Raw genomic sequence first — 72,089 nt, forward strand, 5'->3', positions numbered from 1 at the left:
CCGTAGCACATACACCGAGCGGTATGGACGTTTGTATGTTGAACTTCTTTTGCACCGTACGTAGCCAAGCATGCTAATCGGAGGTGCAGAGGAAGGATGAGTAACCAAACACAAAAATCAGTTCTAAAGAAATTCGTTTTCAGTCGAGATTTGAAAGTGCATCATAGCTCCGGTGGCTTCCTGATATCGGAAGGAAGAGCGTTCCAGACGGCCGCACCAACACCGAGAGGTAGCATCAGTAAGGCTTGGAGACTGCACGTTACACCATGGGGGCCTGATGCCAATTCCATTTTGTGAATGTTGGTGGCGGGTTTTAACGACATTTATATATTTACGCGATCTAACCCAAAAACCTCGATTATGGATGATATTGTTTGCGAAAGTCTACGTGTTAAACTGACTGACCTCCATGGGGAGGATACTTTTCTTCAAACCAGGAAACTGGAGAAACTCCGAATTAAGCGGATGAAGCTGTTGTCTTCACTGGCGTTCCTCAAAAGATGCAGAGGTTCAAAGGTAATTCCACACGCAGTTAAAGTAACTCGTCACATTAAGTCACTTAAAGCGAATCAAATACTACATAAAGCGAGTGAGTTGTTGCTAAAAGAGAGAATACAGCACAATAGAAATGAACTAAGTCACACTTCTAAATCACGAATGTCCTTACACGTAAGAATGAGTAACAGTGTCTCTACAGATCACTGGAATATAATCGACACAATTACACAGCAATCAGCTGATAATGTATTTAACAAAACTAACACTAGCCAAATTAACAAATTTGCTAGACTAACTAACAAACAACTCTCAACTAAAAATTAACATTTTATAAACAAAACGGTTATCAACATGACTAACGTTGAATTATCCAGCGATATGGTTTCAGTCCTGTCTAAAGGTCTTAACTTTGCTGTTGCCCCACGTACAATCCCTGTCGATGAGATCAATGCTGAAGTGGAATCAGCAGTTAGACATCTCCCTCATAATCAAGCTGAGATGACGAGGTACGAGGTTGCCAAAATTATTGAGAACAGAAAATTGCCAAAAACAAGTATTAATTTCAGTGAAGCAAACGCCTTAAGAGAATTGAGAGCAAATAAAGAAATCCCAATTCTTGCTGCTGATAAGGGCCGATCGACTGTTGCGATGCCCCGTGAGGACTGTGATGATAAAATCAAAGATTTACTCGATGAAGGTACCTACCTTGAAATTAAACGAGACCCAACCAGCACCTTGGAACGTAAAACAACGACAATCATTGGCAAGTAATCAATTCCCAAGGAAGAGCAATACCTGAGCAAACCAAGGCATCAAAAACACGAAGACTTTATGAGCTTCCAAAAATTCACAAACCTGATGGCCCATTAAGACCCATAGTTAGTACAATAGGCTCTGCCACGTACAAATGAGCACAATACGTAACGAAACAAGAAGAGGTCCTACCGACATCAGTCATCACAGGATATTTGCACAATGCTTCAGGTACTCATTTGAGACTGAGTCGACACAGGGAAGGCCCAGGACCGGTTCAGATATTTGTGTTAGTCGTGAGCGGGAATCGAACTCGGGCTGCCGGGTTCGTAGTGCAGCGCGCTAACTGCTGTGCCACCGCTCCCCACCCACACATTCGGACACATACACACATTTAGATGCACACACCTATTCACACATGTTATACACTTCAGCAGATGCGTAAAAATACACGCATGCAGTAAAACACGTACGCATAACTCAACACGCAATGCATAATGCATAGGAAAACACTTAAAGCTTTTGGAAAATACACAGACATACACATCGCTAATAATCATTACAAGCACAGAGAGGCACTCTGACCGGACCCTAAAGTGGCTACTTAGCTTGGCATTAACACATCCTACAGCTAATCCCATACACGCAGGAGCTACGATGGTTGAACGGGTCATCATAATCATCATCTTCAATAACACCACTGCCACTGTGATCATCACCACCAACGTCATCACCGTTACGACGTCATACTACGGCGGTCCCTGTCACCATCATCATCGTCGACGATATCACTGTTACAGTGATCGCAGTTATCAAGATAATTAACGATGCCCGCTTCATCGTCGTCATTATCGACGTCATCAAAAACACCGCTGCTACAGTGATCGTGATAATGATCGTGATAATGATCGTGATAATGATTATTAATGCCAATAATAGTAGCGGCGAATGATCACTGTGGCACCTCCGATTAGCATGGTTGGCTACGTATGGTGCAAAAGAAGTTCACCATGCATATTTACACGATCATCGTCAATAACATAATTGCAGGAAAATGCGCGCCAGTTTCGCGGATACGATTTTCCACGGTTGTCCGCGGTTTGACTCCTCTTACGCACGGCGTCGAACATCACGGGTAACCACGTCGCTGTGCATTATGGGTAATATCGCAGATAACCGCTTTTAATAGGAAGAAACAATGCTGCGGATAATAGGAGTTTTCGTGCACCCTCCAGCAGCCGCGGACAATCGGATATGTCTGTAATAGTGTAATAGTGTGCGGATAAGATGAGCTATCCTGTATTATTATTATTGAACGCAGCATCAATTAATACAGCATGCAATATCATCGTTCGTTTGTTTTCAAATTATAATGTGGAATACATCGGAGCACACGTTGTATTCTACACCGGCAGTAATCCTGCGTAATGTTTATCAACACGGAGTAATAAAGCGTGCATTGAGCGTGTGTGTGGGTTTAGCGCATTGCGCTATGAACCTGGCCACCCGAGTTCGATTGCCGTTCATGACCAATACCAGTAGTGGCGAATAGCTGAACTGGTCCTGAGCCTCCCGTAGATCGACTCAGCCTGAAATGTGTACCTAGTGCTGTGTGTAAAACATTAGGTGTCGTGTTGGCCACCCACCCACCCACTTCGTATGCCTTGCCGGCCTTCATAGGTGCTCGTTAACAGCACTTTCCACCAACAATCCGTTAAAAGGCCATGCAGGGGATCTTTGTTGTGTGGGTGTTTCGGTGCCGCATTGTTTGATATTTGAATTGGAGTCATAAGTCACAGGCCTGCGTAATACTGCGGCCGTGTGGCATAAACACACTCGCTCAAGAATAGGAGCCAAACACACATGGGCAAGCTTTTCACGCTTGTGTACACGCACACGAGCAGCACACAAACACACGTACACACTTGCGCGTGCGTGTGTGAGTGTGAGTGCACGCGCGTTCACGCAACGACCGTCTGGGAGTGTGAATGGGCTTCTTTTCAGCGAGATTATTTTCCTGGGGTTTAACAATACACCCTCCCCGCCTCGCAGCCTCGCCGCCTCGCAATTCCAACGAGTTTTTTTTGTGATTCAGGGTCACAATTTGATTCGAAAATCAATTATTTTGAACATCGCAATGAATGTAGGGTTCTCTGTTTTGCTGGAGGGGGTCACGCAAACCCATTACAAGCAAGAAATACAAATTGAAGAACGTAATTCTCACGCAGTTCGATGCACTCGAGCTTAATAATCAACATTAACCGCTAAATCCATTATTTGTTATATCCTACATAGTATATTAGCAGTCTCCGCTGTCTCGTGAGGTTCACCAAACATCGCCGCGTCCAACTTATTTTCGGCTGCGTCAACCTAGGGGAGGTTCAGATCGCTTTTACCAATTGCGTCGTGCCCGGCCAGGGATCGAACCCAGGCGGACGGGATTGTAGCACAGTCTACGAAAAAACTCTGCTAGAACTCCACAGCACAACTTAAACAAACACGGGCTGTTGGGGCAAGTGCTGTTAGCGAGCGCCTATTAAGGCCGGCACCGTGGCACACACAGGGGTGGTGTGGCTAGAACCACGCCAGGCGACCTTCGTCCCCCCGGTGCTGATATTCAAACACCGCACCCAGGTTAACAATTAAGGCTGAGCGGACGTAGGGGGAGGCCTCGGACTGGGTACGGACGTCACTCGCCGGTGATTTTTTTTTTCATCCATGGCTGGGAATCTAACCCAGGTCGCCGGGGCTAACCCGGACAGCTGTGCGCTCGCTCCTCAACGCGCTGCTCGTCTGCGCCCCGACGACAGAGCGCACACAGCAACGCGTGACCCAAATCAATTTCCTCAAAGAAATGCAGCTTTTTGAAATGTTCTCCAGCATCAGCTTGAAATGTGCTTTCCAAGCCCGGGCCAGTATTTTTTTTTTTAAAGCCGGTGGTGTCTGGCTTAATGGAGGCATTGTGAGCGGGGGGGGGAGGGGACCTTGAGAGCCATTCTGGGGTAATTCTTGAGCGTACAATGAGAGGCACTCGCCGTCATTATCCGCAGACAACAGCAACACACGGTGCTCGGCAGAAAGAAGGTCACTCGGAGCCAAAATTGATTTTTTTTTGCGGTTGCCATCAACGGTGTGACATTGTCATTTCAAAATCGGGCCAGCTAAGACCTCCGACAACCCAAAGACGCTCCCCTCTTGCAAGCCCATTGACGGCTCACGGAGCGTTCTTTTGCCGCGCAATTGCTCGGGCAAGTGCAAGAACGCGAACGTTGCAGCGCAGTGGGGGGTGGGGGGGGACTGCTGATGAAGCCGCGTTCGCACCGCGTAAAAAACCTTTGCAATCTAACGCGTGACCTGGTGACTCGCACCAAATGCGGGAGGGAGTCAAAATGTGGCCCCAAATGTTTGCCATCACGCGGGACGATGTTGCGTCCTCATTTCGCTCGTCTTCCGTCTCTAAACTCAAGCTGTTTCCTCCCATTGCATTGTCGACGGCGAAAGATACGAGCCATAGTCCCAAGTTTCTTCTCGCTCAATAAATAAGCATCCGGCATCAGCGGTAATTCCACATTGCTATGGCAGGAACTGGTATTGAGACAGTAGTTTAGAAGTGCTGGACGTGTTGTGCCGGAAGCCACACTTTGATGCATGCTTGTCGACCTTCTTTGAAACAGGACCTAGCTAACCGTGCTAATCAGAGGTGCAATATTCTGCGATCTATTTATCTCCCTGTGTACTGTATTTCCCATTTGTGCGGTAGACTGGTGGGTGCGGTGGTTAACGCACAGGGACGATTAACCTTGGTGATGACATGAGCTTGACAAGTTAGTTTGATTCCCGGCCTTGGCGAACGTCGGTAGTGAGTGATACCTGAACCGGTCCACACCGTGCCCTGACGATCCCACACTGGGGGGTTATGACCAATCAGCTTCCACGACAAGATACCGTGGGAATTGACTAAAGGGTTGAACATTATTTCCATGGGGTCATTGCCAATGTTGATCCCAGCGAGCTTCCACGCAGTTAAATAAGACAATGTGTGCATATTTTATGTTGATGTGATGAGAAGAGAGATTTCTCACCTTAATTTAACTTCACGATCTGGCTGGGTGGCATGGTGCTGAGAGTGCTTAAGTCACGGTCAGTTTGAAATTGGTGGATTGACTCGGCTCATCATTTTTGTCAGGGTTGATGAAAGTTCAAACCATTTTTGTGGGTGTTCAATCGCGGTAATTTCACGGTGAAACCGATCTCCACCTGAGACGCTGGGAATTTTCACCACGAGCTCAAGACCCTAACGACAGTCGCCATCCGTACGCAGAGACGAGACCCTGCACGTTGGTGTCATTTCTCGAAAGCTATTTTGTTGTTGGGGCAAAGTGAAGTGCATTTGAGGCCCACGCTTTCGTCTGGGCCGAAATGCATTTTTAAATTCCCCAGCAGGAATGCTATCCATGCAGTGGGTGTGTGTTTTTTTTTGATCCGTAGTTCATTTCGTATTTCTGCGCGGCGTGCCCGTGTGCATGCCCGTGCACGTGCGCTCGCGTGCATTTTAGGGCAGGGATTGGTCTGGTCGAGCGAGCAGCTCTGCACACGAGTGGCTGACCGCTCTGTATGCATGATGCATACGCTGAAGAATTTCCGCTATTTAGACGGAACATCTGGTCTTCATTTCTGTTCATTTCGTCACCTTAAGCTGTTTTGATAGCAAAAGTAGAAGGCTTTTTTTTCTCTCTCTCTCCCTTCCCTTCTCTAACGTCCAGCCTGATTTTTCCCCCTCTTTTTTAATTCTCGTGCACCAAATGCCAAATTGTTGCTTTCTTAAGAGCTTGCTTAAAATAACGCTTCAGCCCTTGAAAATGAAAGCTCGCGGCTGTGCATTGTTGGCAACAGCCCCCCCCCCCCACGACGAGCATCATCTCGCACGGCGCCGTTGCCATCGTCATCCGGCCGTGGCTCCACCACGGCCGTAGCCCTCGGATCGCGAGGTCGTTCGCAAACCCCCCCCACCCCCCATCAGGGAGTAACCCCCAGCCCATCGTCCCTCACGGGGTCAATAAAACGAACACGCGGAGGAGACTGACTGTCGCCACAGCAATGTGGAATTTCCACCACCGGTTTAGAGACATGAGCACTGCCCTCGTGCTTTGGTGGGGGGTCCGGGAGATGCTTTGATTTTTGGTATCATAATGATCATCACCGCAATAAACATCACAAGCATCATCATCAAACTGACCTCTTAAGGCCAGTTCGCATGGAAAGCAATCGTTCCATTCCAGCTAAGGTCGCCCAGTAATTTATACGGACACGTCAACTCGTCGTGCTGCGAAGTTGTAACGTCCATCTGGAAGCACCCTTAGCAACATTCACAGCGGGAGGCCAATGCGTGCGTGTGCCACGCCATTAGCACGTGCAGAGTGTTTACATTCAGTGCCTCCCGGTTCACAGACACGCGCCGGAGCCTCTGTGGTGGGGCTGACGCCTCTGTGGTGGGGCCGGTCCCATGGTGGGGCCGGGCCCTGTGGTGAAATTTCTCCATTCCTAGAGCGGGGAGGCCGGGGGGGGAGGCAGATTCTTTACACATCAACCACTGTTTATTTTCCACAAAGCAGTACCTATTTTATTCATCACATGGGAATGATGATGGGTTGAGGTTGACTGCTACTGGGATTTGAGCTCAAAACCGTAGATTATTTAATTATTATTATCTGGCACCGTACCAGCTGCATCGTCATCATTATTATGAGTGGATAAAATGTATACCATTTTATTGGAAGTCAACATTATCGTCCGGTGAAACTGGCTTCTGCCAGGGAAATGTGGGAATTTTCACCTCCGACTCACAGCCCCAAACAAAGACGAGCCACCTCACCATGGCCCCTCCTCCCTCCCCGTTTTGATCAGAGATCCCACTTTTAATATTAAATCACGCAAACATAAACGCAACAAAATTATTATTTTTAAACACAGGGGGACATTCAGACGCCCTTAATTGTGGTTCGGGCCGGGGTTTAACTTTCAATGGGCGTGCTCAGCGATGCGTTCACAACGAGTCGACAACAGCTGTCTTCGGCAGACACACGGTCAACAACAGAGAAAAAAAAAACGCTGCCATCCACAGACCACCTGTCATTTTATTGTCCAATTTAAGTCCCAGTGGCCAGTGTGTATCCGTGTGGAACTGAGAGGAAGCCGAGCTCGCGGACGCTACAGCCGCACTCTCGCTGCAACAGAAGCACCCCCCCCCATTTAGGAGCGCCGTTTCGGAAGAAGTCTGCGGGCAACTCGCTCGCGAAAAACAAAAACAGAAACTTTTAGCTGACCCCCACGAGCGGCCGCCGTGCCCTCGCGTGCCGCTTAGGGCGTTTGTTGTTTTTGTGCCTCGTTATTTGCAATCGGATTACGATGGGACATCTTAACACCTGTTCTATCGCCAGTAAGGGTAAAACATATTCTGATGTTTCGTCATTTTGGATACTGGGTAACAAGGTCGCATGGATTACAATTGGCCTGACCGGAAGGTTCTGAAAATTTTGATTATGTTGGGAGTGGGATAGGGGGGGGAGTTAACTCAGCCTATCATCCCTCCAGGGTCGTTAAAATAAGTACAACTTTGTGGGGATGTCAACAGTGGTTGTACTATACATATACACACAGACTTGGCCCCGTCATAGGAATATGGAATTTTAACCACTGGTTCATTGCTATGAACGGGACGTGAGCACCGCCTTTCGACGCTAATTTGAGCAGAGAATCCCTCCAACTTTAGTTTTGCAATCGGAATGCTGATTGGCAGAAATACAGCCGTCCCATATCGTTACTCCACCTTCATTCCGTAATCATATCCCCTTTACTGAGCACGCACTGAATGGCGAATTGCTCAATGTGATCGTTTCTCTTTTTTTTTGCCAGAATTAGAAAATTCTACCCCAAAAAAACACAGTGAGCACAATGTTGGCAGTGATGGCATCAGCGTCTGTGGTTCATGAACGCAAGGAAAGCAGAGGCCGGCGCTTTATATGAACTTGAGATCCCAACACTTCCTCAAGCAATGATTGGAGAATACTAAATTCCGGATGACATTATTTAAATGCATGTATGTGCATGCATGTTTCTTGAACTTCTTTCACACCCTACGCAGCCGACAGTGCTAATCGGAGGTATGGGAAAGTTACTATAAAACACAAATAGAGTAATCGTGTTATCTTTCAAATGTACCCTGGTGACATTATGATGCCTAGTCAGAAGAAAATCAACATACAGTCATTCTTCATTTAACACGTTCGGTGTGTTCCTGAAAAGTGTCACGTTAAGCTTCACGCTTTTTGGGAATAACGTGCTTCTTCTGTCAGGGAACACTTCTCGCGCAATGCGGAACGTGCACCGTCATAGCGCGGAGCGTGCACCGTCATAGCGCGGAACGCGTGCACCGTTATAACGCAGCTTCTAAGCGGTCGACAACAAACTGAGCGGCGTGATGGAGTAACGCGGTGCCGCACCCTCATCTCAGTTCTTTGTCCAGCCATGAGCTGCCTGCAGGCTGATTTAATAGTGCAAAGTGTGAATCGAATTTGCATTTATTTACTTAGGCCCCGTAACGTCCCTACAGCCGCACACTCCCACTCGGTGTTCATCAGTTGATCTGCGAGCGCATTCGTCCAGTTTCTCTTTTCACAGACGACGGTGCTCGACTTGCGATCTGAAGGCCGTGAGCTCAACGTTTGGGCCATGGCTCAACTCCAGACCGTCGGCAAGGTGTTTCCCCGCTCCTACGATAAGCGACGGAGCGGTGCTCCTCTTCATTTGGTAGCCATCAGCCAATGGTTGGAAATTCCACATTCGTTTGGCAGGAGCTAGTCACGCCATAGGATAACGACTTTTTTCGTCGCAAATCGGTGCTCGGTTTTTATCAATCCTAGGATTTGAACTTGTCACTTTTATGATTGTGAGTCAGGCTTATTGTCTTTGCACTACAAAGCAGTAGATTTACATCATACGATGTTAGAAAAAGTGTAGCTGGCTGGCGCACGCGCAGTGGTAATTCATGTGTGAACTGTTCTGGTCCTCCCTTAGGTTTACTCAGCCTCAAATTGGTATTTTGTATCGTGGTGGTGTAGACATGAATATAATCTCGATACAAATGTGGATGGGAATGAGTGTTGCTAGCCAAACGATCTCTTCACGTACTGCACGGACCTTATGGGAATTCGCTTACAATACTTGCCAAGACACTTTATAACACTAAGGGTAAGGCGTTTTTTTTTGTCTGAACTATTTTTGAAGTCTTTCGACAGAAGGAGGAAAGAAACGGATGGTAATATGTAGATAAAAAATTATAATTCAAACACGTCATTGTATCCAACTCGAAAGTTCACTGAAGGTCAGGGTGGAGCAAAGCATTCTGGGCAAACTTCTGTCAAATTAGCAATTTCTCCGGACCACTATAGAGATTTTAATTAAATTCAAATTGATGCAATTATACCGCATGTAATTAAAGAAAAAGAAAGTTGCTCCCATACTCGAACTTTTTCTTTAACATTCCTTAATTTCTGTAAATTAAAAATACAAATTTCGAGTGACAGCCTTGATGCTGGCGGCGCTGAGAATCCAGGCGGCTGCTTTCGCCTCCCATAATTACCTCCCCGCATGGGCAGACCCGAGCGATGTGATTCGTCGTATGAAACGCTTCGTTCAGGCTCGGGCTGTCTGGCACCAGAAAAGAAAAAAAACGGAAGAAAAAAAAATCCCCTGTGCTCCCCATATGTCCTTGTGGCTCAATCCCATGGCCCATCTGCCTCGAAATCTCAGTCTGATCTGAGTCTTAAACGTGCCCGAGCGCAGCAGCAGCAGCAGCCCTCTGAGACCCCCACTCACTCGAGTGTTCGTGAGATTCTGCTCCCCCCCCCACCACTGTACACAAAATAACCTCGCTTGGCAGTGAACCCGAGTGAGGGGCGGGTGATCATCGTCTCTGTGGAAATGCCACATTTCCATGGCAAGGGCCCATGTTGTCTGCGCTGGATAACCGCTTTTGACTTCGTTATGATGAGGTGCTTATTCGTTTCATATTTTAGGGGAATATTATATAGTAGTCAACTTCACCGCTGGGGTTTAAACTTGCGGACCTTCCATCCGAGCAAAGCGTCACGTGACCAGGTTGGCCCCCCACGTAAGGTCAGGGCACAGATTCTTAGAGAGACTCTTGGCTGCCCAAGTTGTGCTGCGCATCTTCGACGTAGCCGCGGAGCGACAGCTGCAGTGTCACGTGCACGTGGCCAGGCCAGATAACTGCGTCAGGAGCAGCGGAGTATCGCTGCGATGTCTCGGATTCGCCCTCGCACATTCCATTCAAGAATATATCCTCCTCCTAACGTTGCGGCGATGAAGAGCGCCCCACCAGGGATTCATTTCCCTGTGCTGTAGGTTGACTCGGCCCGTTATCCTTCCAGGGTCAGCGCAGTATAAAGTGAGTACCACTTTGTCGATTATTGCTCACTGCCTTCTGCCACGGTAATGTGGAATTTCCGCTCCCGGCTCAGGGGACGAGCAGTGAAGATGAGTGCCATCACGCACGCAATTGAGTGGGGAGACACATTTTCTTGGAATAAGGCGACGAATCAAGGCCGAACACTTTCCAGTTGTTGCCGGCCATAAACATTCAGGGCGGAAAGATCCTTCGACTGATAACACTGTGATAATTGGTTCTTTACCCTTCTATCTGGCAACAAAACTGACACCTTTTTTACAAGGAGTCATGTTTGCATAGACCGCAATACCTGCAGTCATAATACAAACAAAAGAACATAACTCTGATAATGTGCACTGTCCTTAAAGTTGATTGATCCACACCCGAGACAGCTTTCCTTAGAGCCTAGTCTCATATGGGTTGGACCAGATGACGCCAAAAGGCGCACAACTCAAAGACAATGCACCATCAGAGTATGAGAGCTCGGGGCAAGCATCTACACTATGGGAACCTCATTTGCCAGTAAAAATATGATAATTGGTTCTTTACCCTTCTATCTGGCAACAAAACTGACACCTTTTTTACAAGGAATCATGTTTGCATAGACCGCAATACCTGCAGTCATAATACAAACAAAAGAACATAACTCTGATAATGTGCACTGTCCTTAAAGTTGATTGATCCACACCCGAGACAGCTTTCCTTAGAGCCTAGTCTCATATGGGTTGGACCAGATGACGCCAAAAGGCGCACAACTCAAAGACAATGCACCATCAGAGTATGAGAGCTCGGGGCAAGCATCTACACTATGGGAACCTCATTTGCCAGTAAAAATATGATAATTGGTTCTTTACCCTTCTATCTGGCAACAAAACTGACACCTTTTTTACAAGGAGTCATGTTTGCATAGACCGCAATACCTGCAGTCATAATACAAACAAAAGAACATAACTCTGATAATGTGCACTGTCCTTAAAGTTGATTGATCCACACCCGAGACAGCTTTCCTTAGAGCCTAGTCTCATATGGGTTGGACCAGATGACGCCAAAAGGCGCACAACTCAAAGACAATGCACCATCAGAGTATGAGAGCTCGGGGCAAGCATCTACACTATGGGAACCTCATTTGCCAGTAAAAATATGATAATTGGTTCTTTACCCTTCTATCTGGCAACAAAACTGACACCTTTTTTACAAGGAATCATGTTTGCATAGACCGCAATACCTGCAGTCATAATACAAACAAAAGAACATAACTCTGATAATGTGCACTGTCCTTAAAGTTGATTGATCCACACCCGAGACAGCTTTCCTTAGAGCCTAGTCTCATATGGGTTGGACCAGATGACGCCAAAAGGCGCACAACTCAAAGACAATGCACCATCAGAGTATGAGAGCTCGGGGCAAGCATCTACACTATGGGAACCTCATTTGCCAGTAAAAATATGATAATTGGTTCTTTACCCTTCTATCTGGCAACAAAACTGACACCTTTTTTACAAGGAGTCATGTTTGCATAGACCGCAATACCTGCAGTCATAATACAAACAAAAGAACATAACTCTGATAATGTGCACTGTCCTTAAAGTTGATTGATCCACACCCGAGACAGCTTTCCTTAGAGCCTAGTCTCATATGGGTTGGACCAGATGACGCCAAAAGGCGCACAACTCAAAGACAATGCACCATCAGAGTATGAGAGCTCGGGGCAAGCATCTACACTATGGGAACCTCATTTGCCAGTAAAAATATGATAATTGGTTCTTTACCCTTCTATCTGGCAACAAAACTGACACCTTTTTTACAAGGAGTCATGTTTGCATAGACCGCAATACCTGCAGTCATAATACAAACAAAAGAACATAACTCTGATAATGTGCACTGTCCTTAAAGTTGATTGATCCACACCCGAGACAGCTTTCCTTAGAGCCTAGTCTCATATGGGTTGGACCAGATGACGCCAAAAGGCGCACAACTCAAAGACAATGCACCATCAGAGTATGAGAGCTCGGGGCAAGCATCTACACTATGGGAACCTCATTTGCCAGTAAAAATATGATAATTGGTTCTTTACCCTTCTATCTGGCAACAAAACTGACACCTTTTTTACAAGGAGTCATGTTTGCATAGACCGCAATACCTGCAGTCATAATACAAACAAAAGAACATAACTCTGATAATGTGCACTGTCCTTAAAGTTGATTGATCCACACCCGAGACAGCTTTCCTTAGAGCCTAGTCTCATATGGGTTGGACCAGATGACGCCAAAAGGCGCACAACTCAAAGACAATGCACCATCAGAGTATGAGAGCTCGGGGCAAGCATCTACACTATGGGAACAACTTTAAGGACAGTGCACATTATCAGAGTTATGTTCTTTTGTTTGTATTATGACTGCAGGTATTGCGGTCTATGCAAACATGACTCCTTGTAAAAAAGGTGTCAGTTTTGTTGCCAGATAGAAGGGTAAAGAACCAATTATCATATTTTTACTGGCAAATGAGGTTCCCATAGTGTAGATGCTTGCCCCGAGCTCTCATACTCTGATGGTGCATTGTCTTTGAGTTGTGCGCCTTTTGGCGTCATCTGGTCCAACCCATATGAGACTAGGCTCTAAGGAAAGCTGTCTCGGGTGTGGATCAATCAACTTTAAGGACAGTGCACATTATCAGAGTTATGTTCTTTTGTTTGTATTATGACTGCAGGTATTGCGGTCTATGCAAACATGACTCCTTGTAAAAAAGGTGTCAGTTTTGTTGCCAGATAGAAGGGTAAAGAACCAATTATCATATTTTTACTGGCAAATGAGGTTCCCATAGTGTAGATGCTTGCCCCGAGCTCTCATACTCTGATGGTGCATTGTCTTTGAGTTGTGCGCCTTTTGGCGTCATCTGGTCCAACCCATATGAGACTAGGCTCTAAGGAAAGCTGTCTCGGGTGTGGATCAATCAACTTTAAGGACAGTGCACATTATCAGAGTTATGTTCTTTTGTTTGTATTATGACTGCAGGTATTGCGGTCTATGCAAACATGACTCCTTGTAAAAAAGGTGTCAGTTTTGTTGCCAGATAGAAGGGTAAAGAACCAATTATCATATTTTTACTGGCAAATGAGGTTCCCATAGTGTAGATGCTTGCCCCGAGCTCTCATACTCTGATGGTGCATTGTCTTTGAGTTGTGCGCCTTTTGGCGTCATCTGGTCCAACCCATATGAGACTAGGCTCTAAGGAAAGCTGTCTCGGGTGTGGATCAATCAACTTTAAGGACAGTGCACATTATCAGAGTTATGTTCTTTTGTTTGTATTATGACTGCAGGTATTGCGGTCTATGCAAACATGACTCCTTGTAAAAAAGGTGTCAGTTTTGTTGCCAGATAGAAGGGTAAAGAACCAATTATCATATTTTTACTGGCAAATGAGGTTCCCATAGTGTAGATGCTTGCCCCGAGCTCTCATACTCTGATGGTGCATTGTCTTTGAGTTGTGCGCCTTTTGGCGTCATCTGGTCCAACCCATATGAGACTAGGCTCTAAGGAAAGCTGTCTCGGGTGTGGATCAATCAACTTTAAGGACAGTGCACATTATCAGAGTTATGTTCTTTTGTTTGTATTATGACTGCAGGTATTGCGGTCTATGCAAACATGACTCCTTGTAAAAAAGGTGTCAGTTTTGTTGCCAGATAGAAGGGTAAAGAACCAATTATCATATTTTTACTGGCAAATGAGGTTCCCATAGTGTAGATGCTTGCCCCGAGCTCTCATACTCTGATGGTGCATTGTCTTTGAGTTGTGCGCCTTTTGGCGTCATCTGGTCCAACCCATATGAGACTAGGCTCTAAGGAAAGCTGTCTCGGGTGTGGATCAATCAACTTTAAGGACAGTGCACATTATCAGAGTTATGTTCTTTTGTTTGTATTATGACTGCAGGTATTGCGGTCTATGCAAACATGACTCCTTGTAAAAAAGGTGTCAGTTTTGTTGCCAGATAGAAGGGTAAAGAACCAATTATCATATTTTTACTGGCAAATGAGGTTCCCATAGTGATAACACTGTGTAACAATTTTTTGTTGTTCCTGAGTAGTAAGTGTTATTTCCTAATTGCTTATGCCTCAAAAGTACAGAAAATGGCTATTATTCCCCACAAACTTTGCTTTTGTGACCAGGACAGTGATATTTTGAAATTTACCTATTTTCCAGAACATTCCAGATAGATTCAGTGCTGAGTAAAGTTGGAGTAACTTCTAGAACATTCTAGAACTTTCCAGTAATATAAATAGGAGTATAAATACAGGGGCCTTAAGCCCACCAGTTCAGTTTAGTTCCAGCTGCCTAAGTGGATACATATCTGCATTTTTATTAGAAAGCATCAAGAGGCTGCAAGCACCCGGCGGACGCATTTTGCTACGTCTGCGGCCAATTTATCAAGACAAGAGCGAACAAGTTCTCTGTGGGGAGGAACAACGTCAAGTGGGAGCCACTGGTGGACCCCCGGAAGGTGCTGATGCCACCACTGCACATCAAATTGGGCCTTGTGAAACTATTTGTCAGAACTGTAGATAAGGAGTCGGAATCCTTCAAGTACCTCCAAGACTTCTTCCCTAAGCTGTCTTAGGCAAAGGTCAAAGCCGGTGTCTTTGTCGGATCACGGATAAAGAAGATCCTGGAGGGCAATGAATTCCCCAAGAAGCTCACTAGCAAGGAGAAAGCGGCTTGGGACAGCTTTGTCGCAGTGGTTCGTGGCTTCCTGGGCAATCACAAGGTCGAAAACTACGTGGAGCTTGTTGAGATTCTGGTGAAGAACTACGGCACAATAGGCCGAAGGATGTCCCTCAAAGTCCATATCCTTGATGCTCATCTTGATACATTCAAGGAGATCATGGGAGCGTACTCGGAGGAGCAAGGCGAGCGCTTCCACCAGGATATACTGTACTTTGAATGCCGCTACCAAGGACAGTATAAAGAGAACATGATGGGAGACTACATTTGAGGGCTGATTCGTGAAAGTGATTACAGTTTTATCGTAAATCTCGAAAAACTACTAATTTCTAAATCTTTTGTGGTCATTTTTGTATTAATTTAGTATAAATACATGTTAGTTTTGATTCATATGTTGTTATTTTCTGACTTTATGTGAACAAAAAGAAACAAATTCGCCCGTTTTCTCATTGAAAATATGTAAATTTCTGGTCCTGGTCACAAAAGCAAAGTTTGTGGGGAATATTAGACATTTTCTATACTTTTTAGGCATAAGCAATTACGAAATAACACTTACTACCCAGGAACAGAAATTGTGTTACATAGTGTAATCAATTCTTAAGCTCACGATACATGCATTGCATCACGAGCACGTTGAATCGACGTTTTTGAATTCACGTGAAGTATGTTGTGCGCAATGGGTTCCCTTCACCCCTGCAGCCGTGATTAAGCGCCAGGGATTAATAAGGACAGCTGGAGCTGTCCAAGGCTGAACTCCAGAAAATACCCCCCCCACCCTCCCATCGGCTAGGGGGGCTGGCGGTTGTTGACGGTGGGGGGTGGCAGGGGGGGGGTTGTGACATGAGAAAAAATGAACTCCATGGGAGATGAATCCCTGATGGGCGCCACTCTTCGGCGCACCGCTCGGAGGAGAATCGATCCTTCCGTGGAATTCGCGAGCGCCGATCGTGACGATCGGTCGACGTGCCCGGGGAGGGTGGAATGGGGTGGGGGTGGAGGGGGTGGGGGTTGAGGGGGTGTGGGGTGGAGGGGGGTGGAGGGGGTGGAGGGTGAAGGGGGTGGGGGGTGGAGGGGGGTGAATCGTGCCACGGCTCGGCCCCGCCGATGTCGCAGGCGATGACTGTGGGTGGGTGTGTGGGTCGGGCCGGTGTCGAGCGAAGCTGTTCATTGATGATGATTCCGCGCTGAATGAGACCACTGTGAAAAGCTGCCCCCGCGCGCTAATTGAATGGCGGTAATCAGGCTTTGAGAGGCATTAGCCGCAGCATCACAGCTGCTGTAGCAGAGCGCGCACGCCGCGGCCGCCGTCGAGGACGGGGCGGCACTTGAGAGAGCGGCTTTGGCGAGACGTCGACGTCGCTCACCGCGGCGAGGGGGAGGGGTGACAGGAGAAGGGGACAATCGACAGACTTCAGATCCTTTTTTTTTGCTTTGCAACAGCGGCGTTCGAGGGTAAAAAGGGCCAACGTTCCATCGTCCGCTTCCGAAACAAATCGCGTCGGGAGGCGTTTCACGGCGAGACGCGGAGAGACGCGGCCAGGCACGGGCAGACGTGGGGAGACGCGGGAGGACGTGGGGAGACGTGGGGAGACGTGGGAAGAGGCACGGAGAGAGAGTTGCCCAGACGCGAGGAAACACGGCGAGAAATTGGAAGACGCGGGGAAGCACACGGAGACACAGGCGGGCATGGGGAGACACCGTGACTCACGGGGACACAGATGAAGGCAGGCAGGCAGGCGTAGGGAGGCACTGGGATACACCGGCCTTCTAAGGGAGATATGGGAGGACACGGGAAGACACAGGCGGGCATGGGGAGACGCGAGGAGACGCTGGTGGGCACTGCGAGAGACAGGAAGGCAGCAGGCATTGGACGTGGGGACACACACGTGCCGTGCTGATGTTGCCAACTCTGGGAGGTCCGCAGAGATGGAGGAGTGAGTGACAGAATTCAGCCGCGCAGTCTCCCACGGCATCTGTCCACCACAGGCCTTGGCTGTCACCCCTCCATCTGGCCTAGATCAGAGTGGAGGTTACGCATGGGGATGGGGGGGGGGAGTGGGGGGTGGTGGAGGTTAGGATCTGTATTGGGAGGGAAGGCAGGCGGAATGGCGGGCCGGCGGGGGATGCTATGAAGGGCGATTGCAGACGCAAGTGAGCCAGGCGAAGAGTTGCGGCACTTGACTTACAATCGGGGAGTTAGGGAGTTCAAATTCCAATCAGGGTCCCACTCAGCCAATTATTTTCATCATCGTAACTTTCATCGATCATGCCATTGCTACAGCAACGATGCTGATGATCACCCATTCAGGGTTGATAAAGTAGGTATCGTTCTGCGGGCTTTCGTCCCGCGGAAAGAACGATCCCCGTCAAAGGAGTGTGGAATTGTTACCCCTGGTTGCATTGAAGGCTGCCAGTAGAAGTGAGCACCCCCACGCCCCCCCCCCCACCGTTTGAGCTGGGAGGACAATTTGACATTTGACATGACCGACTTGAATACTCCATTACAATTATATGCATACATGTTAAGGCAAATTTGCCTGGCTTGCACGCTCAATGGAAGACCAGAAGGCAGACGCACACGCGCACACACTCCGCCCTCCACCAAAGCTAGTCATGCGAGTGGACAGACGTTGAAGGCTCGGGTCCAAGTTAGAATTGTGCCGCTGTGTTGGGGCCTGTGGGTGGGTGGGTGGGCGGGGGGAGCGGTGGGTGGGGAGGGGTAGTAGGGGCTGCACTGCGGCTCGTGCCAAGACACCTGCAGGAGCAGATGGTGGGAACACAGCGTAGATCTCTTGGCCAAAGCTTTGCCGGACAGCTGCGTCCCAGGGCCTCTCTTGCCAGCCCTGTCAGCTTTGTGTGTGTGTGTGCGAGCGAGCGAGCAGTGGTCAAGGCATCGCGCTGCGATCCGCTCTACGCGTATGCGATTCTCGGCCGTGGCTAATCCCGACGGCGAATGGTATCTGAACCTGTCCTGGGCTTCCTCTAGGTCCGCCCACGCTTAAATGAGTACTTGGTGCAGTGTGTGAAAAATAGGAACTGTGAAGACAAAAGCAGCTGCATTTGCGTGCCGTTTGAACCTTAGTAGGCGCTCGCTAACAGCCCTTACCCCAGATATCTATGGGACTAAATGAGGGATATTTTTTGTCTTTCGCCTACATGTGTACGTGTGTGCGTGGTTAGCACACTGAATAATGAGCCTGGATTCGACTCCAAGCTGAAATATTCAACACCACTGGAAAGTGGTACACTTTTTATAGACCTCCCCCAGAGGGACTGACGATGATGGGCTGACCGAGTCGATTTGCTTAAACTGTAGCCCCCTAAACCAGATCGTGATAATACCCTGGGTGTAATCGGTTGTAAAACCAACACCAGCAATCCTGAGATGTTCGCTGGGATTCCATAAAGAAGTAGGAGACATCACTCACAATATTTAAATCTAAATTTGCCCCCCCTTTTTTCCGTGTGCGTTAGGTATCTTTCCATTTCCCAAAATAAACTTGTTTTTGCTTCACATCCGGCTGGCATCGTATGTCATGGAAACGGATTCGGAAGAAAAACGGATGACGTACATGTACGTCATCGAAATGGGAAAGGGTTAAGTTACATTTTTACAATGCTACTTTGGAGGTATTTTTCGATTTAAAGTAATACCCCGGTTTACGGTGGGGGATGCGTTCCTGAAAGGTGCGACGACGAATGTCGAAATGAGGTGAAATCCAAAGCGACTCACAGGGGACAGTAGTAGGAGGTGGTGGAGGTGAAGGCTCGGAGGCGGCGGATAACAAGAAAGGACGGACGATGATGCTGTCAGCGACGTGGAGCTCAGGCGATGCAAATCAGCTAGTGCTGTTCATGAAGTAACGACGTATTTGCGACAAGACGTAAAAAGTGGAGGCTTAAATCGGGGTCTTTATTTATATTTAAATACCAACCACACTGTCCGTGTAATGCCGCGGGACAAAGGCGCTGTACCACGCGCGATTACTCCGCCGCAGTGGCTAGGAGATGTTACCTCCATCGCCTGGTATGCAGGAGGTCGTGGGTTCGATCCCGACCCTGACACCTACTGTATATTTGGAGTTTGCGTGTTCTCCCCATGGTTGCGTGGATTTTGCCCGGGTCCTCCGGGTTTGCCCTCCATATTTATAAACTTGCGTTTAAGAGTATTTGGCTGCTATAAATTTCCACATGATGTATGTATGTTGGCTACGTACCGGACGTAGCCATTCGTGCCAATTGGAGGTGCGGGGGAAGGACAAACAAATACAAAAAACAGTTCCAAAGAAATAATATAAATCCATTTCTTTGTAGCTGCCATGTGTGGCCAGGTCGCTTCTGAAAACGAGCTACACAGATAGCTCAGTGGGCCTTTTCTGGTAAGAAAAAAAAACTGCTCAGTTTATTCCACATATGGGCATTAAAATGCAACGTTCTTTATGATTCATTCATTCTGTCGCGGGATTCACGGCGTCCCGTGACAGTGGGTCCACTCGCGGCCGCCAACGACAGCGATACCCCCGACGTTGATGCCACAGCTCCACTCCCGAAGGTCTCTTCAGGAGGACTCTTCGCGCAGCGTTCGTTGAGCAACTCTGGCTCTGCCGATGAGACCCAGAAGGTCAAAGCCGGTGCAGAGTTCACTCGCTCGAACAGATGCCGCCAGATCATTCTGGTCCTGATCAGAGCGGAGTTCTGCTCGTGTTATCGTGCGTAGGAGACCCATTTCCTTTGACATCGTGTCCAGCTGCTGGTGTCCCCGTCTGTTGGCCTTGCGGTTTGTGGATTATGCGGAGATAATCGCTGCTGTAAGACTGGCCTGCACAAGGCAAGTACAGCAAGTAGATCGCCGAGCCGTGCGAGTCGTTGAGCGGTATTCCGTCAAGCGAAGTGGATATTCTCCACACACTCTGTGTTCTCTCCAACGCCGGAGCAAAACGACCCAATTTCGAATTGGCTTCAAACAGCACAGGCGTGACTCTCCAGAAACATCAAGTCTTGGGACATTCACAACCCTCCCGAGCCACCGTTCCCATTCCGGTGTCCATTTCACGCCGTTTGTTGTTACAATCGTCGTGTTTTGCACTTCTGAATATTTAAACGTCGAACAAACCATTATGAGCAATACCATTGCGAGTTGAGTTCCTCCTGGGTCTACTCATCGCCTACAATGGCAAGCTGGTAGCCGGGTGTGTGGCACAACAAAACTTACGTCTCTCCCCCCCCCCCCCCTTTAATGTCGTTTCGTAAAAATTCGCCGTCACTTTGCTATTAACACCGCCACCTGATCTGCGTCGCCTCGACCCCCACGCTCACGTCACTGACAGCATCGTCGTCCGTCATTCCTCGTTACCCGTCGCCTCTCAGCCTCCACCTCCACCACCCACTCCCACTACTCCCCTGGGAACCGCTTTGGTTTGACGTCGTTTCGATATTCGTCGTCTTTCCGGGAACGCATCCCCCGACATACGCTGGGGTACGACTGTAACGTGTGTGCGTGTGTGTGTATGCGTGTCATCTCAGTCATCTCAGTTAGTCGACCAAATGGCACCTGCTGGGTCTGCCCCGTGACCTCCTGCCAGCGGGCGTTCGACACTTCACGTGGCCTCAAGGTGCACTTGGCCTGGCACAAGCGTCGTGGTGACGTCACCGCCACTTAGTGGCGAATGGCGGTTGTTGTATACGTGTGTGCATGCGTGTGTGTGTGTGCGTGCGTGTGTGTGCGTGTGTGTGCGTGTGTGCGTGTGTGTGTGCGTGTGTGCTTGTATGAATGCTGAAGTTCTTTCGTGCACCGTACGTCGCCTCGCCTGTGTGCCGTGCCGCCTGGGACGAGCGCTCGCCATCAGAAGCTGCCCCTGCCGTGAGATGAATTGGGGGGACCTCTGCCACTGTGCACGTTCGACTGTGAGTGTGCAGGTGCGTGCGTCTGTCTTGCGTGCTTAGAGTTAGCTTTATATATTATATGAGTGTGCAGGTGCGTGCGTGTGTCTTGCGTGCTTAGGGTTCATTTTCTATATTATACGAGTGTGCGTGTGCGCGCTACTGTGTGTGCATATTTGTTTTTGTCCGTGTGATTTATGTATCTTTGTATTTGATTTTGTGTTGAGCGGCATTGTAGCGGTTAGCGCACTGCGCTCATGAGCCAGGGAGACCTAAGTTCGATTCCTGCTGATAGCCAACGTCGGTGACGATTACCCAAACCAGTCCTGTGCCTCTCTTAGGTCGACTCATCTTTAAATGGGTATCTGGTGCGGTGTGCAATCACCAGCACTGGGAAGACAAAGGTGGCTGAGCATGGTCTTGGCCACCCATCCACTTCGCATGCCTTGCCGGGCCTTCATAGATGCTCGCTAACAACACTTGCCCCGACAGTCTGTCAAAGGCTACACGGGGGATCTTACGCAGTGTGCACTACCGGTGCTGTGTGCCCTTGTGCAACCTTGCGCGCATCTCTCCACGTGAGACCCACTCGTACATCCATCCACCCATTGCCACGCGTCCCTCGCAATCGCACACACACACACAACCCCTCCTCCCCTAACACCCGCGTCCCATCCCGTCCCATCGCGTCCACTCCCTCCGACACTCGGCTCCCCCGCCCCACGGCAGCCGCACACAAAGCCGTGCCAGGCAGCAGACGCCATCTGTTTTCTTTCTCCGTGCCCACCTACACACCAGCTGGGGCCACAATGGGAGAGCGCACTGTGCAGACTGCGAGCCTGGCCAAGCCGTGCTGCTATCTGTCCTGTCGTGGCCTGCCAGCAAACAACCACCCAGCCACCCAGCCACCCACGCACCCAACCGCCCATGCACCCACACACCCAAACACCCATACACCCACGCACCCAAACCTCCAACGGCCCATGCACCCATGCACCCACACACTCAACTACCCATGCACCTACGCACCCAACCACCCAACCACCCATGCACCAGTCCGTACACAGTGCAGCTCGCACTTTCGCCATGTACTCACCTACCAAGTCCTCCACAAAGATCCCCCTTATAGCCTCTGTAGGCTCTTGGGGCAAGTGCTGTTAGCGAGCACCTATTAAGGCCGGCATGGTGCACAAACACCCAACCAACTCATGTTGCCCAAACCACCTACGCACCTTTGTCTCTTCAGTATTGTTGTGTACCCACTGCGCCATTTACACATTTCAGGCTGAGTCAACCTCCAGGAGGCCCAGGACTGGATCAGATCAGATATCCCTCACTGATGTTGGCCGTGAGCGGGAATCAATCTCAATAGGCCCATAGCGCAGTGCCACTGCTCCCCACAACACAACCACCAGCCAGCAAACGCCATCGGCCCCCCCATCCCGTATGCTGATCCAGCTACCAGCTGCCCATTCAGTCCAATGAGTGGAGGATGCACTTTGACTTTTGAGTGGCAAAGCAGCTTTGTTTACAATTAGCACGGTTGGCTACGTACGGCACGAAAGAAGTTCAACATACATACATCGTGAAAGTTTCACATTCCTATGGCAAGGCCAGTAACACTTTAAGACAACCATTGACCATCCCATCCACCAACGTATTCATGAATCATGCATACACCAGCCCATTAATGCACGGACACACACATCCACCAAAACCATCTAACTACCATCCTACTGACTCACCAACCCATCACTCGCCTAGCTGCCAACATATCCACCAACACATTGCATTTTGCAATACTGCATTGGCAGTGGCTTACAAAGCACAATTAAGGAAAAAACGCCACACATTCGTCAGTAACACTGTGACCTTAAAAGGAAAACTATAAAATAGGCGATATCTTGGGCAATGGCCCTCCTTAATAGCACATCAGCTATCCCATTTATTCACTAACCCATCCACACATCCACCCACCCATCCATACGCCAACCCATGTACCTAGTATCCTATTCCTCCATCAGCTCATCAACTGCGCCGTGCGCCCCATCGGCCAACCTAGCCACCCAGCGGCAGGGTCCACACCTCTCCCCCACCACAGTCGCATTCTTCTTGTCCCTCTGTTTCCGACAGTTTTGCACAGCCTCGGGCCGATTAATATCCCAACTGTCACCCCCTATCGAGCGCACGGGGCAAATGGGTGGGTGTGCTCTCCCCGAGGATTAGTGTGGGTGGTTCCTGCGCCTGATGGGTCCCCGGAGAGGTTGCCTCCTCCTTCTCCTACTCCTCCTCCTCTCCCGTCACCCATTCCACGAATCATCGGGGACCCTTTTTTCTCTTTGTAAAAGAGCGGCTCGCTGCGCGTGACAAATCGGGTTGCCTCTTTAAAAGCTGGGATCCAGCATGGGCGGAGTGCACCGCCGGGGGTTTCTGTGGGGGTGACGGGGATGGTTGGGGGATAATTGTTTAGTTTTTTTTTTACATTTGTAGGTTTTAACACTTCCCAACTTAAAGGTTGAAAGTGTCAACACACGTCAGCTCTGTCCGCGTCGCCTGTCCCCCCTCGATAGCCGCTGTAGAGATGATCGACAATGAATGGGATCTTGACGAAACGTTGCTCACGCGAGACTAGCTTGGCAACGAAAAGCAAAACGATAAGGGTGATAACGATGAAGCCTTTTCAGCCAAGGCCTTGACGTCACACCCTGTGCTGCTGACGCGTCCCTCCTCCTCGCCAAACCGACAACGACGTTTGTTTGTGACGTCACCCCCCAGCCTCCTACCGCTGCTAGGAAGGTGCCGATATTCTCGCTTGCCAAAAAAAACCAACATCACTTCCGAGGACGAAAGCGCCCGTTGGAAAGCAGCGTTACAGAAATCCATCCATGCGCACGATTTTTCTTCCTCGTTTAGTCCCTCCAGGAGGGAGGCACGCATAGCTTCGGCCTCGGCAGTGCACGGATATTTGTACCTCGATGGGCTCCATAACCACAACTTCCTAATCGAGTAATATGTTTGCTATTAAATTAGAATTACGCGCAAATATTACTTTTTTGGAAATAGATAATAACAATAATCATAATTTAAGTTCCGGAGGCCCAGGAACAAAGAAATAAAACCTCAGCGGCCCGAAGTGTGAACAAAAACAGCAACCCGAACGAAGCTCCACTCTCGTTAATTATTCATGAGCGAGTGACTGCAATTAACGGTCATGGTAAAGTCGAGGGTCCCGCGAGATGGACTGACGTCATGTGCGCGTTAATATTCATGATACCGCACGCGCGCAACGTCATGAATAGTAACGAGATCATTGGGACGCGCCGTTGATATCGGTTACACCGTGCCGCGCCGCGCCATGGGTCGATGAAGATGGAGACTCGTCCCAGGTTTCCGTGTGAGCGTCCACCGAGCTAACAAAAACTACGCTCCCATCTATTGGGAGAAGCTTCTCTTGCTGGCCTTCTCGGCTGCTTCGGCGCGTGGGGAGCGGTGACCGCTGCGGTCAGCGCCGCTGCGCGACGAACCCGGCGACCCGAGTTCGATGCCCGCTCACGGCCAGCATCGGTGACGGATCTCCCCGAGGTCGACTCAGACTCAAATGAGCAGCTGGTGCGGTGTGTAAACGTCTGTATGACAGAGGCAAAGGCGGCCGGGCGTGGTGCTGGCCACCCACACCCTCGTGTGCCGTGCTGGCCTTGGTATGCGCTCGCTAACAGCACTTGCTCCAAAGGTCTGTTATGGTTATATGGGGGATCTTTGTCTTGTCTCGGTGGTAGTACAGGAGAACTCCGCGACCCTATTTACCCTCGACGCTATGGAAACTTCTGCCATCCGTGGCCCTGTTCCTACAATTATCTGCCATCATCCGCAAATTTTCCCATAGCTCTTCGTGGAATTGGCTTCCAGTTGCCTGCAAACAGTTTATTTTTCTGTGGATAAGGGGATTCGTGTGGAATATTCCTCCCAATTATCCGCCAAATATTTCCTGCGGATAAGTGGAGTAAATTTGCGGATAACCCCGCGGGTAATAGGATCCGCGACATTAGTTCCACATCTCCCTCCCCACATTAACGTGGATGAGAGGCGCTTTTCTGTCGTATTTTTTTTTTAAATCGCTGAGGCTTTTTTTGGATGGGGCTCTGGCTGAATTCACGACGACGTGCTTGAAGCGATTCGAGTTTATGAAGTAAGCCCATCAGCAGCGCTCGCTTCCAGCAATCAAGAACCTTGCGATCATCGTGGCCCGATGTCGGCGGATGCCGCCCACATCATCCTGCTCGTCGCCATGTGCCGCGATTACAGGCTCACGCCCTCGATCTGGCACGAAGTCCGGACGCCACGCCGTGCCATCGCTGGCCTGCGGTTACCTGCCCGCGTCAACCGTGCACGCGTCCCGCGTCATCGCAGGCCCCCTCTTCACCAAGCGCATCCGCCACGCTTTCTCTACAAAATCACACGTTCATATCTCCACATCGCTTTGCTCCATCGTTCCGCGAAATACCTCGTGGCGTCCACTCGGTATGCCGGTTTTCGAAATGGCGTCCAGCGTTTGTTCTCCCTTTGCTTGGAGTTAAAGGCCACATCGCCGTCCTGCACTCAATTAGTTTCAAGCTGGGCATTCGGCTTGTGAAACGGCTTACCATTTTATTTATCATCATGAAAGAAGAAAACAAACAACAGGTCATTGCCATTTATTGTTGGCAAAAATAAATGGTCCGCTAGAGCCAGTGGAGCAACTAGGTTGAATTGTGATACGCTTGTGATTGTGGGTATTGTTTTGGCACTCCACTTGTCCGCCCACATGCAACCACACTGAGCCAAAAGGGGACTGAATAAATATCCCAAGCGGGACCGTCCTGAAGCAAATGTCTTCAACTTAGGATTTCCTGGGTAAAATGCGTGGCAAGTCCTCTCTAAGCACGTGGCGTTCACCCTACGGCACTCGTTCTCCATGACGCGGTTCTTCCATTTGGGAACACTTTTCGTGCAACGCAGAACGTGCCCATTATAACGTGGATCGTGCATTGTTATAACTCGGATCGTGCACCATTGCAACACGGAGCGCGCCCCGTTATAACGCGGAACACTGTTATAACGCGGAACACACTGTTATAGCGTGGAACACACTGTTATAACGCGAAATGTGCACCGTTATAACGTGGAACACACTGTTATAACGCGGAACACACTGTTATAACGTGGAACACACTGTTATAACGCGGAACACACTGTTATAACGCGAAATGTACACCGTTATAACGTGGAACACACTGTTATAATGTGGAATGTGCACCGTTATAACGTGGAACACACACCGTTATAACGCGGTTTTTGAACGGTTGACGGCGCACTACTTTCTTGAGCTGCGTGGCTGAGCAGTACAGTGATACGGTGCATGGAATGATACCGTAACGCGCCGGCGTTACGGTATCATCTCACTGCGTGATGTGCGTAGTAGTAGTACGTCGTATCTCGCCGAACATCACCCTTACATTATTTATGGGGAAATTGTTTTCGCTCAACCCGTTGTTCGTTTAAACGTGGCACTTTTCAGGAATGCGTCTAGCGCGCGTTACACGAGGGCTTGCCTGCGTTCAACTCGAGGCTCTGAGTTCAGCCCCATCGTACAACTCGAGGTCGATAAGAAAACGAGTCAGCGGTGCTCGTTCACGTGCAGCGACTGGCGCCCTGCGATGGGAACGTTGGAACTTCCACCGCGGCCCGAATGCCACGGATGGAGACGAAAGCCCTCTCCGCCAACCCGGTTTGGTTTGACTGTTGGTCACATTCACTGCGCTGTGACCGAAAATTGCCCTCAAGTTCCCGAAGAACACAAAACGCAAAACATTTCTCGTTCATTTTTCTTCCGCTGTATTCGCATCCACGAGCGGTTTTGAAACTCAGGCCACCCACTTGGTGTGCGTTTCCTTAAACCAGTTCCCAATAAAATAGTTGCGGCCCAAAATATATCAATAAAAAAAATTACATTAAAAAAGTTGAGCTCAATTAGAAGAGAAGGAGAAGGGAAGAACACGTGGCCACCATCGGCCGTTTCACAACAAAGTCGCTCGCTGCTGAAATGAGCAGTGGCGGCGGCAATCATCGCTGTCGGGGCTCCGAAAGCCCGCTGCTGAAACTCGCACGGTGCCTCCCGGACAAGCCGGGCGGGACACCGCGGCCACGCAACTGCGCAGCGCTCGCGCGTTACTTGGGCACAGACTCGCCGATGATTACAAAGAGCGGCGGATCTTACAGTGTCACCGTGCATCAATCCAGGCTGAAGGATGTTTTTTAAGGAGGTTTATTTTTTTTATTGTGGGGTTGGCGGGTTTAAGTGAGGCGAAGGGGGGAATGTTTTTTCTTCTTCTTCTTTCAAGAAAGGCTCTGATTTTTACAAACCAGCTCTTTAGCCGTGGCTAAAGAGCCGCTGAATGGATCTCCGTTTGTTTGCCGGTGGCCTATAATGAGGCTCGTAAGATGGCTAAAGTGCTCTGTTTAAGGCGCGAGTGACGGATGGACGTGCCAGTCAATCGCTCGCTTGGCAAACACAAAGCTTTTAATTTGTTCTCACGAGCCTCGATCTGCCTCGCCCGCCTCAGATGTGTTAATGTAGCGCCCCGCTCTCTCGCGTCTGCCTTGCTTCAATGAGGCTTTCAGAAAGTGACAAAATCACAGCTCTGCCTCTCTTCTCCTTCACTCGCCCCCCCCTGCCCTCCCCCGCCCGCGCGCTGCCCCCCTTGTTTAATATTCGGAATGAGCTAAATGCGTGCGAGCGCATTCCTCTGCCCTGCTATGGCCGCACGAACGCCTAGCAGGGTAACGGTGGCGGTGGCGGCGGGGGGGGGGTGTGAATAAATGTGCGCTGTGTGGCGTGGGTTTTGGGCATTGCCAGAGTAATCTTCACGCTGTTAGAAATCGCCAGGAATTTCCAGCAGCTGGGGCTGAAGGACCCGGTCGGTTGCTCGAATCGGTTTGGGTCAACAGTGTTTGAGTGCTGCTCACTCGTACTATTATTACTGATATTACTATTAATAATAGTACCACTATTATTACTATTAATAATAGTATCACTATTATTACTGTTAATAATAGTACCACTATTATTAATAGTAATAATAGTACCACTATCATTACTCTTAATAATAGTACCACTATTATTACTATAAATAATAGTACCACTATTATTACTATTAATAATAGTACCACTATTATTACTCTTAATAATAGTACCACTATTATTACTATTAATAATAGTATCACTATTATCACTATATAATAATAGTATGACGCGTGATGCCCTGGTGTCGTCGCGGTTGGACAACTGGCCTCGCGATGGAAAAGTGCGCGAGTTCAAGACCTAGTCAGGAATGGACTCGGCGGGTGGAGGGGGGGGGTAACGAAGGCCGTCATTCATCCCGTCGCTTTCTGAGAAGTGAACAGTGGTCGTCCAATGGAAGGGGGGGGGGGCAGTACTCCCGTTATTCGCAACGTGGACAGTTCCCGCCAGTGGCACCGTGCCCACCCAGCCGGGTGGCATCTCCTGCAGGCACAGGGACGGCAGCGCGCTACCTGACAGCTCTCAAGAGAAACATCTCTTGAGAGTCTTGGCTGTGAGGTGAGAAGCGATGGAAGAAAGTTTTCATCCGTTGCGTGCTGCGGCGTGGCTCGTAAATGCCGACTCGTGACGCGGAGAAGCGTGCGGTGAAGTATGGAGAGATGCGAGCCTGGGATTGGCAGAGTCATAGGAAGAGGAACCCGTGGATCGGAGAGAGTTACGCAAGTTAAGGACACACTTCGAACTGATGGGGAAAGTCAAGTCGGCGTGGGCAGGACGTGTCACGGCGAGGAGGATGAGTGGAATGGGACGAGTCCAAGACGCCAACGACCGCGGAGGGGCGAATTCGGCTCCCGACGCATCGTCATGAGGGACGCTGACAGCCTCCGTCCAGCGGTGGATTGACCATAGCACAATATGATGACGATGATGGTGATGACAATGGGGTGAAGAGCATTCGGTGAGAATTCATGTGGGCGTCAGCGAGAATTTGATTTTAATGCAGTTCGAAGCCGAATGTGACCTCGGGCCGTGGCTTCCCCACATGTCGCTCTCTTCCCCGTGAGGGGGCTGCCCGGGCATCACGTGGTGGGGGGAGGAGATCTTCACGCTGAGCCCTGCCCAGCAGCTGGCCGCCGACTCGCACGGCTGGCCGGAGGCGGTGGTCAGGCGGGCGGGGGGGGGGACAATGGCACCGACAAGAAGGAAGCGCTGAATGTTTGTAAACAACCGTTTGAGAATTCAATCAACAGCCCCATGCTCAAAAGTGGCGTATCGCACTTGTGGGGGGGCCTTGTGAGTGGAAATCCTCGTCGCGGAGGAATGGGCAGCGATCATCTTCGTCATTTTTTGCCGAAGTCATCAGCAGTGGTGCTGGAATTCCAATGTTTTATGCGTCTTTTGGTATATAAATAAGGGATATGTATGCACCATGTTGAACTTCTTTCGCACCGTACGTAGCCAACCATGCTAATCGGAGGTGCGGGGGAAGGACAATAAACTAAACACAAAAAAGCAATCTTGATTATTTAAAAGTGCATCATAGCTCGAGTGGGTTCCTAATATCGGAAGGAAGAGCGTTCCAGACGGCCGCAGAAGCGCATCTGAAAGCGCCGCGCGATGCGGTGACCACCGCCTTTGTTCGATGGCCAGCCAAAAGCCGCTGCTCCGAGCAAGTGTGTCGCTAACCGATGCACACGTTCTTGTGTTTTTTGTGTGGAAATTATCTGGATACTCGTTCTTTCTCTTTCCCCAACAATGAAACAAAGATACCGAAGGAAGAAAGAAATAATAATTGGTCAAATATCATAACGCAACCACCCCCCCCCCCACCGCATGTCAATGCAAGATTCGCAAGCCCCGAGCGAGGCTGTCCTGGTGCGAATAAAGAATTTCATTTCGAGGCGGAGAGTCTCCTTTTTTACTCCCGGCGAATAACTCCATCGATGGCCCGCTGAGCTGGTGCTGGAATTCCCACATGGTCATGGCGGCAAAAAAAAAAATAACAAAGCTTAATCAACGCTGGCCCAATGGCATCGCAATGAGATGAATTGGGCCACTCGGTCGTATGACTGACGGTGGCCACCCATCATTTGTGTTAAGCCAATTGTTGTGGCACCCATTAAGTGGTGTCAAAGCAGTTAGTGTCAGGGTCTGGTTTCAGTTCAACATCAATCTCGGTGGGGGGAGGGGGGCGGTGGAGACACGGATGCCTGCCTTGGTTTTCAAGGAGTTCAGGGATGTGACCCATCACCCATTCGTTACGACAGGTGGCAACTTCTAGCGGTGCCCATTCACAACCCCCCCCCCCCCACAGCAGGCACCCACAGAATCCGTTCCGCGGTTGAGCGAGTGAGCGCACGCCCGTCTCTCGCAGTTGGGATGCGGTGAGATCTGAACCCCGATTTTTGCGTGTTTGGTTTTGCCGTCCTTCCCCCGGCACCTCCGGTGAGCACGGTTGGCTACGTACGGTGCGAAGGAAGTTAAACGCGCGCACGTATACAGATCGCGTGCATTCGTATCTCGATGTCAGCGACGCGGGTGGCCTTGTGATTTGAGAGCTTCCACTCGCAATCGGAGCACACCGTGGGTTCACGTCCCAGCTGGGTGCCAACGGCAGCCAATGACGCCTCTGGGAGGGTCATTAAAACGAGTACCGACTCCATGGGAAGTGAGCGCTGATTTCCCTCCATTCGAAAAGCCTCGCTGATTTTGAAGACTCTTTTTTCCGGAGGGAGGGAAGGAGGGAGGTGGGTGGGTGGGGTCTTGTTTTGGTATGTTAGTTTTAATGTATGAATCCAGTGTGCTATCCTCCCACATACGAGAAGACAGCACCCAGAATGACAGCGTATCTGTTTTTCCACACACGCATTTTTTGTCATTATTATCGCTGCCTGGGTGGCAATGGTGCCCAGGCACCCAGCTCTCGCACATGAAAACAAAATCTCGTTCGGGGTCAACCCAGCCCACCGTTCGTCACTTTGTGAGAAGCCAACAAGGGTTGTTCCGCGTTAAACTCGGCCTCGGCCGCGCGAATGTGGAATTTCCCACCGCTGGCTCAGGGTTTCGACAGCGGTGGGTGACGCTTCGAGTGCTGAAATAGTTATCGTCCACTTCGCTGAAACGTCAGTCAAGGTGTGGGTGTGTGTGCTTTGGCAACGAGTCAAAAAAATAGCTAAATTGTTTTAATGGCTCGCATTTTTATTTCCTGGAATTTTAAAATACCTACACGTCGCGCGCACGTATTGTAGTGCGTGATAAAAAAAAAACGCTTTTGCAATTTTTGTCGATATTAAACGCGGTATTCATTTCTCAATCCGAACAGCGTGCTGCTAATTTTAAACGCGCGTTTTGACATTTCAAAATTGGTGGCAGCGTTCGGCCACGTTTGCCTAACCAACGTAAGCGACGTGCGTTTCCATCAATTGTGTGAGCCTTGCCAAACAAAGAGAAATGCGTTTGAATTTGTGATGTGGAATAATTTTTAAATATTCTTCCTCGGCAGCCTTTCTACGCAAATAGCATCACCGCATTCCCAGCACAGGTTCAATCAGCTCCAACGCATTTTTTGTGTTTTTCCCGTGGAAAAATGTTTTTAAAATTTGTATTCAAGAGTGTGTGTGTGTGTAGTCGTGTGTGGGCGTGGTTCTGGCTTCCACCCCCTCGTGTGCTGTGCCGACCTTCATAGGTGCTCGTTAACAGCACTTGCCCCAATAGTCTGTTAAGTCTGTATGGGGGATCTTTGTCTTTGTGCGTGTATGTACACGTGTGTGGGGAGTGGTGGTGCAACGGTTAGCACGCTGCGCTACCAAACGAGCGAACAGAGGTGATTCCCACTCACGGCCAACAGCGGTGACGATTTTCTAAACCAGTCCTGGGCCTTCCCTAGGTCGACTCAGCCTCAAATGAGTACCTGGTGCGGTGTGTAAAAATCGCCACTTGGCAGACAAACGTGGTCTGATGTGATGCTGGCCACCCACCCCCTCATGTTGCATGCTGGGCTTCGCAGGTGCTCCATAGGGGCCGTCCATAAATAACGTCACGCACCTGGGGGGGGGGGGGGGGGTCAGACATTTGTGACGATGTGTGACGAGGGGGGGGGGTGGTTGAGAAATGTGACGTCACATCAAAATGCGCAACTTTAAATAAATTTAGACAACACGTTCTACCTAATTAAATAGACTTTGTAATAAATGTTTTTTCCTACAACATCAGAGTGCAGCGCCACATTAAATACGTACTACAATGACAATAGTTTAAATCGATTTGAAGCATGTTTTATTTTGGGGGGGGGGGGGGGCAGAGCTTTGTGACGTCACATTTGAGGGGGTCTGACTTTTTGTGACGCCGTGTGACGAGGGGGTGGGGGGTCAAAAATCGTCCAAAATCGTGTGACGTCATTTATGGACGGCCGCATAGCAGCACTTTCCCCAACAGTCCGTTCAGGCTATCCAGGGGATCTTCGTGTGTCTGTGAATGAGTTCCTGTCAGCCCACGTGTGTGGATGTTTGTGGGTGTTTGGATTTGTATGTGAGTGCGTGTTGATGTCCTTGTGTTCACGTGTGTACACAATACAGACACATAATACACGTGTGTGTGTGCGTGCGTGCATGCGTAAATAAGCGTATGCGTGTGTGTATGTATGTACACACTGATGGCTATGTGTGTGCCTCGTCTAGGTCAACTCAGCCGTTAACACCTCCCCCCGGGTGCGGTGCGCTAAGATCAGGGCTTGCGGATACAAAGGGTGGCCTGGGGCAGGCCACACCACCCGCTTCTCTGTTGCCCCGCTCACGTCATCAATAGGCGCTCGCTAACATGGCTTGCCAGCCGTGAAGTGGGAGACGCTTGTGTTGAGCCGGCTGATGCACAGCAATGTGTGTGTGTTGTGTTCCCATGCGGCGGGGCTCGCTGCATCTGGAAGCAACCGTGCATGAGCAACCACACTAATGGACATCAGTAATGACTTGAGCCCTGAGCATATGCACACACATGTCTGTGTGTGTGTGGCTTTTGTGGGTGTGTGTGTGTTTGTGGGGAGCGGTGGCACAACGGTCAGGGGGCTGCGCTACGAACCCGTTAACCTGAGTTCGATTCCCGCTCGCGGTCATCAGCAGTGGCGATTATCCTAACAAGTCATGGGCCTCCCGTAGGTCGACTCAGCCTCAAATGAGGCGACCGGGTGTGGTGCTGGCCACCCATCCCATCGTGCGCTGTTCCGGTCTTCATAGGTGCTCACTAACAGCACTTGCCCAAAAAATATGTTTAGGCTATAGGGGGGATCTTTGTCTTTGTCACCTGTATGGGGGATTAGAGATGGAGAGAGAAACATCGATGCATGGGTAACTTCGATGCCTTGACATCGATGTTGACCCTTCCCATTACATCAGACAATCGATGTTTGGCTTCAGATATTTTTGCTTTTTCACGCCAAAATCATTGCCTGAAAAACAATTTTTAAGCTCTTTTATGAGAAAACAACAACTGGCCCCTCTTGTAGGTACGTTGAACTTCTTTCGCACCGCACGTAGCCAAACCACGCTAATCGGAGGTGCGGTGTGTAGCACCATTGACGACGGGATAGGTGTGTACACACTGTAGATATGTGAAACATTAATATTCTGGGCGGTAGATGCGTCGGTTGAATGTTTACGCTGCAACGACAGGCGACCATGTGCCTGTAAATTATCATAAACATTTCCATTGTTCTGCGCACTGCATTTTGGAAATTAGACTGCAGCTTATGGTTGAGCGGTTGGCCTTTCAACCAGAGTCTTGTGCCATATTGTATTTTGTCTTCATAATTCTTAGTAATAATTAGTTTTAATCCAATAAATCCCGGAAAGCAACTTTGTGCTTAGCGGTAACCCTGAAATTGCTGCCAATGGCCGGTTGATATTAGATTATTTTGCTATGAAAATAAAATCTATATTTTCTTCTACGATAAACACTGCTTTTGAAGATGTATATTCCCCTTCGACTAGAAATGGTGACAACTCGAACGTCGAACGAACATCGATGATTCCGTTGCGATGTTTGGTTCACAGCGATGTTTTTATTTTGACGCCTCCCCCCTCGCGGGGAGCCGTGGCACAGTGGTTAGCGCACTGCGCCGTGAAGCCTCGCGGCCCGAATTCGAATCTCTCCTCGATAAAAGAGCACCTGGCCGGTGTGTAAGCGTCAGCACTGGGAAGACAAAGGTGGTCGGGTGTAGTTGCTGGCCACATCACTCCTTCGTGCGCCCTTGTTCCACCCATAATGTAGTTTTCCCCTAGCACCACTTGCCCCAATAGGCTCTACAAGGGATATTTTTTTACGTGTTCGTGCATGTATGGGGAGCGGTGGTGTATCGGTTAGCGCACTGCGCTACGAACCCGGTGGCCCGAGTCGATTCCCGCTCACGGCCAACCCCAGTGAAGATTATCTGATCCAGTCCTGGGCCTCCCCTAGGTCGACTCAGCCTCAAATGAGCACCTGGTGCGGTGTGTAAACATCGCCACGAGGGAGACAAAGGCGGTCGGGCGTGATGCTGGCTGGCCACCCACCCCCTCGCGTGCCGTGCTGGTCTTCATAGGTGCTTGCTAACAGTACTTGCCCCAACAGTCTGTTAGGGTTACACTGGGGATATTAGTACTTTGTCTTTGTGTGTGTATGTGGAAGCGACCTGGCTTATTGCTGCACTCGAAGCTTCGGGTCTTCTAGGCCACAGCAGTGCCCTCTTTTTTCTCCATATGCTTGAGAAACGTGGACGCCTCTAATGGGTCATTCTCGCCAGTTCGACACATTTAGACTGGCCCGGGTTTAACCTGGCTGGATTGTGTGATGAACTCGCCATTCCTTGAAAGATCTGGACACATTCCCATTGGTGAGCTCCTCTGGCAGGCAAGGCTGTATTGGCTAGGTCATGTATCCCACATGCCCAGCCACCGCATGCCAAACAGCTTCTATTTGGCCGGAGAGAGGGGGCTAAATGGACACGGCATGGTCTCGAGAATAAATGGGCTGAAGTGGTACAGGAGGATGTGGATCTGAGTGGACTGCGGAGGAGGCTCGTGAAGGATGCCACTGGGCCCTCCCGACGACAGCGGGGGCAGCAATGCTCACAACAACGAGCGGAGCGCCGGGCTGCTGCACCTGCCACTCATCTCTGTCAGTCAACCCATGGCCTCTGGATCTGTCCTGTGACCTCCTGTCAGCGATATTTCGACACTTCACGTGGCCTCAAAGTGCACCTAGCCTGGCACAAGTACCGTGGTGACGTCACCGCCACTTAGTGGCGAATGCCGGTTGCTGTACGATTGCTTGTGTTGCGATCAAAACGTTGTGATATTTTTATTTTTCTATCAACGTGGCTTTACCCAAAGACCCATAGAATATGTATTCCTGCAGTCACGAAAGCTTTAAGTCAAGTATGTGGAATTGTGTGCGTGACAATATTTTAAGAATGTGCATAGGTGTATATGTATGTAGGCGTATGTGTCTATGAAGAAGCATGGGCACTGATTGGTGTGTGTGTGTATTCACGTGGATGTACAATGTTTTGCCCTTGCCCCAACGATTTGTTAAGTCTACGTGCTCATGAGTCTATATGTGTGTGCGTGTGGGTGCAAGTACATGTGTCTGCATATGTGTCCATCTGTGTGTGCGTCCACACAAAACAATAAAATATCTCCCGTATAGCCTGAACAGACTGTTGGGGAAAGTGCTGTTTGCGAGCAGCTATAAAAGGCTGGCATGGCACACGAGGAGGTGGGTGGGCCAACACCACGCCCGGCTGCCTTTGTCTCCCGAGTGGCGATGTTTACACATCGCACCAGGTACTCATTTGAGACTGAGTCGACCTAGGGGAGGCCCAGGACCGGTTCAAATAATTGTCACTGGCGTTGGCCACGAGCGGGAATCGAACTCGGGACACCGGGTTCGTAGCGCAGAGCGCTAACCGCTACACTACCGCTCCCCACACACAGACATCCACACACACACATGCATGCGCGTCTCTCTGCGCTTTTATGCACGTGTGTGTTTGTGCGTGTACACGCGCGTGTGTATACGGCATGACGAATCGTAGAACATCTGAGACCACCTCTCCTTACCCCCCAGCCGCCGCCTCCCCTCTCTTCTCCCCCCACCTCCCCAATACCCCTCCCACCATCTCACCCAACCCCCTTCTCTCCAAAGCATGCCGGCGAGGAACGAGGCAGGCCAATTAAAATTCCACTGCAATTAAAATCGGCCCATGGAGTGTGAAAAGGATGCCCGTCTGTATAGAATTTGCTCACTCAGTTTGTGATTAATAGCAGCAGATAGTGGCAGAACTGTTCTAGCCTGAGGATTCTGCCTCCTAAATTTCATTCGCATATCCATATTCATTAAAAAAAAGATCAGAAAAAGAATGAAAATTGCTCGCGGACCGAGGCTGACTTTGTTATTTTTTCCCGCAGCCAAATGTGCGCAGTGACCACGGCGCGGGTGCCAATGGTGGCATTGTTTTAAGATTTGCAGCCAGAAAATTGACTCGGTTTGAAGTGGATTGGCGTGGTTCCACTGAAAGAGAACGCCGCTCCTGCCCGCCGCGAGATCGGCATCAATCGTCACCATTCAATTATAATTTTATTATGCATCCATCGTAATTGTCGTCGTCGCATTAGACGCTATCGTCGCCAATATTGTATCCAACCATCACCACCACCATCGTCGTCGTTGTCGTCACTACCACCAATGTCATCATTATCACCATCACCACCATCCCTTGGAGGTTGGTAAAATAAACACCCAGTTTGTGAGGCTGCACCTCTTTGTGGCAAGCCAACGTTGGCTGTCACGTTGGTTAAAGGCAAAACTGGCACCTGTCAAAGGAATGTGGAATTTCACATCACCAACGCTGGCTAGGGTGGTGCGTGCACTCGGTGACCTCACGGCTGGTGTTGCGGATTCCAAAATTGTAACATTTTTTGGATTAGATCGCGTAAATATGATGTATTAGCGTCTTCCTTGCGGCGTGAATCTCTCGCGTGGCCCAACAAGCGCGCGGAGTCTCGCTGGTGGACCAGGAACGGCTGAAACGAAACAAAACTTTTGTTTTTTATTTCGCCAGGTGTAAGGCCCACTGAGCTACGCAGCTCTTTTTCGGAAGCGACCTGACCCACACATGGCAAGCTCAGCGAAGTGGCTTATCATCACGTGGACATTTATAGCAGCCAAAATACTCTAAACGCACCTCGATTCTAAAATGCGGAGGGCGAAACCGGAGGATCCCAGGCGAAAAAATCCACGCGACCACGGGGAGAGAGAGACACGCAAACTCCAAACGTACAGCAGCAGGCATCGCCAGGGTCGGGATCGAAACGCAGCTCCACCCAACGGCTGTAAGCCCGCGGCTCGTCGACAGAGCGGCTGTGCTCGCGCGCGCACATGTTGCGTATTTGCATCGGGTGACATTTAAGAACATTTTTATCGTCTCTCTCTCCGCGGCGCGTGCGTAATCCGCGGCGCTTCTGGTGACGTTGCGGCAGAGCCTCGAGAAATCGATGGCCGTTATGCAAGTGGCAAGCGGGGCCTTCGCACGCGGGGCCCTTGCGCCGCGCGGTTTCCCGACGGCTCCCCTACGGCCCCCCCCCCCCCCCGGGACAGGCGTGGAAAACAACGCCGCTCCATGAGCGGCCTTTGGGGGGCGGGGCAGGGGGGGCCTAGGAGGACCCCCAAGACGGTGACCCCAGGCCCGTTGTGACGACCGTGCACGCGGTTTGAGGAGTCGTCGACGATGGGGATGTGGTCCTAATGACTGACGGCATAGGGGATGAGCGGGTTACTTTTTAGAAAAGTGGTCGCTCTCCGATCATCGATTACTGTTGACAGAAACGAGGTTTTAGATGTTAGTCGTCAGCGTCGTCACTTCAACGGGAGCACAAAGAAGTGGCTTGTCAGCTCCGTGAAATATTTGGCCGGTTGGGGAGTTCGGGTGGGCCCCAGCAAATACTCAATGGGAATTTAAGCCCAGGAAGTAACGTCCTGTGACGTACTGCATTGTGATCACCTTTTTTGGTATTTCACCATTCATTACTTTCATACCGTTATTACACTCTTCAATGAACGTGCTATTTAGATTTAACATTGGAAATATCCACACTTAATCATAGGCCTTGAAGTGGGATCTGTACAGGGGTATCCTCACATTCATCCAGCTGCTGACACGTGCAATATTCTCCCACTCTTGTTTAAACAATCATTTTTGAATGTACAAATGAAAGTAATCACAGGAAGTAATATGCCTGTACATAGCAATTTAATTACACAGTGAAAGCAATTTTATAGCGTGGGAGTACCAGCACCTGCTACACTACAAATATGAAGAGCGGTGGCGAGATGTTAACTACCTCACCTGGTATGCAGGAGGTCGTGGGTTTGGTCCCGAGCCTGATGTCTGTATATTTATAGTTTGCATGTTCTCCCCGTAGTTGCATGGATTTTTCCTCGGGTCCTCCGGTTTTGCCCTCCAAATTTATAAACAAGCTTTCAGAGTATTTGGCTGCTTTACATTTCCACATAAGCCACTTTGTTGTGCTATCATTTGTGGCCAGGTCGCTTCTAAAAAAAGAGCTGTGTAGGTCAGTGAGCCTTACCTAGTAAACTAAAGCATAGTTTGGTACTTTAAATAGTTTATACGGAATCGCGGTGGCACACCTCTGGATTGCAAGCTGATTCCGCAAAGCATGACAGCGACTGTTGCGGCATCCCGCCTCTGACAATGGAGCGAGTTTTCCGACATTAAACCCTCCGTGAGTCGGCTCGTTGGGCAGGCAAATGGATGGTTGGACAAAGTAAAAAAATCGATGGATACCGACACACTCGGTATAACAGCCCCACGCGCTAAAAATGTCCCGTTCGACATTCGACGAAGTGCGCGAGAACGAGCGGAGCGAGCGGAGCGGGAGAGCCGATGGGACGTCGCGGCTGCCTCCCCGCACGCGTTCGTCACGCCGAGACTCCGCCGGTCGGTAACGTCGCCACCGTGACCCGGCGGTGTGGGGCGGGGGGGACCACGAACGGGCGGGCGGCGTATTACGGGCGGCCCTTTTAAGTTCCAAGTCGGAGAGATTGGGAACATTCTTTTCACGGCACAAAAAGGTGGGGGGGGGGGGGCGTTGCAGTGGCGGTGACCTCATCGGCAGAGGTGAACGAGATGGGCCAAACCACGAAACGAGCGACGGGAGAGGAGCGTGGGCGGGAGGCGTAAACGAGATAGAGGAATAGGAAGAAGGCGCTGTCTAATGCCCTCGAGTTGGTGGGGAGGTCAAACGATAGGAGGGAGATGACTCTTAAAATTGTCGTCGTCAAGCTGTCCGCCCTTACGCACGATGGCGAAGGCTCAGTCGGCATGGGCTGAACCAACAAAAACAGAGGCGCGTTTTCAGCATTGCCATTTGGGCCGTCTTGGCCCGACAGTGGCGTCCGCTGATAGCAACGCGACGCGTTTGTCAATAACGCCGTGGCAGGCTTTTAAAAGGGAACGGCGCAGAGGAGGCGATTTTTCGGGCAGTGCCCCTTTTTGCACAGCGCCACCGCCTACATAGCATCACCAAGTAACTTGCCGAGTCCGATCTGAGATGCGTACGGTCGGGATGTGTTCGTGATTTTCGCATTAATTCTGAAACATGAAAATCAGGCCTGGGATCATCCGTTTCCATCTGTGTGGGATAGAGCGTTGCTCCCTCGCACGCGTGGGTTTTTCTCCGGCCGCTCCGCTTTCCTTCCCGCACGGATAATAAATACGACTCATCATGAATCGGTTGCAAACATCTTGAAGTAAAAAAACCCAATGCGAGACCCTCCTGAAAAAGAGTGATCTGACTCAGTTTGGCTTTCCTGGATAAATAAGTAAAATTAATTAATTCACTTCCATGACGTCACTGCTGTGTGGTTTCCACCCCACCATAATTGGGTGTCCCGTGGCATCGGGTGATGACACCTTTGCTGACACGAAGGCACCACTACATAACGGACATTGATGAAAAAAACAATCCGAAACATTTCCCCAAATCCGAAGTTGTTTAATCTAAAACTCATCCCAAGTCTACATCGCATATCAATGTAATTGCCTCTCAAGATGCTGACGAAACTGGTTGACCATGGAGCGACTCACCTCCCCACCATGGGAATGTGGAATTTCTGCAATTGTGATTTTTTTTTCCAGGGCCCCCAGTGGAGACCATTCACAGCACCACGCCGGTGTGAAGAGTGAGAAGTTGTGATGCACTGTCATACCTCGACTTAGTCGTCACTTTGTTATTAACACCGCCACCTGATCTGCGTCGCCTCAACCCCCACGCTCACGGCGCTGACAGCATCGTCGTCCGTCCTTCCTCGTTATCCGTCGCCTCTCAGCATCCGCCTCCACCACCCACTCCGACGACTACCCTGGGAACCGCTTTGGATTGACGTCGTTTCGATATTCGTCGTGGTCGCGCCTTTCAGGAACGCATCCCCCACGCTAACCGGGGTATTACCGTGTTCATTTCCACATTTCGAGGAGTGCTATTTTGAGCAGTAATTAGTCTCCAATTGCAGATGGCTTGAGGTTTCGAATGCCGTGTAATTCAATTGGGTCTTTGGCATTTGCGCAATGTGGTGAAATGAGCATTGGGGGAGGCACTCAGTTGCTGCATTCGCGGCCCCGAGCCAGCGAGGGCCAGTCACGTGAAAACAAATGTGTCGATTTTTCACAAAGCGAACCTCCCGATCAGGGAGTTGGACTCCACGCTTCCCCTTAGTTGAGTGATCCATCCACGGAGCCACCTCGTTGGATTTTAATGAAAATCCGTAATACAGAATTAGCATTGATATAAAATGCGACAATTTGGGTCAAGGGTTGTTTGCAAAGCTGCTTTAAGCTCGAAAACAAAACATGCCAGCAGAACTAATACTTTGCGAAGCTGGCAAATCTCTTAATACTGTGCACACACTTCTTTATATATTTACACAAAAATAAAGGCAAATATTCCCCCATTGAGCTTTGAATACCAGAAAGACAAGGGCGGTCAGCGAGCATCTGTTAAGGTCAGCACGGCACATGATGGGGATGGTTTAGGCACAGCCATTGCCGGCCTTATTTGTCTCCCCAGTACTGATATTCACACATCGTACCAGGTACTCATTTAGGGCTGAGCGGACCTAAACGGGTCTCAGAGCAGCTCCGGCCACTACTTGTCCAATAACGGGGCTTCAATCACCATGGCAGAATCACAAGTACAGTACCAAGATCAAGATCACCTGTATAGCCGTGCAAGCTGTTCGGGCAAGTGTTGTTCGTGAGGCCAGCACACGAGGGCATGGCGCTGTCAGCACGCCGTCCCTGTGCATCATCATATCCTTCCCATCGCTGAGTTAACGGGAGCACGACAGGCGTAGGCACGGCAACGCACGGCCGTGATTCACGTCGCAAGCGGCGAACATTGCGGGTGACTGCCCCCCTCCCCTTCCCCGTTTATGTCCCCACCAGCGGTAGTGTTGGCATACTTCCATAAGAAGGTACACATTTCATGCTGAGTCGACCTAGGGGAGGCCCGCGCCAGCTACACCAATTGCCGCAGCTTGCCGTTGGAACCGAGGGGCGGGGAGGGGGAGTCTCTGGGAACGGAGTTCATGAAAATGGGACGCACGACCCTTCACTACCCCACCGCCAGCGGGCATTGATCCTGAAGGGCATTCATTCATTAGGGCATTGAGGAACTCGCCCCCACCCCTTCCCCCTACCCCCTTCCATCCTGCAGGGGTATCAGGAAGAAGACACCAGGGGGTTGTGGAGGGAGATATGCGGTTTAGCCGAGGTGTCCACCGCACCGCGACCGGCAATGTGCGTGTTCGGAGCTGGCGTCAGTCGCCCCCTTTCACGCCCTCCGTGTTGCGCACCTGAATCGTTTCGTTAAACACAAAATACTTTTGGAAGAAGAAGAATAAATAATGCGATGCACGCGAGAGCTTACACTCCCCACGACTCCTCGTGAAACCCACAGAGGGGGGGGGGTGGGGATGTGAAATCGCTGTTGGCGAGCTCCTATTACGGCAGGAGGGAGCCTCTACAAGCGACGCAAGCTCGCCGCACTCGTCCCGTGTGTCGTCGTCGTCTTTCCAATTTGCCGCGCTCACACTCGACGCGGCGAACTGGCTTGAGGGCTGAGCCGGTCTCGGGGCGGCGCACCACAGACGGAACCCGGCCTGGATCGCGCCCATCGTGGCCACGAGTCTAAGACCCGCGGCTGCGCTCGCAATTGGCGGCGCGGTGTCTGCGGTGGTGGGGAAAGCGCTGCCCTGGATCCCTGCAGAGCCGCGGGTGCAAGTGGATGTCAAGCGACCGCTTCATGAACGCGCACACGGGCAAGCCCGCACCGCCACGCCTGTGGCCTTGCCGTGCGCCGCACGTCGTCCCGTTTGCTGACGTTTGGGGCCGTTCATAAATGACGTCACGCGATTTTGGACGATTTTTTTTACCCCCTCCCCCCCCCTCAAATATGACGTCGCAAAGCTCTGCCCCCCCCCCAAAAAAAAAATATATGTTTCAAATGGTAATTGATAATTGTTTTTTTACCCTTTTATCTGGCAACAAAACTGACACCTTTTTTTACAAGGAGTCATGTTTGCATTGACCACAATACCTGCGGTCGGAATGCAAACAAAAACACACAACTTTGATAATGATATGCACTGTCCTTGAAATTGATTGGTCCACACTCGAGACAGCTTTTCTTAGAGCCTAGTCTCACATGGTGTTGGACCAGATGACGCCAAAAGGCGCACAACTCAAGATAATGCACCATCAGAGTATGAGAGCTCGAGGTAAGTATTGGTGTAAATGCTTCAAATGGCTTTAAACTATTGTCATTGTAGTGCGTATTTAATGTGGCGCTGCACTGATGTTGTAGGAGAAAACATTTATTAAAAATTATATTTAATTAAGTAGAACGTGTTGTCTATATTTATTTAAAGTTGCGCATTTTGACGTGACATCACATTTCTCAACCCCCCCCCCCTCGTCACACATCGTCACAAATGTCTGACCCCCCCCCCTAGGTGTGTGACGTCATTTATGGACGGCCCCTTTGCCACAGACTTGCAGGCTCCAAGCTGGGGGTCACAGAATCATCCTGTGAACCTCCTGCACCACCGCAACGCGCAACACGCAGAGAGACAAAGAGCCCCACCCGTGTCGCCTTTCACAGACTGTTGGGGCAAGTGCTGCTGGCGAGTTGCACCACCTATCAAGACACACGAGGGGTGGGGGGACTAGCATCACGCTTTGTCGCTTTTGTCTCCCCAGTGACGTCTACACACCGCACCAGGTACCGTTAGTACTCGTTTAAGGCTGAGTCGACCTAGGGGAGGCCCAGGACTGGTTCAGATAATCATCGCACCAAAAAAACACGCGCGCTCACAAATTCACAGTCACTCAAACACTCCGACAACAACCTCCATTCGCCATTAAGTGGCGGTGACGTCACCGCGGCGCTTGTACCAGGCTATGTGCACCTGAAGGCCAAACACTACACACACACAATACATTCACACACAAATGCACGCATACCCACACACAACCACACATATAAAACCAAACAAAAAACAATTCTGATGGTGAGCGCTTCAGGAATGATGGATCGACTGCTTGTTCATGATCGAAACTGACAAGAGAGGGCTCGGTGGGGGTTGGAAATTTTTGTGTGTGCCTGTGTGTGTTTGTGCCTGTGTCCTTGTGTGTGTGTGTGCCTGTGTGTGTGCCTGTGTGTGTGCCTGTGTGTGAGCCTGTGTGTGTGTGTCCCTGTGTGTGTGTGTGTGCCTGTGTCTGTGCCTGTGTGTGCCTGTGTGTGTGCCTGTGTGTGTGTGTGCCTGTGTGTGTGTGCCTGTGTGTGTGTGCCTGTGTGTGTGTGTGCCCGTGGGAACGAAATGGTGCAGTAGTTAGCATATTGCGCTGTGAACCCGGTGACCTGGGTTCGATTCCCAACCATTTGACAACGTCACTGTCACGTCGCGTCTGAACCTGCCCTGTGCCTCCCGCTGGTCAACTCAGCCAAAACTAGGATGCTGGTGCGAACACCAGCAATGGAAAGAGAAAAAGGTGGTCTGACGTTTAAGGCCCTGACACCACCCACCACCCAGTCATGCTACATTGCTAGCCTTAATAGGAGCTTGCTAACAACAACAGCAGCAGCAGCACTGTGTCCTTTCGGTCCATGGGGCAAAAACGGGGATCTCTGTTTGCCTGCGCATTTGCCAGTAGAAATAAAAAATGCCGGGAGAGGCGAGCGCACTGTGCTACCAATCCGTATTGCTGTCCACGGCCAACATCGATGGCGAATATATTTGAGGTCGTCCTAGGCCTCACCCTAGGTCGACTCAGCCGTAAATGAGTGCCTGGTGCAGCACCTAAATACAGGGACGCGCTGAGCGTTGTGTGCCCGACCCGTAATAGGCGCTCGCTAACTGCAATTGACGGTGGTGGGGGGCACATTTGTCTCTGTGTGAAGAAAGAGAGCAAAAGGAGGGTGGTGGCGGTGTGGGGTTAGGAGCAAGCGCGGTGTTTTTTTCTTCCGAGTGACACCTCTTCCTGCCAAGCCAGTAGGCGCTGTCACTTCCCTTGGAGATCACATCGCAATGCTCCGTGCAATACTTCACTCCGTCACACCGTCTCGCGTTGACAGTGACACTTGCGCGTTGGGGGTTTTGGGGGGGGGGGGGTGGAGGTTGTGATGCGCGCGACCGAGCGCTGGGTGCTAAGCAATAGCGGGCAGCAGTAGCCGCATCATCATCACGTGGTCCCACTACGAGGTGCCATTTTTAGCGCGTGGCTTTGCGCTTAGGGGAGCCGAGCCGAGCCGTCACCGCCGGGAGCAATTTCGCAGGGCATTGTTCACGCAACGCACGCACGCGTATTGTGGAATTTATAATAAAAATAATAACAATTGTTCGGACTGATCCCTGCCATAGGAATGTGGAATTGACATCACTTGCGCCATCGGTAGAAGAGAAGTTGCTCATTGTTCATGTTGACTCGAAGACACCTCGACGTGGCTTTTAAATGAATATAAACGCGTTGAGAAATAATGAAATGCTGGTCCTCGAACAGGGAAATGTGGAATTTCCACCACAGTCTAAATGCCGCCGTTGGCAGGGGGGGGGGGGGGGACATTTTGACTGAATGTTTGCATTATGATTGTAGGACGCATGGTTGGAAAATAATATAATTTAACCTGTTTATCATGATGTCACTAATAAATAAAATCCTTCACTGTGTACAGTTTGAACACAGGGGTAATTCAGTGATGAATTATCGATTGAGAATGGCGATTTGAACGTGTTGGTTCATATAATTCTTCACATAAATGGAAAACTAAAATATGTATATTTTTTATTTTACCAGGTAAGGCACACTGACCTGGCCACAAATGATAGCTCAACGAAGTGGCTTATTACCTGGAAATGTATAGCAGCCAGATACTATAAACGCGTGTTGTTTTAGAGGGAAAAACCGGAGGACCCGGAGAAAAAATCCCCGCGACCACGGGAAGCGAGACGTGCAAACACCAAATATACAGCAGGCGTCATCAGGGTCGGGTTCGAACCCACGACCCTCTGCATACCAGGCAAGGGAGTTAACATCTCGACATTGGTTCCACTGGCTTAACAATCCAACCTGCTCTCCCCAGAAGGGAGAGGCAGGCAAACGCATTAAGTCTGAGCCAAGAAAAGCACAGGTCAAAGGTGGCGGTGGAGAAGATGCTCTCAGGGGCCCTCCCTTTCCTGGACGTGTAGGCTAATTATTTAAAGGTCTGTCCAGTGCGCCGATCGATATTTTCAGCAAGCAGGACCTTGGATCGATAGAGGAGTCTGGGCCGTGCTCGTGCGCGAATGTGCACGGCGACCACACGGACATTACCCCTCCACGGCCGATGAACGGGCAAGTGACTTTGCGACGACATCACAATACCGACGCATTCAAATGTTTCGGACATGCCACTATGAAGGGCCCGCACGGCACACAAGAGGGCGGGGTGGCCAACACCCACGCCCGGCCGCCTTTGTCTCCCACGTGCTGGGGAGGCAAAAGGCACCGATGTAGCGATTTTAAGGCTGAGTCGACCTAGGGGAGCCCCAGGACCGGTCCAGATATTCATCACTGATCTTGGCCGTGAGCGGGAATCGAACTCGGTTCGCCGGGTTCGTAGCGCAGCGCGCTCACCACTACACCACCGCTCCCCGCACACCAATACGCACACGCGCACACAAACGCGTAAATGGTAATTCACACGATAATGGAACTACAGCTTGGGACACAGCAGCTGATGATGAAAGGAACACAAGCATCGCCGGGGTGTTTGCGGCGTATAAAAATGTTCTCACACTGCAGGGAATCGGTTCGCTTGACGCGCCGGGTGGATTGTGGCATCGCAGGATCGTGAGAAGGTGGTGGCGGCTTGGGGGGAGGCCTTCGTCCGCAGTGGATTGACAATGACTGACGATGACGCTGCAGGTTGACGCGATATATTATAAAGGTGCCATGTCTAAAATGTTATCGTTTGGGCTTGTAATTCCGTTACATTGCTATTGTCCACACAAATGTTATACAGTACACACAAAGACAAAGGTCCCCCCTATAGCCTTATACAGAATGTGAGGACAAGTGCTGCCAGGGAGCATCTATTAACACCTGCACACGTTCATATCTCTGTTGACAGCACCGAGTCAGTCGTGGACATTCCACATTGCTATGGTGATGAGTGCTGCTCGTTAGAAAACGTTCCTCCCTAACGCGAATACCAACACACATGACGCGCTCATAGTACACATAACGAGATTACAGGTAAGTTACATACGGTTCTGTAATTTAGATGATAGGAGGACATCAATGTTTGTTTCAGCCAACTGGCCTATACACACACGGGCTGCACAGGCAAGTCCGGTTAGCGAGCACCTATTAAGGGTGGGTCGGCACGCGTCGTGGGGTGGTGTGTGATCAGCACCATGGCCAGCGACCTTTGGACGTATGCCAAGTGAGCCGAGCGTAGGCCCCAGAGAGGTTCACGTGGCACATTTAACTGGCGCATGCGGCGATTGAACCCTCCTTGTGGCTCTGGGGTCATAGGGCAGTGTGCTGAGCACTGCAAAGTGCAAAGATCCTCCGTATCGCCTCCAACAGAGAGTTGGGGCGAATGCTGTTAGCGAGCACCTCGTAATGCTGGCAAGATACACGAGGGGGTGGGTGGCCAGCACCACACCCGGTCGCCTTTGTAGCTCTAGTGGCGATATTTACGCGTCACTCCAGGTACTCATTTGAGGCTGAGTCGACCTAGGAGAGGCCCATAGCCGTTTCATATAATCGTCACCGGTGTTGGCCGCGAGCGGGAACCGAATTGGGGCCGTCCAGGTTCGTTGCGCGGGGCGCTCACCGCCACACCGCACCGCACACGAACGCAGCATGCGCGTCCACACACGGGCGCGCGCTTCGGGACCCACACCGCCCTGCGCGTGCACGCGCGCGCGGCGTACACGCATCGACTCGGGAGACGGCTGCAGGCCGGGGCGACCTTTCGGTCCAATTTGGAGGGAGCGCGCGTGGTGAGTTATGAAGCAGAAAAGTCTCGCTCCCTCCCTCGCCGCCCCCACAATACCCCCAGCACGCGGTGCATCACCCGGCAGCCACCCCCCCCCCCACTTCTCCTCCCCGGCTCTTCCCCACCGGCGAATCCCTGGGGTTGGAGCAAACCGCATTCCCACAATTTCTACATTCGCTCTGCCAATGCCCAGCCCAACCAATTACTCGGAACTGTGGCGGATAACGTGGCACGCGTGGCGCGCTCTGGGTGTGACTCCCCCGGTCACGTCACACCACGTGGCAATGGCGCTGACGATCTCGTCACATCTCAGACGATCAGGAGGGTTGGTGATGATGATGGTGGTGGTGGTGTTGGTGCAGCTGGTGGAGATAATGACTCAGGGTTGAGCTCTGTCGGCGGGTGACCACCACACATGCCTGGGGTTATTTGGTTCTTTACCCTTCTATCTGGCAACAAAACGGACACCTTTTTACAAGGAGTCATGTTTGCATAGACCGCAATACCTGCAGTCATAATACAAACAAAAGAACATAACTCTGATAATGTGCACTGTCCTTAAAGTTGATTGATCCACACCCGAGACAGCTTTCCTTAGAGCCTAGTCTCATATGGGTTGGACCAGATGACGCCAAAAGGCGCACAACTCAAAGACAATGCACCATCAGAGTATGAGAGCTCGGGGCAAGCATCTACACTATGGGAACCTCATTTGCCAGTAAAAATATGATAATTGGTTCTTTACCCTTCTATCTGGCAACAAAACGGACACCTTTTTACAAGGAGTCATGTTTGCATAGACCGCAATACCTGCAGTCATAATACAAACAAAAGAACATAACTCTGATAATGTGCACTGTCCTTAAAGTTGATTGATCCACACCCGAGACAGCTTTCCTTAGAGCCTAGTCTCATATGGGTTGGACCAGATGACGCCAAAAGGCGCACAACTCAAAGACAATGCACCATCAGAGTATGAGAGCTCGGGGCAAGCATCTACACTATGGGAACCTCATTTGCCAGTAAAAATATGATAATTGGTTCTTTACCCTTCTATCTGGCAACAAAACGGACACCTTTTTACAAGGAGTCATGTTTGCATAGACCGCAATACCTGCAGTCATAATACAAACAAAAGAACATAACTCTGATAATGTGCACTGTCCTTAAAGTTGATTGATCCACACCCGAGACAGCTTTCCTTAGAGCCTAGTCTCATATGGGTTGGACCAGATGACGCCAAAAGGCGCACAACTCAAAGACAATGCACCATCAGAGTATGAGAGCTCGGGGCAAGCATCTACACTATGGGAACCTCATTTGCCAGTAAAAATATGATAATTTGTTCTTTACCCTTCTATCTGCTATTTCCTTAAGGAAAGCTGTCTCGGGTGTGGATCAATCAACTTTAAGGACAGTGCACATTATCAGAGTTATGTTCTTTTGTTTGTATTATGACTGCAGGTATTGCGGTCTATGCAAACATGACTCCTTGTAAAAAGGTGTCCGTTTTGTTGCCAGATAGAAGGGTAAAGAACCAATTATCATATTTTTACTGGCAAATGAGGTTCCCATAGTGTAGATGCTTGCCCCGAGCTCTCATACTCTGATGGTGCATTGTCTTTGAGTTGTGCGCCTTTTGGCGTCATCTGGTCCAACCCATATGAGACTAGGCTCTAAGGAAAGCTGTCTCGGGTGTGGATCAATCAACTTTAAGGACAGTGCACATTATCAGAGTTATGTTCTTTTGTTTGTATTATGACTGCAGGTATTGCGGTCTATGCAAACATGACTCCTTGTAAAAAGGTGTCCGTTTTGTTGCCAGATAGAAGGGTAAAGAACCAATTATATTTTTACTGGCAAATGAGGTTCCCATAGTGTAGATGCTTGCCCCGAGCTCTCATACTCTGATGGTGCATTGTCTTTGAGTTGTGCGCCTTTTGGCGTCATCTGGTCCAACCCATATGAGACTAGGCTCTAAGGAAAGCTGTCTCGGGTGTGGATCAATCAACTTTAAGGACAGTGCACATTATCAGAGTTATGTTCTTTTGTTTGTATTATGACTGCAGGTATTGCGGTCTATGCAAACATGACTCCTTGTAAAAAGGTGTCCGTTTTGTTGCCAGATAGAAGGGTAAAGAACCAATTATCATATTTTTACTGGCAAATGAGGTTCCCATAATGCCTGGGGTTGTCATAGGCGGCTTCCGGGAGCTGGGAGCCTTTGCGTATCGCCACGCTCCCACGTCGACGTCCCCTGCCTTCACAAAGCCCGCAGCGAGCGGCCCGCCGACGGATGGTTAAACAGCCGCCAAGATAGCCACGGCTTGCGGAAGCCCTCATCCAGCAGTGGATTTGCCAAAGTGTTGTGCATGTACACGCACACAGCGCTGTTCTACGTACGAGTACAGTACGTATGCACGGTATCGTAATATATTCAACATAATTGTGGGGAGAAAATGTGTCACAAGTAACGTGTTACCGTTTACGTAACATCTTTAATTCGTTTTTATGATCGACGTTTAAAATAGTTTTGATTAAATACATAAATACATAGTTTCAATTACTACGAAAAGCAACGACGAGGGCCAATGGATTGGGACGGCGCCGTGGCTAGGAGATGTTAACTCCCTCGCCCGGTATGCAGAAGGTCGCGGGTTTGATCCCGACTGACGCCTGCTGTATATTTGGAGTTTGCATGCCAATCTCCCCGTGGTAGCACTGATTCTTCTCCGGGTCCTCCGGTATTTCTCTCCACATGTAGAATCAAGAGGCGTTCAGAGTCTCTGGCTGCTATACATTTCCACGTGGTCGGGCACTTCGTCGCTTTTGTAAAAGAGCTCCGTAGCTCAGCGGGCCTTACCTGGTAAAATAGAAATAAAATTGTTTTGTATATTTGGCGGCGTCGGCGGGGTGTGATCGTGAGCCAGCGGCTGCCAACGCACGCAAGATCGCGAGCCACGCTCCCCGAAGGGAATTTCGAAGGTTGAAAATAAATCGGCCCGAAAGTAAAAAGAGAATGCCAATTGCAAAAGGTCGTTTTACTTCTAAACCCCAAAAGTAATCAGTTATCGTCAAAAACCAACGGAAATTCGTCATAATAGATGCACTACTTTTCAAAAGTAACCCCTCCCAACACTGCACATTGTTAAATAAAGTGCTGCATATATGTGTGTGTGTGTGCAATGTGTGGAACATGCACACAATGCGTATCATTGTGGAAAGTCAGCGGCCAACATCCTGTCCCATGCCATGTGACTATGGGATTTACAACCGCCCCATAAGGGCTGCCCATGGAGATGATCTCCACCCCGCATTGATTTGGTTGTGCGGGAGACATTTTTGACTTTGGTTTGACTTGTTTAATCGTTGAAAGCAAATAGGCGTTTAATCCATCGGTCTATTGGCCTTTCGTGCAGATTGATGTCTCCCTTTGCCATTTGTTTTAACATTGCAGCCGCGACTCAATATCACTGCGTGGCCTTATGTTGCTCGGCACTGCTGGCACAAGGCGGGCCTTTGTGTTCACGGGTGTCACCGTCAAGTGCCACCCCTGGCCGAAACAAAGCGGCACATCTTTGCGAGACAATGCGCACGGCTTCATATGAACGAGTCAGTGAATGAAACAGTTGGCTCGATGAATGCGTGGATGACATGAAGTGGTATTACATTGTCGTGCGCCCAGCTGGCATGCCATCAGTAAATGACGTTTGTGGATTTTTTTTGTTGCATTTCAGTTAATGTGTTTGCATGTCGTGTGAGCTTTCCGCTGTGCGTGGGTGGTGCAGGGGTCTAATGGCATGTACCACCAGTCAGAGCCATGACCAAACGTGGCTCAGAGCCTGCAGCTGCTCACCTTCATGGCACTCGAGTGCGTGTCTGGATTGCTCGCGCTGTGGCTCGTGCGCTCTACTCAGAGTCAGAATGATGCGAGTTGTGTCTACGTACGTGTCTGTCTGAACGTTGAACTTCTTTCGCACTTTACGTAGCCAACCGTGCCAATCAGAGGTGCGCGGGGGGGGGGAGTAAATACAACATGAGCACAAACAGTACTTTAATGGAGATGAGTTTTCAATCTCGATGATTGAAAAGTCCATGGCTCCAGTGGCTTCCTAATTTCGGAAGGAAGAACGTTCCAGACGGCCGCAGAAGCGCATCTGAAAGCGCGCGGTGCGGTCACCATCTTTGTTCGATGGCCCAGCCCAAAAAATGTTCACATTATCGGTTGCTGGTTGATTTGGTCCCATCATAAGCGGTGTTCAATTCCACGTTACTCTAGCGGTGGAAATCTACATGACAACAACTGTTAATTTCGAACCAGGTGGTCCTCATGACCCTTGGGTGGGGGGAAGGGGGGGGGGGGGTTATGAAGGCCTGAGTCATCTCGCGACCATGACTAGAACTCATGCCCGTTCAGCGGTGAGTCTTGCACTCCAACCACGGCTGTGGCCAGCCCAGGGTAACAATGGGGATCAACGCTGGCATCGCAGCGCTGCTATGAACGTGCCCGATTCGCGTCAAGGTGAGCAGCGGACTGAGCAGCGTTGGGCCTGGACGGTGCTCGAGACAGCCGCAGTCGGCATCGTGGGCAGGAGAGGGTAGTGCACACAAATCCATTCTCATTCCGCACTCGTCCTCGCGTCGCCGATCTGCATCGATCAGTGTGGCGTCGATGTGTGCTGAACGTCTTTCGCACCGTACGTAGGCCCACCGTGCTAATCGGAGGTGCGGGGTGGTGAAGTATGGTCAGATATCCCTCACCACCCCAAAGGCGGAGGGGGGGGGTTGGGGGATTCCCTCATTCGGCCGTGGGATTTCCAAACAAATTGGCTGTACGTGTACACGTGCACTGCACCGCCGATTATGTAAGTACCACATTTTTAGAACACAACAGCGGTGGTCCAAATGGATAGACTGACCCTGCCATGGGAATATAGATACACCCCCCCCTTCCGCCCTTACAACCCCCTCCCCCCCCATTGCTCAGGAGGGCCGGTGGGGTCAGCCACAGCCCCACGCTTATTTGAGCAACGGGAGGCACTTTTGACTCTTGCCGTTATCTATAAACAGCCTTCACAATTGGGGCTGTCCTCACAGCTGCGTCCTCAACACCCAACCCGGAGTGGGAGGACGCGCCGCCAGATAATTGCAGTCGCAGCGAGGTAGATATCGAGCACTTAGCAGTCGCCGTGACCCGCTCAACTCAACTCTATTACGTGCCGTGGTCTGGAGGGATGCGTGGTTTTATACCCCGGCAGAGCCACACACACACACACACCCCACACACACACACACACCACACACACCCCACACACACACACTCCACATACACACACCCACACACACATACACTCCACACACACCCACACACACTCCACACACACACACCCCACTCACACACCCACACACACATACACTCCACACACACCCCACACGCACACACACACCCCCCACACACACACACAAATACACTCCACACACACCCCACTCACACATCCACCCACACACACCCCACACACACTCCACACACACACACACCCCACTCACACACCCACACACCCCACACACACACCCACACACACACCCCACTCACACCCCCACCCACACACACCCCACACACACACAGCCCACTCACCCCCACCCACACACACACACACCCCGCACACACACACACACCCAACTCACACCCCCACACACACACACACCCCACACACACTCCACACACACACCCCCCCCCCCCACACACACATACCCACACTCACGGTGGTCGTACTACGCAGTCATGCTCTTCATGGATCTTCAGCGATAAGAAGACATCATCCGTGTGTGAGGTCCAAACCTTGTTTGTGGTTTTACACAAACTTAACAACAAGGCTGATTTAGAAGCCGTACCTCGCCATACAGCTCAGAGATGACCTTCATCAAAGCAACTCGATGGAGGTTCAGGCCTTCGAAGACAGCTGCATGCGGAGGTTGCTAGGTATTTCACGGCAGGACAACAGCACGAATCCTTGGAAGTAAAAATATAATCTGTAGTGGCAGGTGAGTGTTGTAGAGGTCCTCAAGAAGCGGGGGCTGTGATGGGTGGGATGCGTGTGCAGAATGGGGGGAGTGCAATTACCGGGGCAGGCATTCGAGTGGCACCCAGCTGCGAGTTGCGACAATCTGGAGGATTTTTTTTTATTATTATTAATAAAATCTCGCCCCCAATGTTCTTCACACAATTTCAGAGCGGGCGGGGGAGGGAGGAGGGGGGCGACTTTCGCCGCTAAGACATCACCACCAGGGTGTGAGGGCCGCCACACAGTTCAAACCATTGGAGTTTGACAGCAGCACGATGATGGTGGTGACGATGCTGACGACGGGGGTGTTCTCACTCCTTGTGGATTGTCGGGGGCCGCGCCTAAGGCCTTCAGGGGCCGCCAGTGGCCTGCGGGCCTTGCAATGAAGAAGGCCGCTCTATACAGACTGTCCCCCCACCCACCAACCCCCAGCATAGGAATGTGGAATGTTCACTGTTTTAGAGCCCCAGCAGGTATGGACTTTGATATTTGATATTAATGTGGAGTTAGCAACACCGACGCAGGAGTCCTCTTTGTAATGTAAGAGATTCATGGGGCTATTAGTGGCACATATTAAGAAGGCTAACCAAGCAAGTGAATGGCGTGTTCACTCATGCCCTTCCACCTTTGCCTTCCCAGTGCAGAGGTTTACACACTGTACCCGATACTCACTTAAGGTTGAACGGCTCCAGGCGACAACCGCGACATATTCTGCTCACATGTGCCATGCATGATGTAAGTGGACAAGTGTTGAACCCAGGTGGCCAGGATCACAGCCCAACGCAATGCTCAAACCCGAGTGACACCTCTCTCCACACTAACGCACACTCACAAATATCATTCCCTGCCATATCCATGTCGAATTTCCACACCTGGCTGAAGACACACAAGTGAAATGACAATCACAAAAACGATCAATGGGCTACTGATGAGATATATATATGTTACATGACACACGTGTGTGTGTGTGTTGTGGAGTGGTGGGCCAGTGGAGGTTAGCGCACTGCGCCATGAACCAATGTCGCTTTCCGGCTACGTTGGTGGCGAGATGTGAACTGCCTCGCCTCGATATGCAGGAGGTCGTGGGTTCGATTCCGAACCTGACGCCTGCTGTGTATTTGGAGTTTCCTCCGGTTTCCCCTCCACATTTAGAAACGTGCGTTTAGAATATTCCACGCGATCAGCCACTTCGTTGAGCTATAATTTGTGGCCAGGTCGCTTCTGAAAAATATCTACATAGCTCAGTGGGCCCTACGTGGTAAGCTCATGGTAGTCTATAGTTTATCTGAACCGGTCCTGGCCTCCCCTTGACCAGCGTGGTGAAGTATGGTCAGTAAACCCCCCATGACCGATACGGCTTGAAAGAGACCTCCTTGATCCAGCGGTGAATTGACAAAGGGCCGCAAATTAACATATGCGAAGGCGTGCACGTATGCATGTGCGCACGTACATATATAGGTATGTACACACGCACGTACACGCGTGCGTGTGTGTGTGTGTGCGCAGTTCAATGCGGGGCGGTCGTGACACACAGCGCTGCATGGAATAGCGATGGGATGCGCGCGCGCGCATGGGTCTTGGCGGGGCGCAGGTGCACGTGTGCGCTGATTACCCGTGCAGATGCCTCAGCCGCGACCCCAGCGCCACTTTCATTTAGTGCAGGGCCACTCGGGGGAGTCGCGGATAGACGTACGCGCACACACGCGCGCGCACATACGCACACACCCATACACGCAGACATACACAGACAAAGATCCCCCGTATAGCCTTAACAGGCAGTGCTGTTAACAGTGCTGTTGGCGAGCACCTACGAAGGCCAGAACGGCACACGAGGGGGTGGGTGGCCAGCACCACGCCCGGCCGCCTTTGTCTCCCCAGCGGCGATGTTTTTACCCACCGCACCACGTACTCATTTGAGGTTGAGTCGACGTAGGGACGGCCCCGAACCGGTTCAGATAGTCGTCAACGGTGTTGGCCGTGAGCGGGAATCCAAACTCGGAACGCCGGGTTCGTAGTACAGCGCACGAACCACTACCCTACCAACAACAACAACAACCGCCATTCGCCACTAAGTGGCGGTGACGTCACCACGGCGCTTGTGCCAGGCTATGTGCACGTTAAAGCCACGTGAAGAGTCACAAAGATGTAGCACAAACATTTGCACACAACGATACATATATTTGGTCACATGCACTCGTGCACAGATCTGGAAATTCATTTGCACGCTGTACATGCAGACATGCACATACACACACAGGGCCTTTAGTTGATTTTCATGATTCTCACAAATAGAGATCCACTCATATACACACAGCTTGCAATGTATGCTATGCTTATATACAAGGCCGTAGCCACGGAGTCAACATTGGGAGGGACCAAATCTTCCAAGGGGGTATGGGGTCCCCCCCCAGAAAAAAAATCTAAATTTGAAAACAATTTCCGCCTAAAATATAAAAAAAAATCACTGACACATAGGATGGACTTTTTATTTATTTTTTACAAAAATGTCTAATAGTGTATTGTATTATATTGCTCTGTTTTTATTTCTTTTTTACCTTTTCTTGTTTCATTGTATGTAATGGCAGAGATTAGCGATTAATAAAGTACAACCATAACCACAATCATCTCAACAGAAATCTATTTTATAGCAATATATTGGTGGGGGACATTTTGAGCATATTTGAATATTGGGGGGCATGTGCCCCCCCCCCCCCCCAATATATATTATAATTATGGCCTTGCTTATATAAACATACGAACACACAGACACACAGAGCCTACAATCCACTTAGCGCGTACACACAAACATTACCAAGGTGTAGCCTTGTAGACTGTTGGAACAAGTGCTGTTTGTTTTTGAGCAGCGTATTGAGGCCAGCACAGCACACGAGGGAGTGCAGCCGGCGCCACAATCGTCTGTCCACGTTCGTCTCCCCAGCGACGTTGTCTGACACACATTGTTCGTAATCATGGCTGGGAATTGAACCCAGGTTGCTGGGATTGCAGTGGCAGTGGGCAAAGCACGAACGACACCACTGCAGAAAGACAATAGCCCCCCCCCCCCTTCCCACCACCATAAATAAAAAAGAATTAATAATTGTTGGTGCTTCCGATTGCGTAATATGTGTGTTGTAAACCCTCCTCCACACGATGCAGCCAATTAACAAACGCGCCAATGTATTTCTGCTTAAGCAGCACCACCGGTGTGTTGGAGAGCGATCCGCGACAACCACGTGACTTTATTGCCTCCGTCGGGTGGAGGAGGGTGCACAACACGCATTTTTACTCGCAAAATTTGACCCACAAATCATTTATGATTCACATTTGTCACGACAACCTACGTGTTAACAACAACCTCCCTCCCATATAAATTTCGATTTAAAGCTTTCGTGACTGCAGGGATTCATATGCTTGGTTCTTTCGGTAAAGTCACGTAGTAGGGAAACAACAAAACAATGAAAAAAATATTGCTGTGGTTTTCACGCCTGATGATGAGTGCTTGTGTTGCAATCGAAGCGTCGTGAGAGTTTTATTGTTTTATTATTATTGTTTTGTTGTTTCCCTTCTACGTGACTTTACCGAATGAACCAAGAATATTAACCCCCGTATGGCCTAACAGACTGTTGGGGCAAGTGCCGTTAGCGACCACCTATTGAGGCTGGCACGGCGCACGAGCTGGTGGGTATCCAGCAGCATGCCCGGATGCATTTGTCTCCCCAATGCTGTTGTTTACACACCGCGCCAGGTACTCATTTGAGACTGAATCGACCTAGAGGAGGCCCAGGACCGCTTCAAATCATTGCCACGTGTCATTACCGGGTCGCCGGGTTTGTCGTCCAGTGCGCTAGCCACGACACTGCAGATTTCCAATTTCACACAATACAAATATCCCCCGTATAGCCTTAACAGACTGTTGGTGCAAGTGCTGTTAGCGAGCACACACATATACACACATAGTAAAGACATTTGCACGCATATGCACACGCATATGTAGCCTGAACTTCATCTGCATGTCCGTACACAAATATGCAGGATATGCAGGGGTCTGTAGCCCTTCGCCCCCATGGTGAGTTTGCCGTGATTCTGGGGGGGGGGGGACGGTGGGGGGGATGGTGGGGGGGATGGTGGGGGGGGGGTCGCAATTCGAATCGAGGGTTCAATCGCGTGCTCTGACGTTGAGATTCGTGCATACAAAAGGCCAAGAGAGTGAGCAGCGATGTTTTGCAGTTCAAATGATCATCGAGGCAATGGTGCTCATCTCCCGTTTACAACCCTGCAGAGCTAGTGGTGGAAATTCCACATTCCTACCACGGGGGAAAGTCGATCCATAGGACTACCACTACATTGACCTCCCCACAACATTGTATTAATTTTATAAACCTCGGTGGGATGATGAGCTAAAGTCACCCCCCCCCCAATTGAGCTCCCCACAACATGGTATCAATTTTATCGGTCCTGGTGGTTGGTGGGATGATGGTCTGGATCGCGAGCCGCTCGTTGGCTCTACCGCTGAGTCACCTGGGCAGATGCAATTACACACATCGATGTATCGCTGGCATAAGAATCGATTTGTTTAAATTAATGACTCAATGTATCGCTGCGCCCTGACCACATACATACAAGACAAAGATCCCCAACTTCCGTATAGTCTCAACAGACTGTTAGGGCAAGTGCTGTTAGCGAGTACCTATGAATGGGCATACGATGGGGTGGGTGGCCAGCACCACCCCCGGCCGCCTTTGTCTCCCTCGTGACGATGTTTTTCACACGACACCGCGCACTCATTTGAGACTGAGTCGAGCTAGGGGAGGCCCAGGACCAGTTCAAATAATCATCACTGGTATTGGCCATGAGCGGGAATCGAACTTGGGTCGGCAGGTTTGTAGCGCACCGCGCTAACCGCTACACTACCGCTCCCCGCATACACACACACACACACGCACACACATACACACACACATACACACACACACATATACACACACACACATACACACATACACACATATACACACACACATACACACACATATACACACATATACACACACACATACACACACATACACACACACATACACACACACACACATACACACACACACACATACACACATATACACATACGGTACACATAGGGCCACAATTCATACGCATGGCCATACGCATACCATCGATGTATCTATCTATACGTGCCCATAAATATACATAAGGCATCATCGCTGCACACACAGACTCCAAATGATTAGCACTGGTATACGTACACATGTGTAACATGCTACATAACAGAGATTATACATGTACGGTGAATGGAGCTGACACTATCCTCATGTCTACACATACACACACCGTGAATTATTATCAGCATGGTTATACACCGCACATCTGTACACGCACACACATAATTAAGATACGCACACATATATATGCCACGATCGATTAGCATGGTTAACACACACGCACCTAAATACACACACACGTACAAACGGTAAAGCATATTCATGTACACACAAATACACAGCAAATTCATCTGCATGGGCATATACAACCATACAGACACAAAAAAAACATACACACATAGCCAACGATGTATCTGCATGGGAAAAAATCAATTTATAAAATTGCATGCGTACACATTATTGACAAATGATTCGCACAGTCATATTGTGTACAAACAAATACAAAGATGCCTCATACAGCCTTTAATAGACTTTGTGCAAATGCTCTGAACGAGCACCTATGAAGGTCGGCATTGCACAAGAAGGGGTGGGTAGCCAGCATCACGCCCGGTCGCCTTTGTCTCCCCAGCACTCACATTTTACACCCATTTAAGGCTGAATCGACCTAGGGGAGGCCCAGGATCGGTCAAAATAATTGCCACTGTAATCGGGAATCGAACTCGGGTGGTCGGGTTCGTCGTGCAGTGCCCTAACCATGACAACACCGCTCCCCACTGACGTACACACACACACAGCACAGACATTTGCACTTGTACAGCTATGTGACGCAGTTCGTGCCGTAATGAATACGATGCGCATTGTGTTCGGGGGAGGCTTCCATGCAGTGCGCTATATACAGTGCTTCTCTCCAACAAAGACTCTGTGGGGACACAGACTGCCAAATAATAGCGTCCCTCCATCTGCGAGCACCGCCCGTGTATCGTGAAGCGTAGGACGTGAACACGAGCGTGAGACTGAGCGCTGCTTGCGTGTGCTGACCTGGGTGGTTCGTCGTATTTATTTTCACATCGGCATGAATGCATTTTGTATTGTTTATTCTCCGAAGTAAATATTGCGTCTATTACCATTATTACTGTCTATTTTTCTTCTTCCTTTTCAGATTACATTTTGAAATGGAATGAAAATGTACCGAATTGAGACGAAATATAAATGATGCATGTTCAGAGAAAATTATTCATTTAAAAGATCATTCTTGCACGCATTCATGTTGGTGGGAGTCAGTTTGAACGTTTGTTAAAATAAATGAAATAACCCTGCGTGATTTGTTAAAATAAGTATCATAACCTTACGTGCAATGATACATCTGATTAGCAGGGTTGGCTACATACGGTGCGAAAGAAGTCCAACATACATGCAAACACGTGTCCTGACTTTTGTGCCACCCTGTGTTGACTACACACACACCGCATCGGTAGATAGTACGACTCAGGTGATCGCAAAGAACACCAGAAAGACCCACGGTCTTTTGTCTAGCTGACCACTCCCTGCCGATGAGACTCAGAAAGCCGAAGCTGGCCGAAGGCTTTGCCCACTTGAAACAAATTCTGCTTGAAATATATTTGCGGTCCAGAAAGACCGTATTGGTTACTGTAAACAAATAATATGGTAATGAAATATTTACATGTTAAATAGATCTATGCACATACATATATACATAGATTGGTACTTAGATAAATAATACGGATGATTTCATGGTGAAAACAAATTCTTCGGATATTTAAGAAAAATGTTTGATGGTTAATCTCTTCACGTCAATCGTGTTACGTGTTTTCGTGCTCGTGAAAGTGACGTCGCCAGATGCCACGTAACGACACCACTGGAGGACAATGCCCAAGCAACGTAACGTTAGCGACGAAATGCCACGTGGCCTCGTATGTTCAGAGCAATCTAAAACAGATTTCGCGCATCAGTCCCGAATATCAGTGACTTCCCATACAGATATCTTCTGGCCTTTGAAAGTAGCTACATGCACCGCGGATGTTAGGAAATTCATGACATTGCAGGATTGGCAAATTGAAAGTTACGAATCGAACGTGGCAGGAAAGCAGTGTAGTCTATCACCAGGCTATTGTGGTTGGGATTCGTGCTCAGGAAGGAGGAGTTTTGGTTTTCAGAGACAGACATTGCAGTGACACCGAGCAGAGCGGTCGGTGGAAGACCTAAAGCCAGATGGTGGAGTTGGTTACTTGGAGACGTCTTTGGAGATTGGCCGTTGACCGTGTAGCAGCTGTGCCGTCTGGGAGCAGTGGTTGAGGAAGGTGTGAGCTCTTGAGCAGCCTTGATCATCATAATGACCTCTTGACCTTGGTCAATATTGAGCCAGGTAAAAAACCACGTGACGTGCTGGGCAAGTTATGAGATCATATCCAGCCTGATGGTGAATTCTGCTAACCATCATCATCTGCTCTTCTTGAGTTGATAAAATAATAAGTACCTTTCAATCGTGAGTAGAAATAGTTTCAAAACGTCAATTATTATATATTTTTCCTTTTTAAGACCACGGTGTTGTTGACAAATGTGTTGCTTTGTTTGTTATGTTCCATGCACCTGTGCACCACCGCCAACACAGCAGCGTCACCATATGGATTGTTTAGAGAGAGTAGAAATTGTTAATCGTATGAAGAGACTGACCCATATGACGTGAATGTGGAATTTCTACTGATGGCTCGAGGCACCCAACGGACGTGAACACTGCCCCACAATCATTTTAATCAGGGAGACACTTTTGCCAAAATAACAAAAAAAAAACGCTCTGTAGCTGCTGTAAGTTTATAATGCTGTATATAGGCGCATACTGCCTAGGGATTGTACAGTGTTTATATGTTGCGTTTGTTTTTTTGCTTAAAGGTAATGGTCAAAAGGATATTATAGACTGTCTGTGTTTCACATGTCCCTTGGGCTACACGATACAGATGTTTGGCATTGGCCCGACTCATTCCACCTAATTAAGACGTTTTAGTGTGCCTGAGAAATGGGAAGCTTCGCAAACGGCCTTCCGTCCCGAGTGCCATTAAACGCGCCGGCGTGAGGCCCCGTCTTGCAACAACGTGCAGCAGGGCCACGGGCCGTGCAAGAGACAAAGGCCAAGACACAAAGATTGCCAGTTTCTGATCTATAGACGTTTTGAGGCGCGTGCCCCGCCCCCCGTCAGCGAATTCCTAATGAGGCTGGCACGGGTACAATAATGGGGCAGTATGGTGAGGATCATGCATTGCCCGGCCACCTTTATCTCTCCGGAGCACTGGTGTATGGCGACACTGTCCCCCCCCTACCTCCCCCCCGCGGTTCTCATTTCAGGCTGAGCAAATTCATTGGCAATGTTGGGTCGAGTGATCGACTACACAATTGGAAGATTGTGCATTTCTATCCTGACCAGGGGTTAATTCAGCCTCATCCTCACACATCCCCGGGACAAAACAATTATTAAACTTCGTGGGAAGAAATTTTTTTTATTAATAGGAGGATGAGCATGTCCCCTTACATGGGAATGAGGAATTTTCACTACTGTCTGGATCTTTTGAACATATGTAGTAATTTGACGCGTATTCGTGGCAAAAAAGTGACGTCACCCGATGCCACGTGATGTCAGTTTTAGTGAAAACAGTATTAACGTGACATTCTGTAGGTGTTTTTTGAAGAAGGGCCATTGCCTGAAACGTCACTAATTACGTATTTTTCTTTTAATGCCACAGTGTTGTTGACAAGTGTGTTGAGTTTTTTTCTATTGGTGATGTAATTTCCTGTTATGTCAAACTTTCGGATCAATCCGAAACCACTTATTTTCGGATCATCTAAAAATTTCGTACTTAGGCCCAATTTTCGGATTATAGTTCGGAGGGATCTTATTGCAATTTACAGTCAATGTGTAAAAATACACAATCACAATTGCCAGCTCTAATCTAGTAGTGGAAATTCTGCATTCCCATGGCGGGTACCAGTCTATCTGTGGGTGAGCCATTTTCGACTTTCCACAAAGAAGGTACTCGCTTTATACACCACGCAGGGATGATGGCCCGAATCAACCCCTGCCCATGACTTGAGCTCACGGAGGTGGAGGTCGACGTGACAGCCCTCTGAATTGCGAGTCAAACGCTCCAACCGCAGCACCAGCCAGCTGGCTAACCCCCCCCCCACACACGAAATGTACGCAGTGTAATTTGATTGTAGGAGCATTTCTGCAGTGTGCATAAGAGAAACAAGCTTCTTCACATTCACCCCAGGGCGCATATCCCCCAGCACACAGCAATGGCTTTCCTCCATCTCCTTCACTCTCCGCCCCCCCCCCCTGCAGCCCTTAATACCCACAGACCCCCAAGCATGCCTCCCTCCTGCCTTCCTCAGGGAAGGCTCCAGGTGCACATTATATTGCTCGCTCCCCATCAGCGGGGAGCGAGATTCACTAGAGGGGGCGGGCGGGCGGGCGGGCGAGGGCCAGTGAAATGTCGCCAGCGAGGCCACGTGCCTTTGCAGGCGCGATGTTGGTGGGTTCAGGCTGGGGTCACACGAATCGCAATGCTTCCATGCTTCCATTCTCCAGCTGATGCCCCCCACCATTAGGAATCAATATTGCAACGGACACCCCCCCCCCCAATAAAAAATAATAATAAGCAAACAAAACGTGTGGCCGTGGGCTGCGGTGGCCGTGTGGCCCCCGAGGGGATAATAACGGGGGGGGGGCTCCAGGCTGGGCGATCGCTGCTGTGGCCCTGGGTTTGAATCTGGGGTTTAGCGACAGCGTAATTAAAGCGGGTTCTCAAGTGTGGCGAGCTGATGGTCTTGGGATACTCTCCAATGATTGCACAAAACAAAGATCCTCGTGTAGCCTAACAGACTATTGGGGGGGGGGGGCAAGTGCAGTTAGCGAAGGCTGGCATGGCACACGAAGGGGTAGGTGGCCAACACCACGCCCGTCCGCCTTTGTCTCCCCAGTGGCGATGGTCACACACCGCTACACCAGGTACTTATTTGAGGGTGAGTTGACAGAAAGGAGGCCCAGGACCGGTTTAGATAGTCGTCACTGATGTTGGCCGTGAGCTGGAATGGAACTCGGATCGCCGGGTTCGCAGCGCACTAACGACCGCTCCCCACAATGATTACACACACACATACAGATGCACTCCCACAGACACACACACACAGACACACACACAGACACACTCACACAAACACACAGACACACACAAAGATATGCAAAGACACACACACAGACACACACACAGACACACTCACACAGACACACAAAGACATACAAAGACAAAGACACACACACAGATACACTCACACAGACACACACAAACATAGCCACACACAGAGACACACTCACACAGACACACAGACACACACAAAGACATACAAAGACACACACAGACACACTCACACACACACACAGACACATACATAACCCCACCACGTTAACTTCGGATTGTTATGTAATTCGGTAGAGTCCTGCCCGTGCTTAATGTCTGTTGGAAGCGAGCCCATGCGTTGCGTTTTTATAAACCTATTCATAGCGTTATGGGTATACAGGGTACAATAGTATAGTGTACAACAATATAGGATTATTACGGATAAGTGTAGCTTGTGCTCTTAGTGGTAGTGCATTATGCCGATGAACTCTACTCCAGGCAAGCCTCGCTATAGGAGTGCTCTGGAAAATATCGAGTAATAAATTAAGCCCCGAGTCCAGATATGTGTGGATAACAGGCAATTGAAGCGACATCAGACGTAGTTGTGACGCCATCTTGCCGGGGATTTGCTACGACAGGGTCCTTATCCACGGCGCGATGTTGGAATCCAGAGTGGACACGTTTCTGTCTCGTGACGTGGCGAGATGTTAGCTCCCTCGCCTGGTACGCAGGAGGTCGCGGGTCCAATGGCAGCCCTGACGATACCCCTTGTATATTCGGAGTTGGCGTGTTCACGTGAGCATTTCTCCGGGTCCACCGGTTTTGCCCTCCATATTTGATCAAAATGCGTTTCGATAATTTGCCTGCTGCTGTAAATCCCCAACATGATATCAGCCACTTCGCTGCGCTATGATTTGTGGTCCACGTGGCCCCTGAAAACGAGTTCAAAGCTCATTGGGCTCCACCTGGCACAAGCATAGTCTAGTGCAGTGGTTCTTAACCTTTACTGCAGCCCTGCACCCCTTTGATTCGCAATCGTTACAACTTGTGTCGTATAAACGCACAGAGGGTTTGATGAAACAAAGTAGTTGTACTCAAGTGCCCGTGCTTAATTTGTGTTTTGATGATTTACCTTCTTTAAAAAAAATCTGGTCATGTCTCGCACCCCCAGAAAGGGCATCTCGCACACTCAGGGGGTGCGGCTTGCACCCCAGGTTAAGAAGAACCACTGGCTTATAGTTTAACGCTGGTGGCATATTTGCAATACAAATAGGAGAAAACATTTGCTAATTATATGTTGGTCACCGGCACGCTGTTCATCTGCACCCCACCCGGAGCGTGTTGGTGACCACACATGAAGACCAGATTTAACGTAGCTACTAATATTACGTTTATACAAAATGCTATCCCACAAACATGCTGCCGGAGCTAATCTATGATGGTAGCTGCTGTTTGTTGTGTTGGCCTGAAGTGGATGTCTCAAACGTACATGGTTAATAAATAAATAGGAGCAAGTGCTGTGAGCGAGCCCCTCTTAAGACTTGCTTGGCACACAAGTGGGGGGGGGGGGTGGGGGAGGGATGTAGCCATTGTTACTACACACTCAGACACAATTATCCATCCAGTGCTCATGTAAATAGAGCACAACATACACTGATTTAAGGTTGAGGTGACCTAGGGGAGCCCTGAGACAGATTCAGATCACAATTGCCACCGGCGTTACGCATCATGACCACGAATAGATTCCAAGTTATCGGAGTTGTATTGTGCGAACCAATGCACCATCGCTCCACACATAAATACAAAGTACACTCTCACACAGAGCCAAGACAAAGCTTCCCCGCAGATATTGAAACCTCCTGTTGGGGCAGGGACTCAGAATTAGAATCTTTATACTGGAGAAATGCGACTCGCTACAAAGCTCTTTGTCCGCAAATGTCCAGTAGTCACGGATGTGCTGGCGAGCACCAATGATGGGCAGCACCACGGCCGTCAGATCTATAGATCTGGTGCATACACATTAACACATAGATATGTGTCTGCCTAGTGCTGATGTGTATGCACCATACCGCTTACCTGTCAACCCCTTATCAGTGCCCTACCTTATTACGGACCAATTTAGACCTCATTCGTCACCCCGTGCCCTTTTAAATCTCAACGTTCATCCTACAAAGCCCATCACAAGGGAGAAACACCAAATAAATGGACAAACAAAATGTTGTTGATACTCTTTAGTTATTTCGGTAAAGTCTTTAGATGAAGACGTTTACTCGTGTGGCGATCGAAACGTCATGATCTATTATTTTTTTCTACCTACGTGACTTTACCGAAAGAACTAAAGAGTATGGATTCCTGCAGTCACGAAAGCTGCAAATCTAGATTAAAATGTTGTTGCCCGTATTGAAACGACTGTACGCCACATGGACCTGGAAACTCAATTTCCCTGTGCAAGAACACGGGTAAACCGTATGGGTTGACATACAGGTACACGAGGAGGTGGGTGGCCAGCAACCACGCCCGGCCGCCTTTGTCTCCCGAGTGGCGATGTTTACACACCGCACCAGGTACTCATTTGAGGCTGAGTCGAGCTCGGGGAGGCCCAAGACCGGTTGAAATATTCATCACCGGTTGTTGGCCGTGAGCGGGGATCGAACTCGGGCCTCCTGGTTCGTAGCGCTAACCGCTACACCACCGTGTCGCGCGTGTGTTCTGTATGGGGAAGCTGGGGGATTTTGTGTGGGGGGGGGGGGGGACCGAGTTATCCTGCGAAAGCGCCCTGCTGCCTCGCCATCTGCCGCAGCCCTTTCAGAGTGGGGATTGGGCTGCCTGCGTGGCGGCGGGAGTCGGGTTGGAGCTGCACTGCCGCCTGTGTGGGTGGCTTGGATTTGTGTGGGGGGTGGGGGGGCGTTGTCGTTCGGCCCTCGAGAATCCGGCCCGGCGGGCGTTGCCAGATATTGGAGGGGGCCTTTGGCCTGCGTTAAGGGAAATGTAAAAAGTGAGATATTTTTTTAGAGGAGTTATTTTTTGTTTATTTCCTCGAGGTTAAATATCGCAGTGTTTAATGCCAGTCACTGGCTTTCCAATTAGAATGATATTGTCCACTTAACTTGATCTCCGCCTTTCTGATTAACTGAATTAATCGAAAGCATTGATTTGAAACAAAGTAAATTGACGTGTGAATGTCTTGGACTTTGGTTGTATTTACGTATTTTTTTCAACAACGTGATTTAACAAAATAAATCTGTCCGTACAATTGTCTGGGAGAGACTGGTGGTTGTAGTGGCTAATGCACTGCACTTGTGAACCTGGCAACCTGAGTTCTATTATATTATATCTGAGTTATTTTCCCGGTCATGGCCGCACCTCCGATTAGCACGGTCGGCTACGGACGGTGCAAAACAGGAGGAGGATTTCACCACAACTCTGTGGCTGTCGCCTGATGATGCTGTTTGTTGTAATCACCGGCGAAACGCCACGGAACTCGAATTGTAAACGTTGTGGGTTTACTCTGCAACACACCGGCGTGCTGAACGAATACCGAATTGGCATGTTTTGTTCACGTGACAAACCTTACTAATTGGCTTGTGTCGGGTGGTGGCGGGTTTAACGACACATTTATATATTCACGCGATCTAACAAACAAAAAAACAAGCCCTCTCTATCATGGTGCGAAAGAAGTTCAACGCACACGCACACATGGCTGACGTCAGTCTCGAGCAATTACCTGCACTGCTCCTGGGCTCCCTGATCACCAGCCCCCTTTGACCCGGATGAAGCAGTAGTCACGTGACCCCCCACACGGAGTCCTCATCCAGCAGTGGATTGATAAAAGGGGGGCTATTAATTGTATTCGATTGTCCAAACCTGTTTTTGTTTTTTTACACAAATATAAAAAAAAGTCTGATTTAGAACCCAAGTGGTTCCTTGCCTTACATCACAGAGATGGACTTGATCAAAGCAACTCGATGGAGGTTCTGGCCTTCGAAGACAGCTGCATGCGGAGGTTGCTAGGTATTTCACGACAGGATGACAGTAAAAATCCTTGGAAGTTAAAATTGAATCTGTAGTGGCAGGTGAGTGTTGCAGAGGTCCTCAAGAAGCGGGGGCTGTGATGGGTGGGACGCGTGTGCAGAATGGAGGAGTGCAATTACCGGGGCAGGCATTCGAGTGGCACCCAGCTGCGAGTTGCGACAACCTGGAGGATTTTCGGCAAAATCCAGACCATTGTTTTTCCATAATTTTCAGGGTGGGGCACATTCGCCGCTAAGACATCATCCGCGTGTGAGGGCCGCCACATCTTTTGCAATCATTGGGGATTTAACAGCACGATGATGACGATGGGGGGGGGGGGGGGTGTTTTCACATTCGTGCTTTATCCGTGACTGCACATCAGTGGGCCGCACTAAAGGCCATCAGGGGCCGCCAGAGGCCCCGTCGGCCTTGCAATGAAGACCACCGCTCGCGAGACGTTCTGTTTGTTTGTCATTTGGCCGACGGTTCTTACCTCTGGATCTGTCGGGGTCATTCAGCCTGCCTTGTGCCGCGACGGGTTCAGGTGCGAGAGGCTATCGATAAGTCGTGGCTTGACGACAAAGCAATTAAATTATCATTATTTATTATTATTATTATATTATTACGATTCTCCATGCAGTGGAGCTGAGCAGTCGGCGTCCCGAGGCGTTCGTCGTTCCCCACACTCCGTCCTCGAAATCCACTGCCGCAGCACACATTGCTTTTAGCTGACAATAGAAATGTTCTTTCCCTACAAGTAAGTACAATGTCATTAAACCGTGAAGCACGTGGAAGGCACTGGGAGCCAGATCTGGCGAGCATGGCTTGTTTTCCATACCCACAATACATTTTTGTTAGTTTCCACCACATTTCCCTTAATTCTTGAGAGATATATATTTTAAATTTACAGAAGATCTTTCACCCATACAAATGACACAAACTGCCGATAATAATTTTGGCATTCGTTCAAAATCAAATAATTTGAACGACGCTAATAGCTCATTTTGTCAGAGCGCCGAGTTTTCTATGCCCCCTTGTGTTATTCCAACACTGGCGTCTCGTCACAGCACCGGGGCCAAACACTGGCATCAGCAGCATCAGCAGCATCAGCAGCAGCATCATCAGCAGCAGCAGCAGAAGCCGTTAGAGGAAGGCTGGCCGAGTGTCTCACTGTATTTGTGGACTCATTTATAACGATAACGCGCGCTTGACCTATGGGCCTTTAATGCCTGACACAACTGCTTGAGCATTACACCAGTTGTCGCTGCCATACCGTGCCAGAGGTTGCTTTCTGCCAGCTGTCACGGTGGCGAGATGTTAACTCCCTCGCCTGGTATGCAGGAGGTTCGTGGGTTCGATCCCGACCCTGACGCCTGCTGTATATTTAGAGCTTGCGTATCTCTCTCCCCTGTGGTCGCGTGGCTTTTTCTCCGGGTCCTTCGATTTTTACCTCCACATTCGGAAACAACGTGCGTTTAGAGTATTTGGCTGATATAAATGTCCACGTGATAAGCCACTTCGTTGGGCTATCGTTTGTGACCGGGACGCTTCTGAAAAAGAGCTGTATAGCTCAGTGTGCTTTACGTGGCAAAATAAATATTTTTCGTAAACCCAGCCAGTACATTCAGTACCGTCGAGTGTTTTGCATACAATCGCCGATAGAGCACTTTCGAGGTGGGGACGTGGTGCAGTGATTAGCGCCGTGCACCGTGAACCCAGCGACTTGAGTTCGATTACCTGTCGCGGCGAACGTCAATGTTGAGTGATATCTTGGTCCGCTTTGGGCCCCCCCCCTTACCGTGGTGAAGAATGATTAACATCTTAAACAACCCCCACGACTGATAAGGTGGCGAGAGGCCTTCACGAGTCAGTGGATGAACAACGGCCTGTGAATGATGATTAAGCCGACATATGAATGTTTGCATTACGTGCGGGCCCTTGCGTTCAGCCCGGTGGCCCTGGGGCTCGAGAGGTGGACTTGCAGTTGGAATGTCAAGAGTTAAAATCAGGGTCATGAGTCGACTTAGGCAATTACGTTTAAAAAAAAAGACTGGTTTGTGTTTGGTCAATATTTGTTGACACACGGAGAAACTGTCCCCCGACATAGAAACGTGGAATTTCCATGATTGGTTGCAGGTCTCCGCTGCAGATGAGCGCCATCCCATGCTCACGAGAGCCTGGAGACACGGATTGTAATTTGGATATCGTATCAGCTGAAAAAATAAAAACCTACCAGCGTATAACAACGCCGTGAGTTTGTTTTTGAGAGGGTCTGACCTGAACTGCAGTGACCACATCGATTTAATGGCTAATTGATTCGATGCCATAATTGATTGTGAAAGACCCAACACAGAAGATCCCTGGTTTTGCTCTTTCACGAAGCTCATGGTGCACCCTAAATCGCATCCCACTGCACAAACCATGGCAGATGCGGATACCCGATGCACGAGTGGAACATCAACAACTCTCCCAGTGTGCGACTGTGGTCATCCAGAACAGACCGCCCAACGTGAAGCTACGCAACGCACCGACCCACAAATACGAAAGGAGACATCGCAGCGACGATGATCCACTCTGCTGCTCCTGGTCGTCTGGCTTGACCACCTGAACGTGAGGTTGTAATTGTTGTTCTGCGTCTACATCAGCCGGGCAAAAGAAGAATAACAATAAGATTGGTAGCGACTGCTCACGTGGGATACATTTTGATAGAAGGCAGAATTTCTCGGGCAGAAAAATGGTCATACCGCATGCACAGCAGGGATGGAACTCAGATTTAGTAGTGTGTAGTAGTGTAGTATATAGTAGGAGTGTATAGTAGTGTGTAGTAGTGTAGTGTATAGTGTAGTGTGTAGTAGTGTAGTGTATAGTAGGAGTGTATAGTGTAGCGTAGCGTGTAGTGTAGTAGTGTATAGGGTATAGTAGGAGTGTATATTAGTGTAGTGTATAGTGTAGTGTATAGTGTAGTAGTGTAGTGTGTAGTAGTGTAGTATATAGTAGGAGTGTATAGTGTATATTAGTGTAGTGTATAGTGTAGTAGTGTATAGTGTAGTGTAGTAGTGTATAGTGTAGTGTAGTGGTGTAGTGTAGTAGTGTATAGTGTAGTGTAGTAGTGTAGTGTATAGTGTAGTGTATAGTGTAGTAGTGTATAGTGTAGTAGTGTATAGTGTAGTGTAGTAGTGTATAGTGTAGTGTAGTAGTGTAGTGTATAGTGTAGTGTATAGTGTAGTAGTGTATAGTGTAGTGTAGTAGTGTATAGTGTAGTAGTGTATAGTGTAGTGTACAGTGTAGTGTATAGTGTAGTGTAGTGGTGTATAGTGTAGTAGTGTATAGTGTAGTGTAGTAGTGCTGGAGTCCGTCGCCAGGGACGGGAGGTGTGGACCGCCACTCCTCCACGCGCTGCCGACCCTCACCAGGACCAGCGCACCAGGAAACAGCAGAATAATAGGAGTGACGTCACTTCCGTTATCCGTGATGTGACGTCCCTATTCGGAATAATCCAAACATTAGCTTTTTAGGATTATCCAACATTTTGTATCTCACAGTCCAAAGTAACAACAATGTATTTGTTTTAACATACCTGTTCATCCTGTCTATTCACAGATGAAAACTTAACCAAGGTGACAAAATGTTTTGGTTGCAGATTGGCACGAGTATTGCTTTAACTGCGTGCTTCCACGTTGTTAATGCAG

The sequence above is a fragment of the Lampetra planeri genome, chromosome 17 (assembly GCF_965212315.1).
Source record: "Lampetra planeri chromosome 17, kcLamPlan1.2.h2, whole genome shotgun sequence".
NCBI lineage: Eukaryota > Metazoa > Chordata > Hyperoartia > Petromyzontiformes > Petromyzontidae > Lampetra > Lampetra planeri.